General features: G+C 43.4%; 1 protein-coding gene across 1 annotated transcript; it reads right to left on the minus strand.

The window, feature by feature from the left end:
• Positions 1 to 7,163: 7,163 nt before the first annotated feature.
• On the minus strand, positions 7,164 to 56,555 carry ETV1 (ETS variant transcription factor 1). The gene is made up of 13 exons (XM_068120940.2): positions 56,494 to 56,555; positions 55,806 to 56,083; positions 53,956 to 54,046; positions 53,777 to 53,830; positions 52,979 to 53,032; positions 27,571 to 27,649; positions 19,638 to 19,907; positions 14,768 to 15,048; positions 14,353 to 14,418; positions 12,734 to 12,802; positions 9,770 to 9,939; positions 9,578 to 9,679; positions 7,164 to 8,615 (listed from the first exon to the last, which is right to left on the minus strand). The coding sequence occupies exons 2-13, from the start codon at positions 55,842 to 55,844 to the stop codon at positions 8,376 to 8,378; spliced, it is 1,515 nt and encodes a 504-aa protein (XP_067977041.1). The 5' UTR covers positions 55,845 to 56,083; positions 56,494 to 56,555; the 3' UTR covers positions 7,164 to 8,375.
• Positions 56,556 to 72,089: the final 15,534 nt, after the last annotated feature.

The raw sequence follows: 72,089 nt of genomic DNA on the forward strand, positions 1-72,089 counted from the left end.
CGCGAGTGAGAGCGCGCCGTTAATTAATCGCGCTGTGAGAAGCCGCCAAGCCTGGCGAGAGACGCGCACATTTTCCCGCCTGCCTGCTCTGCCCTTTGTTTGAGAGACGCGCTGCAAGGATCCCTCCCGCCGCCTGCTTGCCTTCATCGAGGGACGTGCTGTGACCGGGGAGAGCCACGCCGGGGGGAGCCGTTCCTGGACGACCAAGTCGGCGCGGTCAGCGTGTGAACATCATCCTTCCTTCATTCCCCCCTGTGAGTGTGATCGGGCCCGTGTCTGGGCATAAGTTAAGACTGTATAAGACTGCTCTGTGTCTCTGCTTTCTACCGATCCTTGTACATAGTCATGTAAATATTAATTAAACCTGTGTTCTTCCTTTAATTCGACCATCTCGTCCCTTCCATCTATTGACTAAGCGTGGTACGAATAAAACCGCTCGAATCGGGTTCCAATACCAGAGATCTGCACAGACCACGTGGTACGTCATCCACTCGGACGTACTCAAATTACGCGTGGCTCGTGCGAGGCTTGATCCCCGCTTCCGCGGCGGCACAGGTATTTAGGTACATGCGAGAATTGTCCCGAAAACCTACCTTGCGTCTGCCCGGGAGTGGCGATTCAAATCTCGCGGTTGCGATGACCCAAGAAGAACAAGGGGCTTAATCTCCCCTTGGTAAGGGCAGGAGGGTCGTGCGGAAATCGTAACATTTGGTGTCCGGGCGTGGGATTGGACCTGGAGTGCGCTTCACGCACTCGAAATTACGAGCGAACGAAATTTAGTTTTAAAAAAGCCAAATTTATATTCGTACCATGACTGGCCAAGGTGGTCAAATGCCAGTGGGGGTAGAAGAAGAGGAATTAATGACCCAGGACAAACAGGAAGGGTTGGTAGAAGAAGACAAAATTGATGAGGGTGCGGCAGCAGGGGTAGAAAATGGCGGCGCCTCGCACGTGGCGGCGGAAGCCGAGCCCGCGATGCTAGGGTACATGCAATTACTCATGACGCGATTCATGGCAGAAATGAGAGAAATAAGCAACAAATCCACCAGGGAAAGGGGAAAGAATTGGGGGACAAATCCACCAAAGAAATGAAAGAAATGAATGCAAAAATGGACGCCCAAAGTGACAAATCCACCAAGGAAATGAAAGATGGGTTAAAAGGGTTGGAAAACAAAATAGACGCCCAAACGAATAACATAAATAAAATAAATGAAAGAATGGACACCCGAGGGGAGACATTAAAAAAGATGAGGGACGAATCCAGGTGTGATATGGAAAAATTGGGGGAGGACATTGGGCGCAGGTTGAGCAGGAAGGTCGCAATGGGGATGAAGGTGAAGCACGAGGTGAAGCGATGTGAGGAACGCATGGCGAGTGAGGTAGAGCAGAGCACAGCCAAGTTGACCGGGGCTATGAAAATCACGACGCGAGAGGAGGTGGTAGAAAAGCCGACGATCGTCGAATTGGACGGAAAAATTTCATGCGCGCCGGCTGTCGTCGAAGAAATAATTGAAATTAAAGAAACAACTGGGGCAGAAGAGACGGGAGAGATAGGAAATAAATCGCGGGAGGTAGAAATGGAACCCAAACAAAGTTTGCATTTACACCGTGATGCCAGGCTTGCTAATTCAATGAAAAGTTTGCAGGTGCTGGCGGAAGAGGAGGTCCCCAAGGTGAGTATAAATAATGGTGCCAATGTGTTTGGCGCGAAAGGGTTTTTGGCGCGCTTGGGACGGAGACGAAACCCCGGCGGTCGCGGAAGGTCCATTGTGCGGTGTACGAGGGTGACTGGTGCGCGTGAGAGAAAAGTGTGCGCCAAAGCATGAGAGAGAAAAGTGTGTGACAGGGTGTGCGATGATTGGGTGTGTAACAGGAGAGTGCACACCCATGGGTGTGCACGACTGTGTGCGGGAAGAGTGTGTAACGGATTGTGTGGAAGGTACGAGTGTGCCTGGGTGGTGTGCACCTGAAGGTGTAAGAGAAGGGTGTGCACAAGAGTGTGCAGTAACGGAATCTATGGGAGGCGTGGGGACGCCTGGGCATGCAAGTGCGGAGTGCGTCGCGAGTAGTGAGGACGTGGCTCATGCATCGACACAAACCCGGGGCGGGGGGGGTAACGCATAAGGGGACGGGTAGCGTACGTGAGCCCACGGTGAGTTGTGTGCAGCAGGGACTGGCTGGGATCTGTGCCACGGCGGTTTCACAACAGCTTCCGTGCACGATCCGTGCCGGCCCCCGCACTGTATGGTTGGTGCCATGCCGTGGCGGCAAAGGCGATCGGCGAGGTTCAAGGGGAGGTAGGAGATTTCGGAGCCACGCACCCTAGCGGGTGCGGTGCTCCGACCGTGACTGGTTGGGTCATCGTGCGTGGGACTGCAAGGCCCCGCGCAGGGATGGAGCCCTGCATCTTCGCCCTTCTATACCTCCCCCTTTGGATCGAAAATGCCGGACGGACATCCCATACAGGCGACCAACCACCCGCATGGATCGCTCGGCCCTGCGAGGTCGAGCCATGACAATGCACCTCCATAGATGGAGGCTCAAGTGTAGCAGACGGATGAGAGTAGTGTACACTAAGTGGGGGAATAGTAGTGTTACCATTCCTCACAATGCCCAGGGCCCATGAGCATTAGTTTAGGGGGATGGCAGTGATCGGCACATGGGGGGCCAGCAAAGGTTACCTCCATGGGGCACCGAAGCTAGCCGAGGGAGGGCTAGGATAATGGTAGGGATTTAGCAGACAGTAGAGACATGAGATTTAAGTAGTGACACTGTACCTATAGTGGGGACGTAGGTAGCTTAGGTGGATGTTAATGACGAAGGGAGTGCATAGTCTAAAGGGATGATGGGGAAGCACGAGTTTTGGGGGAAATTAGTCAGCTAGATGATGCTGTGTGTGTGAGGAATTGTGTATGGAAAATAAAGTGAATTGTGTTTGAGGTGTGTGAGATAAATTGGTGTGCGAGCACAAAAGAGGTGTGTGAGATAAAAGGTGTTAGAGGTCATTGGTGTGTGAATAAGTAGTGTGGAATGCATGGTGTGGGAATAAAAGGTGTGGAATGCATGGTGCGAAGGAGTGAATGTGGGAAGAGTGGAACCCATTCGCAAAAGCCTGGGGGGGGGGGGGGAGGGTAGTGTAAAGCCAGGTAGCGGGCTTAGGCAAAATTTGTATGGATATTGACACCTGTGGTGCAGGTAGCGGCAAAGTAGGGCTTTGGAGGGTGCATGAGTCAGTGACATGGCTGGGCGTGTGGTTTAATTGGTGCGTATGGTTATTGGGGCACTCCGCCACTGGTAGTTTGTCAGCCAGGTGAGGCTGCAGGTAGGCTCTGGGAGCCAGTTAGGGTAGTTGTGAGTTGTTGAGTGGGGCCCGAGGATCCAAAGGAAGGACCCGGGTTGCCCAATGCCAAGGTGGGCATCAGGGGGTAAAGTGCCAGGTGGGGCCTTCCCCAGTTTAGGTAGTCGCAGGAGCAGGTAAGCTCGGGTGGCGGCTTCAGTGGCGGAGGTGCGCAGGTAGTTGGACCTGCTAGTGGAGCCACACGACCCAGCCCTGAAATTGTGCAAGGGCACAGTATGAAAATTTGTGGGAGTGACACCCAAATTTCAGGGGCACCACAGAGTGGACAATGGGAATTCAGGTTTTTAGAACCACATAGTTTAAAGAGGCTGATTGGCAGGGTACGACCCCGGGTAGTTTAAATGAGTTAATGTCAGTAGAGTAGTTAGGTTGAGAAATCCCTTTGCACCATCCACAGCCAATCACCAAGGAGGACGAAGCTCCACACCAGGGCTCTGTAAGCCGTTTGAGTGGTAAATACGCATCATGAAGTAATGGGACATTGTGTTTGTTCTATTCCTTCCTTCCTGGGAGGGATTGGGAGACGAATTTGAATTAGAGGGGGATATGGGAGACAAGACGTAGAGACGAATTTGTAAATACAAGGAAGGGCTAGGGTAGTGTAAGCCGACGATGGGGGGTACAGACGGCTAGGGACGAGTCTGCTCTGCTCGCTCTTCCGCGCCCCTTGTGCTGCATTACCTTGTTTTGCTGTGTACCTTTGTGCCCTTTCCGCTTTGCTGGTCGTGCTCTGTCTCTCCCCCCATTCCAGGACAATTTTGGAGGTGGAGCTGTGCAGCACCATCGATCTGTGCAGCCAAACTTCACAGCACTTTGCTGCTGTATCCTTCTGCTGCACCCTTGTTACATCTGTGCAGCCGAACTGCTCAGCACTTTGCTGCACTTGTGCAGCACTTTGCTGCCACAAACACTTTGCTGCACATTATACACTCATGGACCACAGGTCTTGTGGCCTTGCACCTCTGCTGTGCAGAGCTTTCTGCAGCATCACCTTGCATCTTCGGACCACTTGTTTTGAGTGGCATTAATGTCACGCAGTCGGACCACATGAGCTTGGCCCTCCTTGGCAAAGAAATACAATAAACACATTTTTTGTGCATTTCTATTATGGTGTGCTAGGGATGAGAAGATTTGTAAGGTAGATAGCCCTGAAGATCAGGAATGGCCTGTATGCTGGTCCGGGGGCTTTCCGGTTTGATAGGCACACAGAAGAAGCAAGAAGCAAGATGCAAGAAGCAAGCAGCAAGTGTAATGAATTTTTGAGTGTGTTTGTGTTTTTGCTGTGCTTTCTCTCCCCTCCAATCTTCTCTTCCAAAAAGGACAGGTCCTGGGTCATAGAATTGTAAATACTAGGACGTGCCCGTACGTGGGTGCCCGTTCCTTGCCAAAAAAAAAAAAAAAAATGTCTTCGCCCATGCATGCATGGGTGTGCCCATGGGCCCATGGGCATGCCCGTAAGTGCGTGATGTGACCGTACAATGAATGTATCGTCCCGACGCCGCAGCTCGGATGGCGCTGCAGTTAATCGGGCCTGTATCGGCAGAGTTATTATAAACGTGTACTACAATCGATCGTACCTTACAGCGTCTGCTCGCCACGTTCAGCATCAGTACGTCGTCACTATGACTATCCGTAAGTCCGGAAGTGACGTCCTCATTTGACTGTCCGGAAGGTCGCATATCGCAGTTACGATGAATCGCAAATTAGTTTTAATTAGTTTTAAAACATAGTTAAACGCCAACATAGCGCCAACATAGTTTGCCAACGTGAAATAAATGAATACGCTCTCAAATGTGCCGTCCGAGGCAGAGTCTGTTCGCCACGTTCGGCACACGTGATAGCTCGCTGCTCTCTGATTGGTTGAATCGTTTTTTGGACATAGCTCGGTAACTACTTCTCTGATTAATATGAAACCTTGAAAAGGCACATCCTCAGGTCCCCAGCAATATACCTGGCAAGTTTCAAGTATATCGGACCCGTGGTTGTCGAGAAACAGCGGTCACAGACACACATACACACACACATACACACACACATACACACACACATACACACACACATACACACAGAGATTACTGGAATTATAGATAGAAGAGTAAGTTTTTCTGTGCTTGTAAATATAAAATGCTGCCCACCGGCTATGTGTTTAGTTTGACAAATTCCGGATTCGGTTAGTTGTGGGCGTGATTCTGTTAAATAGCTACTCAACGCAATAGGGTAGACATATTTAGTGCTTTAAAACTGTCGCACCCACAGGTTAGAGTAAATGTTAGGGGGAACCACACCTAGATGTCACACGTAAAAGTAAAAGTAATTTGCATATCATTCTCAAAACTGGTCATTCCATTTTTGTTGGGTTCGACTCGGGGACGAGTCTGACGAGGGAGAGGGGTAGTGTTGCGGTTTTGAGTTTGTACAATAAAGGTTAATTTCCCCCCTCATAGGTTAGTCACACTACAACACGTAGCCTCGCGATAGTTCAGTTATTTCTTAGTATGTGTAAGCATAGTCCTTTTCCTGTGTTAGTCTTGCATTGAGTAGAATAATGAGAGTTAGGTTCCCTCCAATGCCTTATGCCGCCTCGATACTGTGGTTTTTGGCGCAAATTAACACGAGGCAGTCCTGACAAGTCGAGGCAAGACCAAAGGAAGGCGGAGGAGAAGCCGACGGTAAGAGCGAGCCGCCAATCAGGGCTCGAAGAGAGTGGCTTAGCACTGCGTCAAAAGGTGTGGTTAGAACATTCGAGTGAGCTAAGGGGGTTGGCAATATAACCCGTTGCGCGAAGCCCCCAATCTCAGTTATGAGGGGAGAGGCATGCGTTGAACAAGTTGTAAGAAGGGCATGCGCTGGGTTGTGAACAAGTTTGAGAGTTCTGAGTTATGAGAAGGGAGAGGCGCTTGTTGAACGAGTTCTGAGGGAGTTGCGCTGAACCAAAGAGAGAGTTCAAAGAGAGAGAGAGAAGACGTGCATGAACCAAGTTATAAGGCGCCCTTACAAGTTAAACACTCGGTTGAGCTTGAGGCAGAACCTCTATTGGGTTATGCGAGTGAGAGCGCGCCGTTAATTAATCGCGCTGTGAGAAGCCGCCAAGCCTGGCGAGAGACGCATACATTTTCCCGCCTGCCTGCTCTGTCCTTTGTTCGAGAGACGTGCTGCAAGGATCCCTCCCGCCACCTGCTTGCCTTCATCAAGGGACGTGCTGTGACTGGGGAGAGCCACGCCGGGCGGAGCCGTTCCTGGATGACCAAGTCGGCGCGTTCAGCGTGTGAACATCATCCTTCCTTCAATCCCCCCTGTGAGTGTGATCGGGCCCGTGTCTGGGTATAAGTTAAGACTGTATAAGACTGCTCTGTGTCTCTGCTTTCTACCAATCCTTGTACATAGTAGTGTAAATAATAATTAAACCTGTGTTCTTCCTTTTATTCGACCGTCTCGTCCCTTTCATCTATTGACTAAGCGTGGTACGAATAAAACTGCTCGAATCGGGTTCCAATACCAGAGATCTGCATGGAGCACGGTACGTCATCCGCTCGGACGTACTCAAATTACGCGTGGCTCGTGTGAGGCTTGATCCCCGCTTCCGCGGCGGCGCAGGTATTTAGGTACGTGCGAGAATTGTTTCGAAACCCTACCTTGCATCTGCCCGGGAGTGGCGATTCAAATCTCGCGGTTGCGACGACCCAAGAAGAACAAGGGGCTTAATCTCCCCTTGGTAAAGGCAGGAGGGTCGCGCGGAAACCGTAACAATATATATCATATATCCAAACACCATATACATCACATTACACTTGCACAAGTCAGAGGATTTCTTTTTCAAATATGGATTTTAATGCAATTTTAACACTTTTTATAAACGAGAGATCGAACAACTACTGTAAAAGCAATACTAAGTTTAACTCTGAAAAACAATTATTTACATTAACGAGTAAATAAACAGTTCCATCCACAGCGTAAATAACAAAAAGCTAAACTGAGTTGGTGAGTGAAGCAGTAATTTGTTGGGAGGGGAGGAGGATGGGGAGAGGGAAGTGAAAAACTTCAGTGCAAAAAAATCGACTTTTCTCTTTCATCGCGCATGTCATTTAAAACAAGCTTTAGTCAGAGTTTGTATGACGCACCTGAAAAATGTATTCATATCCTCAACCTCAGATGGTCAAGTAATTAGAACAAAGCCAATCGAAAACAGTATGTACAAAATTACAATTGTCAGAAGAAAGAAAAAGAAAAAAAGAAAAAAAATGTGTGCTGTATAAAATAAACCATTGTACTTTACTGTCCAAGAAAAGAAAGCAACCAACAACACTCGAAAAACCGTAATGCACCCTTTGGCAAAATAATAGTACCGAGTGATAAAAACGAATAAAGAAAAAAGGAACTATTGAGAGTTTGTTCTTGAGTGTGGAAGAAAGTAACTGACCACCATTGTCACCAGTATCATTACTTGGAGCACCTGGCAGGATTCCTGAAGATATTTTGACAAAAATCATTGCAAGTAAAAAAATTTTTTTTTTACAGAAAACTTTGATGCATACCCCAATGAAGAACATCAACAGACCGATTCTAAAGACATCATATCGTACCAATAGCATTCCAGATAAGACATTGCAAAAACATCAGAAGAAGGAAATAAAAATAGTCAATATAAAGGAAACTCTACAAAACAGTTTGAATGTCTTAGGCAACACTGTGCAAGTAACAAGCAGAGATTGTCATCGGCTTTGGTGCCTTGCTGTAAATAACACCCCCACTCCCGGACGCCCCCCCCCCCCCATCCCCGTAGGCCACCAAAATGTCTCTTCCTCTTCCTCCCTTTTTTATAGTCCCCTGAGGTGACAAAGGCAATAAGCATTTGTCTCAATCATTGCCTTAAACGACTGAAGCAGTGACGTCATCTCACATGGACTTGCGTCTTAAGCAGCAAGCCGCCAAGATCTTGCAAACACTGCTTTCCTTCGAGAGCCCAGGGCCAGCCGTACAGGCCCTTGTCCTTAGAGAACTCAGGTGATGTTAATTACATTCAGAAAATATAAGATGATGATGACGAGGAAGAAGGAACAACTGTGGCGGAGTCCCTGAAAGGACTTTGTTGCAGAGGAAATGGTCTAGTCGGCTCGTCAAAGTGAGACAAAGGGACAGTATTCTCCTCACTGTACCGTGGCTCGGCTTTGACTAAGCCACGTGGTCCATCAGCAAAAGTGAGTGAGAAGACTACATCTGGGTCACACACAAACTTGTAGACATACCGCTCACCTGCAACCTGAGGAAGAGGGACAGTGATATTGCTATTGTGGTGGAAAGAAGTCAGAGGGAAAAACAAGTAGAGCTTCATTCAAAGTACACAACCCCGATGCAAAATAAATAAATATAATATCCTCCAGTGCGCGACATTGCCGGGGCATCTTTGGCGCCTGGGGATGCCGCCGTGCAGCACATGGAGCCAAAATTTGGAGGGAGCGGTGTACAATAATTCATTGATCAATTGCGCAATTAAAATAAAGAAAAAAAGAATCATAAATTAATGAATTTCTTAATCAATTGACTAATACCATACCTAAACCACCACTGTTTCATCAGAATCTGTAACTTTTTGAAAATTAATTATATCATTAATCGAAAAATTAAATAATTAATCGATTAATTGATTAATCAATAAATCTAAAATACCCTTTACAGTAAAACCACTTGTTTGAAGTTGCCACCAGCAAAACCACTTGAAAACCACTTGAAGGTCACATTCACATTCACATTTGAGCTAGGAAGCAAATATCAGCTTCCCAGCTCAAAAGGTGCCTGAGATATTGCTCAGATGATAAATAAATCGATTATAATTAAGTAATCAATCATTTAATTGATTAATCAAAACATTAAAAATACTGTTTTGCCAAAGCACGTGTTTACTATTGTGCCCAAATTTCAGCTTCCTAGCTCAAAGGATGGCTAAGATATCACCCAGACAAACAAGAAAGAAAACAAGAAAACAAACAAGAAAACAAACAAGAAAACAAACAAGAAAACAAACAAGAAAACAAACAAGAAAACAAACAAGAAAACAAACAAGAAAACACAAACAAATGGAGTGAAAACTGAGTACTCTTTTTCGGCGTGCATCATCGCCAGGCCCCTTTCGGCACCCGGTGATGACTTCATACAATGCCTGGAGATGGAATAGCAAGGGGCAAAGTACAAAAAAAAGGTAGAAGAGGAATTTCATTTCCACACCTTCTGCATGATGCCTTTCTCATAGTAATAGCGGAGCGAGCGGCTCAATTTGTCATAGTTCATGGCTGGCCGGTTCTTTTGTAGGCCCCAAAGTCGAGCAACCTGTGAGGGTTCAGTCTTTTTAAGTTTGCATGTCATACAAATAAAATCGAGCTAAGGCTATAGTGTCAATGTTGCCAACCCAGCAATCACCTCTTCAGGATCCAGTAGTTTGAACTCCATGTCACGTCCGGTCCACATGATTGTGTTGGAGTGCCCTGGGTCTTCGAGTAGGGCAACAAGAAACTGCCAAAGCTGGAGGGAGCCACGGCGAAGGAACACTGGAGCCTCCCGTAAGGCCGCTGGCTCAACTTTAATATCACCTACCACAAGGAAGGGTGCAATAGCAGTGAGTGTGACTGATAGCAAAGTTTGTTTTCTTATCTCTGTCCCAAATAACCAAAGAATCCAAAAATGTACCCAATTGGATCATACCGTTTATAATCTTATGCAGTCGACTAGCATTAAAACGAATTGATTTCAGGAACATTATTTTCATGCAAATGATTACATAATTCCAGATTAAATTATTGATTTCCATGAGATGAATTGATTTCATGAAAAATTAGATGGTATTCATAGAATACTTTCCCTGCGCAGTCAACTTGGTGTGATCCAACTCTTCCGTTTTTGAAGTTTTTGTTTGTTTGATCCAATATGGCTGCCAGACCATGTGAGCGATGACATCATAAATTTATATTCCCTAATATAATTGTTGTGGATCACGCTCAATAAATTTCAAACTGATCAGACTAAGCGTTGTCCCTGTTAAATGATGATGTCATAATTAACTCACCAATGACGTCATCGTTACTAAAACTTATTCCCCATGCGGAGTTCTTTACAATGAGCCATGTTTCAATTTTTTCCATGGAGTGGTTTCGGAGACATAGAGCTGCAACGTTTTTTCGATTTTTTTCGTAGATGGCGCCTGTACCACGTGACCTATGACGTCATAATTATCATTAAAAAATTCTGCAGGAGGCGCTCTTATGGTGAAATGTTTGTTTCAATCAGACCAACAGTTGCAGAGAGAAAAAAAACAAAAACATACTGATCGGATGAAGCGTTATACTTGTCAAATTATGACGTCATAATGAAGGCACCGATGACATCATCATTAACATATCTATTCCCGATGGGGAGTACTTGACAGAGCTTTTTTCCAAAAAAATTCCATTTTGCGGTTTTGGAAATAGAGGTGCAACGTTTTTCCAAGATGGCGTCCGTACCACGTGACCTATGACGTCATAAGTATAAAGAAAAACTTCGACAGGAGGAGGCGCTCCTATGGTAGAATTTCATGCCAATAGGTCCAATGGTTTCCGAGAAAATTGATTTTTAAAATGCAGACACGCACGCACGTATGCCACACCTATGCAACTGATCGCTTAACCCTGATTTTCGCTTCGCGAGCGCAGGGTAATGATATAAGGCTGGCAGGATAGCCTAGGCCCTAGAGGTAACCGATGGGCATTAAAATGAATATTTTGAGAAAGGGTTGTTGTAATAATTAACGTTTACTGTACCTATTTGTGAAAGACCAGCACGAGTTCCAATACCGATGTGACCGCTGCTCATCCATTAGAAAATATAAATACCCTGCAAGCTGTCGAATTTTATATCATTCCACGAAATCGTCCATTCCATTACAAGTCCCTGCTGTACAATGTCAGGGGTGTGATCAGTTACCAAGTTTCTTGGAGAGCGCTCGCCACATGGTTTAAGCAATCAAGCAAGCACTCTATTCAAAACCGTTGATAAGGAACGGCTGGCTTGGCAAGCACTAGCTAGCTGATGGGTAACTGAACACACCCTTGCTGTCAGTACAAGTAACATAGAATGTAAAAGTTTAAGGGGCGAATTCAAACTGAAAGTTGACTAAAACATGGGCTGATTTCTGGAGAGGAGTACGAGAGTGATGACGACATGGCTTGCGACGGACCCACACCTGCCGATTCTGAGCCGATTCAGCCGTTTCACAGTGACAGAAGACGATGACTTTGCGGAAGGCGATTTACGGGTATCATAAATAGCTTTGTAATTAGATATACAGTATTTATGTGCAGGAAAAATATGTGAAAGAACTGTAAAGATATTACAATGAAACTTATAAAAAAGACTGCATGCTCTTGTATGTCTTTGAAAATTCAACTTCGCCCCCTGTGGTTATGTCACGTGATGTATGGTAAAATACCCCATATAACCCGCACACCTGTAGAACCTGCAAATGGAATTCTTTGAACCAATTTAATATATAGCCCGTGGGTTATTTGCGTGAAAATACGGTATACAACCAGGTAGCAAACTACCTTGTGCTTTGTCTCATTGTGTTTAGTGCTGTATATCAATTGTTATGCATTATGAACTTTCCCACAGCGACATCACAGATGAAGTCTTTATATTGGAAACTTCATAAGCTTTCATATCCACATTTTACTAAAATATGGCTATTCCACTTCTTGCTATCATCGTAACAATTGGTGCGTACACTTAATGAGAGAATAACATATGATGCTGATAATTGCATTCGCTACACGTGTACTTTTTGAGTCCTGGTGGCATAGTGGTTGGAGGGTCAACATGGAGTCTGGGAGGTCAGCAGTTAGATTCCGGCCCTGTTCCAATCATATCAAAGGCTTAAAAATAGTACGTAATTCTTTCTTCCTTGACGCTAACCATTTTGATTAGAAGAAAGTGTGTGTGTGTGTGTGTGTGTGTGTGTGTGTGTGTGTGTGTGTGTGTGTGTGTGTGTGTGTGTGTGTGTGTGTGTGTGTGTGTAGGTAGGTAGGTGTGGGGGAAGGTTACTCCTGAATTGTCCCTCTGACAGTGGAGAGAAATGTGATGTCACAAGATGGTGTCGCCAACACCCAGAGTGATCTGGGAGGTGGCATCAGTTTGCCTGATGTTTAAATAAGTCACGTCCAGTGTTATGTCATGTCTGTTTGTATGTGAGTGCATGATTTGTGTGACAGCCATTTTATGAGCCTTAGACCTTGGTGAAACACATACTGTTTTGCAAATATTTGGTGAAGGGATGTTTGTTTCCAGTACCTTTATATTCTATTATATATCAATTTCCAAAATAGCAAATTTTATGTAAAAGCCCGAGCTTACTATTGAGCCGATCGGGCACAACGCACGTATCATCAATAAATGAATGTGCTCCTTTCTCGAACAAGAATCCTAAAAAGAAAAAAAAAGAGGAAATAAGCTTTTTATTATTTTTTATATCAGAAACAGAGAAAAATATTTTTCATAAAACCATGACGAGCGCTCAAAAAAGGAGAAAAATGATTCACTCATACACAAATCACGACTGTGTGTGTGTGTGTGTGTGTGTGTGTGTGTGTGTGTGTGTGTGTGTGTGTGTGTGTGTGTGTGTGTGTATTATTCGATTCTGATGAACCATACTCTGATGAACCATACTCTAAACCACCCAGTGTAACCCTTTCCAAGAAACCGCTGAAACGGTTTCTTGGCAAGGGTTACACTGGGTGGTTTAGCATTGCCTTCCGAGCATTAGTTAGGGCAGGAATTTGTCATTTGTCCATGGCACTGGTGATAGCGTGCCTATTCTTTGTGAAGGACATCGTGGGATCTTTAACGTCCACCAACAACTGCTGGCAGGCGGGACTGCCAGTTTAAAGACCATCCGAGGGACGGCACACACATTGATGAATGACCCTGTCTGTGAAACACACGTATGACAGTTTATAACTAGGCCGAGATTCAAACCCAGCCTAGACAGAGTAGAGGTGAGTGTGCGTACCTTCAATAACCCTGCAGCAAGGATTAAAATGTAAGGCTACATTTGTCTTAAAGACTGTTACAAATTATTTTTTCTATCAATTGTCTGACCCATGTTGTAAAAGCGAAAACAAAAATGCAAACAAGAAATTGCAGACCCTCCCTTGCCAGGATGTGTTTTAGTAGTTTTTAAGGCTTTTGTGTTGAAACAAATATGGCTGCCGAACCCCATGACCGATGATGTCATCATTAGTTTTTCTCCACCAATTTATCCCTAGATGACGCTCAATAAATTTCATCTTGATCGGATGAACTTTTGCACTTGTCGAATTATGACGTCATAATGGAGGTACCTATGACATCATCATCAACATATTTTATTCCCCATGGATGGATTTTATTCCCCATGCCAATGAGCCATGTCTGAATTTTTTCTATGCAGCGCTTTCAGAGATATAGAGGTGCAACCTTTTTCGGCTTTTCCAAGATGGCGCCCGTACCACGTGACCTATGATGTCATAATTATCATAAAAAATTCTACAGGTGGACTTGCACCTATGGTGAAAATTTCCTGTCAATTGGACCAATGGTTGCAGAGAAAAATCATATTTATTCTGTGCGGACAAAAAGACAGACAAACAAAGCCAGACAAACAAAGACAGACAGACAAACTGACTCAAATGCAATACCCTCTCCTCTGGCGAGGGTAATAAGTGGAGACGTGTTTCCATTTACGGTGCCAGCTGCAGCATCAGAGTCCGAGCACATACAGTACTTTGATATATTAGTGGTCGAGTCCCGATGTGATGAAGCAACGTGAAGCTCGATTAATTAATGAGCCTTTGATATACGTTGCATTGGACGTTAGATTTTTAAAATTTGTGACGTTTCCTTCCCGCAATAAATGGGTGTCACAGCAATGTTCCACTTCCCAATATTCCAGAAAGAAACAAAATACCCGGTGCCCATGCTGTGGTTTCTCCTACCTTGCTGTGAATTGGCATTGCTGAGATATCCATCCCTCATGTACAACGGTTGGCATGTTGGTACATCTGTTATAGAGAGGGGTAGAATAGCTTCATTTTGGGGGTAGACAATAAATTCCAAAATAAGTTCATAAAGCTAAGGTGAAAAAAGCTATATTGAACTGTTGAGGTTAGAAAAGTGAGTCCATAAATTGTCAGAAAGATTCAATCATGCAGGGAAACGCAGGGCAACTCAGGCCAAAACGAGCTACTCAAGATGAAAGTAGGTTGCGTAGCGTCTTTAAAGAGTATGCAAAATACCAAATCGCACCATGCAAGGCCATGCAGCACCAAGCATGTCACACACTTGGCAATAACAAAATTCCTGCCACAATGGCCGAATGAGGCAAAGATGGGCTGAGTGATAAACCCTTACCTATGGAATATTGGCAATCATGGTTCTCTTGTTTGATTCCTACAGGAAGTGATGGAAGCTGTTGAGTCACCCGGGGGTAATTAGTCTCTCCCATCATGGCGTGACCATGTGTACTGCCTCCGGGATAGTTCAGAAATTCCTGCTTGAAGGAAGGGACAACTGGAAATGGAGACACAGATGGTTCGGTGGTTTGACGGTGGAGCAAACAGCAAGACGACGATGGGGCACCACTTGGATTTCTTTGGAAGGGTTGGCAGGGGTCAGAAACGTTTCGCCAACACCTGCAAGAGGAAAGAGGAAAAAAACCCCAAAATTTTCAATGCTGCAGATATGAGAAATGGAAAAGAAATCTACAATCACGTTCATAATCTTCGAGTACAAAGATATATATTCATTGTTCAGTCAATTTCCACTTCTGGTGAACAGTGCCTTCAGAAAGTATTCACACGCTTTGATTTTTTTTTCACATTTTGTTGCATTACAGCCTGAATTTAAAATGGATTAAATTGTGATTTTGTCACTGATCTACACATACAGTAATACCTCATAATGTCAATGTGGAATTTTTTGTTTTCGAAATTTCTAGAAATATTAAAAGTAAAAAGCTGAAATGTCTCGTCAATAAGTATTCAACCCCTTTGCAATGACACTCCAAATTGAGCTCAGGTGCATCCTATTTCCTTTGATCATCCTTGAGATATCTCTACAGCTTGAGTGGAGTCCACCTGTGGCCAATTCAATTGATTGGACATGATTTAGAAAGAAACACACCTTTCTATACAAAGTCAGACAGTTGACAGTGCATGTCAGAGCAGAAACTCTACCATGAAGTCCAAGGAACTGTCAGTAGAACTCCGAGACAGAACTATGAGGAGGCATAGATCTGGGGAAGGGAATATAACAATTTTTAGTGTTGAAAGTTCCCAAGAGCACAGTGAGCTCCATCATTGGGAAATGGAAACAATATGGAATGACCCAGACTCTTCCTAGAGCTGGCCGTCCCACCAAACTGAGCATCTGGGCAAGAAGGACCTTGGTCAAGGAGGTGACCAAGAACACAATGACCACTCCGACAGAACTACAGAGTTCCTTTGTGGAGATGGGAGAACATGCAGGAAGGACAACAGTCTCTGCAGCACTTCACAAATCTCGGCTTTATGGGAGAGTGGCCAGACGGAAGCCATTCCTGAGAAAAAGTTCCACGACAGCACGTCTGGATTTTGCAAAAAGAAAAGTGAAAGACTCAGAGCATGAGCAAAAGATCACATGGTCTGATGAGACGAAAATTGAACTTTTTGGCCTGAATGTGAAAAGGTCAAGGGGTGTGAATACTTTCTGAAGACATTGCATATGGTAAATTGTGGTTCGTGAGTTTAGCCTCTTGATGGTGAGTTTGGGTTTCCCAGTCCTATCTGCTTTCACGCTTGTCATCCTGCCTGCCTTATTCTGCTTCATTATTCTGTCTGTCATGATCTCCTCTTTTGTTCTTGCTCATCCGTCCATCATTTTCCTGTTTTTCTGTGTCCCCATTCCCTGTTCCACTTAAGTACCTAGCTTTCATGAGACTTATCATGTGTATATCAAAAACCGCATTTGGCATGGAGTTAAGAAACATGCTTGAGATAAAAAAAAAAGTGGAATCAATACCATTATTTATTTAATATATGCTTAAACGTTCGTTTTGCACAAGACATACATGCTTACACATGGTGTGGGAAATTGAAAATAACTAGTGCGTGCCCGTACGTGCGGGGAGGTAAGTACATGGATATACGTGCGTTGACGTACGTACCAAAAATAAGGCCTCACTGTCCGGAAGTTCGCATATCGCAGTTACGATTAATCGCAAATTAGTTTTAAATTTAATGGCCAATTCTTCAATTAGCACCAACATATTTTGCCATTTCGCAATTTCATCGCAAGGAAAAGCACAAAGAGAAGAGAACAACAAACACACACGCGACGCGGTTCCTTCGCTGTAGCTTGACCGTACGTGCAAATTTTTTTTTTTAACTTTCATCGTTCCTTCGGTCTTCGTTCTCGTCCTTCGTCGTTCCTTCGTTCACGTACAAAACGTATGTGTTTGCTAAATAAATGGCCATAACTTGGTAACCACTTGTCCGATTAATAGCAAACCTTGAAAAGGCACATCCTCAGGTGCCCAGCAATATACCTGGCAAGTTTCACTTAGATCGGACCAGTGGTTGTCGAGAAACAGCGGTCACAGTCATAAACACAGACAGACACACAGACACACAGAGATTGCTTGCATTATAGAGATGTTTCTATTTTCAAAACAACCTCGAAGGTTTTAACATTTTAAAAAGAATGTGCTTACTGTACATGCCTATGATTCGCTTGTAAAATTGAGGCTCATGGAGGAGTGAGGTAACAAGTCGGGCAAGTGGGTAGTGGGGCCACAGATGGACGGAACAAGCAATGGAACAGAAAAAGAGGAGTAATAGGAGGGGAAGAAACACAGGTAACAGGGTCAGGACAGGTGGGCAGAGGATGCCCAGTCTGTGGCTGGTTTGAAGGCTAACTTTGTTTTTTGCATGGTCAGCCGATGAGAAGTCATCGTTGATGGTGAGGCATGTCCATTTTACAGTGAGGTGGGGATACTGTATGACAAAGTGGAGTCATCTAAAAAAAGGAAAAATATGGCTTCCGAAGGTATCAGAGACGTTGTCATTTTCCTTTTAGGCCTTTCCCAATATTAAAAAACATATTTGCTGTCAGTGAGTTCTTTGCTTTGTGAGATGTGGCCCAATGAGCAGGAGCTGCATAATTACACTGAAATTGTTCCCGCAATAAAATAAAGTTTTTAAAAGTTACTTTCTGCATCCTTCTCCAGGTTTATCCAGAGCTTCTTTATTTTATTCTCTTGCTTTGTCTAATCATCTTCACCCTGACAATCATATGAAACTGAAATGTATCTGAGATCACACAGCAATGATCTTAAATAAGAAGCTAGAATGGCACTCGGGAGAGCGCACACATCCGCCAGGGTGAACACTTCACGCTTTGTATCCCACCCGATGGGCCGGATATGGATCAAGACCTGAAACAAAATCTAATCAGCTTGTTATTGTCACCAAACCAACTAGTCCACCTACTTTTGCCATAACTCGTCCATAGTTTTTAGCTCACCTGGTACGAAGTTCTGGGGAGCTTATGTGATTGCGCGTCGTCCGTCAATCCGTTCGTCAGTCAGTCCGTCCATCCGTGAGTCAGTCCGTCAGTCAGTCAGTCAGTGTCTGTCAACATTTGCAACGTCTCTGAAACCGCTGATGGGATTGTGACCAAACTTGGCAGAAGTGATATTTGTTTTTGTTGTTGAGTAAAGTTTGTTCACAGCATTAAAAAAAATAAAAAATAAAGAAAATAAAAAAATTAAAAATCGGGGTCTAATGGGGTTTACCGGGGTCAAAGTGGATCCACGTTTGGCCCCCCAAAATAGATATTTGCTTTTTTCTCTGAAACTACACACAATATTTTGATGAAACTTGACCACAACCTTCATCACCCGTGACGTACCGAAGTTTGTTCACGGCACGAAGAAAATCGATGTTTAAAGGGGTCTATGGGAGGTCAAAGTGGGTCCAGGTTTGACCCCCCAAAATAGATATTTGCTTTCTTCTCTGAAACTACACACACAATTTCAATGAAACATTACCACAACCTTAATCACCCATGCTGTATCAAAGTTTGTTCACGGCAATTCAAAAAATCTGCCCCTTTGGGGATGTACTGGGGTGGGGGGTGGCCCCCCAAAATAGATATTTGCTTTCTTCTCAGAAACTACACATGCAATTCCGATGGAAACTTGACCACAACCTCCATCACCCTTGATGCACCAAAGTTTGTTCACGGAATTTTTAAAAATTGGGCCCTGAGGGGTCTCTATTGTGGGGTGGGGTGGGAGGCGGGGGGGGGGGGGGAGGAGGCGGGGTGGGAAGGGGGGGGGGAGGGGGTAGTTGCCTCTGCAAAATAGGTATTTGCTTTTTTTCTCAGAAGCTACACACACACAATTACAATGAGACTGGACCACAACCTTTTCACCACCCATGATTTACCAAAGCTTGTTCACGGCATTAAATAAAAATCGGAGTTTAATGTAGTCTATGGGAGCTGGGGGGGAGGGGTAGGGGGGCGAGGGAGGAGGGGGAGAGGTTGCCCCCCAAAATAGGTATTTTTATTTGTTTGTTTGCTTGTTTAAAGTCTTGTGATTACATAGGATGATTGTACATGCTGCCCTGTCTTCTAGCAACCATCGAAATTGGTTTAAAATGCCATTATATGGCTTAAAATACCTATAGTCAGTGTAGTATACTGCTTTATTCTACCAGGTGAGCACCCAGGGGTATCAAAATCTGCAATAATCAACTCCACTGTGAATCACTGATTGTTATGGAAATCCACACATCACACAGTGTATAGTCACTCATTTCCCAGCAAGGAGAAGAAGTTGCAATATCTAAAAAAGTAGGTTTTGTTATGTCACAACATGAATGACCCTGCTTGTCATGTGATACAAAATAATATTTTGGGAGATGAATCACAGGATGTACATCTGGGACAGAGAATAGGGATAAGCATGAAAAAAGAATTAAAAGAATTACTGGGAATTTGTTGCAATTATTCAATTAATTGGCCTAATTTAAATATATAGGACAGCTTCTATGACGACACATATTACGATAGCTATGAGATTTCAATAGGCTATGACGAATGTGTTGCAACAATAATAGGCAGGCCACCGAACAGTTCCACAAATCCAAATCCCGGAATTTGGTTGCAATATCGAGACCACAGTGTAATGTTGTGCAATCACTGAGGATTGTGAGCAGTGGGTGAGTTATGTTCTCACCGAATATCTTGCAAAAAGTTGTTGTCGTCCATTGGATATGGTTGTGAGAACTGCGCGTTATGCTTTGGCATGGACAGCAGGGTGTTCGGTGGAAGTGTCATCCCACTTGACCCAAAGCCTGTGCCAGTGTGCAAAGGCAAAGCATGTGTGGTCAATGCAGCAGAGGTCACTACAAGGGCTGGAGTGGCTGACAATCTCCTTGTACTAGTGATGGGCGATGGGGTTGCACTGCTAGGCCTAAACGATTCCAAGGCCTTTGGAGTGTAAGGGCTGAGAAGAGACACAAACAATTATCAACAAAGCCTTTAACTTCTCCCACAAGACAAACTTTGTTATTCCAAACTCTGATCAATATAACTTTCAAGGAAGTTGCCTATGAGGGTAGAGCACAGGGCAGCCAAGATGAAGATTGTATATTGGTCATAGATGGTAGATCTGGGATACGTGTGCTAAAGAACTATTTAACTGATGAGACCTGTTTCAACCTAGGCCGGCAGGATAGCCTAGAGGTATGTGTACTCTTTGAGCTGTCCACCCTCAGTTTGAATCTCAGTCCAGCTATAAAATGCCATCCAGGCGTTTAGCCGGCAGGGTGAAGCATCAATCTGTATGCCGTCCCACAGATTGAAGTTAAACTGGGCATCCCGTCTGCCAGCATCAATAGGTGAGCTATCACCGGCACCCTGGTGAAACTCAAGTTCCTGATCTACTTAGTCAAATGTCAGGCTGAGCCAGTCGCTTCCTAAAAGACTCGGGCCAAAAATCAAAATTAGAATGGTACTCAGTAGAGTGCGTACCTCCGCCAGGCCGAACAGTTTACATTTTGTATCCCACTGATAGTCCGGATCGGGATCCGGATCGAAACTAAAAATTGAATCGGCTTTCTCTTGTCACAAACCCAACCTGTCAACCTGGTTTTGTCAGATTCAGTCTATAACCTTTTGAAATATCCTGTTATATATCTCGTTTTGGTCCAATCACTCAATGGTAAAGAATCACTTAAAAATTCTCGGATCTAGATCTGGATGCAGATCTTCACCAAAATTGAATAATTTCTTCCCTGTCGCACACCCAACCTGTCCACCAAGTGTTGTCCGAATCATCCACAACTTTTTGAGATATCGTGCTGTATATCGTTTTTGGCTCCAACTCTCAATAGTGAAGAATCACTTAAAATTCTAGTATCTGGATCCAGATCTTCACCAAAATCTAAACATTTTGTCCTTGTCACATTCGCAACCTCTCCAATAAATTTCGTCCGAAATCATCCACATCCTTTTAAGATATCCAGGTCACAGACAGACAGTAAACCAAACAGAAAAACCCATCTTTGATGGCGAAGGTAATAATCAAAGGTGGGCACAGTTATTCAAAAAGTTAACTTCGTTAACCATTAATCCGTTAACCATAAAGTTAACTTCGATAACCGTTAATCAGTTAATTCGTTTAAAATGTAACGAAAGTTATCGATAAACCGTTAACGTTCATTTATACTATTAAAAAACCCCAAAAATAAGTTTTTTGCTCTAAAACCACCTTAAAAAGTGCCAAAACTATAAAATAAGCCTTTTTTGGGTCTTTTTAAGGGCTTTAGAACATGGGCCGGCCTTACATGTTAAGGGGCCCGATTTAAAAAAAATTTGCGGGGCCCACATACCCCTCATAAAGGGCAAAAAAATGGGAAAACATAAAAAACTTAAATGAAACACAATATTAGTATTAAACAAAAGATAGTTTATTGATAAAGTGGCCAAAAGAAATAAAAATGAAAAAATGAAAAACACGATATTTACATAATTTAATTTTTCCTCTTCTTCTCGTTCTCCATGAGATGCTCGTTGCCCCTCATGAAAATTAGCATGCCAAAGTTTTCATCAGACAGGGATGATCTCTTGGCCCTCAAGATGTCTTTGCCCATATTGTGGGCAACATGTGATTACTAATAATGTGGGCAACACACAACACACACAAAGTACACAACCCAAACAGCAAGAACACCACGAACACACCGCCTATTGAATGCAAAACTGTTCCTTGCTAACAATTCGCATCGATTTATTGAACACTGCAAGGAATATTTCAAATGCATAAACATTTAAAATTAGAAATTCAACATGACCACGCACTAAAGTTTAACATTAAACCTTAAAGGAGTTTCACCGAGCTAGCAATGACAAATTTTACGACTGTCTGGATCATTGGCGAGGTTAGGTTTTTCATTGAAATTGTGACACTTTCAGTGCAGAACCTTCTCAAACAGTAGTTGACACCCTGAGTTGTGTCCAAACAGTCACAGTCAACCTGAGAACGTGTGGTTTCATTTTATCGCTCAACCTGCATGTTCACAGATATACATAATCATGACATAATCATGCATGGGCTACCTCACATTACCATTTACCCTACTTTACAAATTTCCGAACACGTTACCTAACACATTCATTGGCTTGGCACTGAGCTAGGATATTAGTCAAGTACAAGTCATTTTAACGATTTTTCCATGCACTATGATGTGCCCCCTTTGTGACTATCGGAAACGTATTTAAATATATTTATTTGAATACTTCATCGACATTCTTTTTACAGTTTATTTACAAAAGGGGACCAAAAAAAACAACAACAACCACAGTTCCCGAAAAAGGCCAACCCCCGCTTGCGGGGAAAAATGGCCTCTAAAGGTGGTTTTTATTTTTTTTATCGACATTCTTTTTACAAGTAGCCATTGCATTTAACTAATACCCCCTGTACTATTTGCTGCATTTTAAAGAAATTCTCATTACCTCCGCCACCTAACGTGGATGGAGGTTAAGTTTCACCCCCTGTGTGTTTGTCTGTTTGTTTTTGAACAGGATATCTCAAAAAGTTGTGGACGGATTCGGACGAAATTTGGTGGAGAGATTGGGTATGTGACAAGGACGAAATGATTAGATTTTGGGGAAGACTTTTTTGACTAAACATTCTTCACCATTGAGAGATAGGGCAATAAACAATATATAACATGATATCTCAAAAATGTGTGGATGGATTCAGACGAAACTTGATGGACAGGTTAGGTGTGCGACATGGACAAATCGATTCGATTTGTGGTGAAGATCCGAAGAGGTGAAGATGGTGAAGATCCGAATCTGGATCCAGATAGGAGATTTTTTTTTAAGTTTCAAGTAATTCTTCGCCATTGAGTGATAAGGCCAAAACTATATACAAAAGCATGATATTTCACAAAGGTGTGTACCAATTATGACAAAACTAGGTGGATAAGTTAGTCGACAAGAACAAGCCGATTTGATTTTGGTTCAGGTCCGAATCCAAATCCAACCCATCAGTGGGATACAAAACGTAAACTGTTCAGCCTGGTGGAGATATGTGATCTACCGAGTGCTGTTACAGTTTGATCTGCTAACTGAATGTCCCTGCCTAAGCATATGCCCAACTAGATGTTTATGTCTCGTGATACGCCCTGTGCCATGCACACAGATCTACTGATTTAGATCGTTCATTATTAGAAATAATGTTATATATATATATATATATATATATACACATACAGACTTGGCATTTAATATGGATTATTTTTTTTGTGGGGGTGAACTTACTTTTCAAGATGACTTAGAACCAAAAGTTCATCGGAATTATGTTGAAATTATTCTAGATTTTGTTAATGTGACCTTTAAAAGAAACAAAAACCACATTTGACATTTCAAAGCAAATAAATTGATCCTTGAAAGTGATGTAAACTGATATGGAACTCAATTCACGGACAGCACTGTGTTAAATTTCTGTGCGTTTTCCAGAAGTATCTCTTTATTTTGCACATCAGCCAAAAAATTTTTTTAACAAAAACAAAAGTTAAATTACGACTGGGATTACGGACAGTAAAATTACAGTTCAGTACTTCGTGTAACTCCCACGAGGATTCAGGAGAGCACGTACACATTGAGGCATGCTGTTCACGAGATTTGCCAAGGTTTGGACAGGAATCGTTTGCCATGCAGTGACAATAGCCTGCTGCAATTCACGCACAGAGGCTGCTGGTCCAAGTTGTCGATTTGACGCGTTAATTCTGCCCACAAGTTCTCTATCGGATTCATATCCGGGGACATGGCAGGCCACTCCATATGCTCTACACCACGGTCAGCAAGAAAGTGTTGGATCATGCGAGCAGGATGAGGCCGTGCATTGTCATCTTGGAAGACAAAGTTTCCTCGAAAGGCTGCACGAACAAATGGAAGCAATGTTTCTTCCAGAATGGCCCTGTGCTTGAACTGGTTCAGGTTTCCATTCAGAACAACCAGGTCAGTTTTGCCCCCTGCATGAAAAGCAGCCCAAACGGTCACCCCACCACCTCCAGCTTGGACTCTTGGCACTATACAATCTTCTTTGTCGGCTTCATGCACTTGTCTGCGCACTCAGACGCGGCCATATTGACGATAGACCAGAAATCTAGACTTGTCACTGAAGATCACGTGATTCCAGTGTCCTGGCTGCCATTGACGGTGCTCTCTGGCCCACTGCAATCGGCGCTGGCGGTGTTGTCTGGTCAGACGTGGCTTTCTCAGGGGACGCCTGGCACGATAGCCTGCTTGAACCAGTCGTTGGTTGACTAGCCTTCTGGATACAGGCACATTTGTCAGTTGCTGCCACTCAGCCCTAAGCCGATTAGCTGACTTGGTACGGCCATTGCGGACTAACCGTTGCAGCTGGCGATCATCCCTCCTTGTGGTTCTGCGGGGACGTCCTGACCTCGGTATTGGAGTAGGGACACCCCTCTGAGCATTTCGTTTCAGGATCTTTGACACCTGACCTTGAGTGATGTCATACTGCCGAGCAATAGCACGCTGTTTCATGCCGGAATTTCGTAAAGCCACCACTAAATGACAAACAGCATTGCCGAGTTGACGGACCATCTCCAGGGGAAGCGGCAATAACTTTTGTAGACGTGCAGCATTTGTTTTCCATTAATACAGAACGCATCAACCCTTATACAGTCATCCCTCGTTTATCACAGGGGTTACGTTCCAGAACCCCCCGTGATAGGTGAAAATCCGCAAAGTAGAAACCATATATTAATTTTATTATTTTAATATATTTTAAGCCTTTAAAAACCTTCCCCATACTCTTATATACCTTTCCCACGCTCTTGTAAACCCTTTCTACACTCTTAAACACACTTTTGAGACCCATCCTTACGTATTAGAAAAATATTTGTACGTGTATATATAGCTGTACAGTATATTTGAAAATACTGTCATAGATACTGGGTAAGTATATCAATAATAGTTTTTACTGTACTGCACAGCAAAGAAGAGCATTACAGCTCTTCTGAAGGCGCCACTTCAGCAGGCGCCTCATCAGGTGGTGCAGTATCTTCGTCGTCGTCCGGAACTTCTTTTCGTGCTGAAGACGTAGGCATGTCTTCTTTCTTTTTTCGGGTGAGGAACATAGTGATGGGCAGTTGCTGGCGCTGCCTTTTCTTTTGGGCGAGGAGGTTTTTATGGACTTCAATGCCTCCGTCGATTACATTTCTGAACTTCAACGAACGAATCATCTGGGGGTCCCATTCTTCAGCCCTTTCCTTAAGTTATTTTGCCATTCTCACTAGGGTTGCGAGGCGTTCCAGTGATAGGCCTTCTTCTCCTTCATCCCCTGGACCCTCTTCTTCCTCTTCTTCTTCCTCACTTGCTGACTTCGTCATCTCCGCCAGGTCTTCGTCTGTTAACGGATCTGAGTGGGTCTCGAGCAGCTCCTCAACGTCATCGGGAGTCATATCGTTGAAGCCATTTCCTCCTAGTAATTTTGCCAGCTTCGCTGCCTTATCTACTGCAGAGTGGTGGACTTCGTCAGGAGAGAAACCCTTGTACACGTAATCGTGGTCTACTTCTGGCCACAATTTTTTCCAGCAGGCATTCAAAGTTTCTGTCTTCATCTCCTTTATGGCCATCTGAATATTTTGCAGACACGTTGCAATGGTGTACTCACGCCAGTACGCCTTCAGCGAGAAGTTTTCATCCGAGTCCATAGCCTCGACCAGGTGCTGCAGGGTGTTTTGCGTATAAAGTGCCTTAAATGCGCGAATGACGCCTTGATCCATGGGCTGTATCAGCGATGTGGTGTTTGGCGGTAAGAACTCTATTTGTACGCCATCATACGACAGGTCGAGCATGTGACCTCCTGCATTATCCATGAGCAACAGCACTTTGAACTCGAGTCCTTTTTCTGCGAGATAAAGCTTGACCTCGGGAATGAAGCACTGGTGGAACCAATCCGATGTGAGGAGTTTCGTAATCCAGGACTTCTGGTTGTGCATCCAATACACTGGCAGCAGGTTCTTATTTTTGTTTTTGAGGACCCTTGGGTTTTTGGACTTATAAATAAGACCAGGCTTTATCATAAAGCCCGCAGCATTCCCACACATTACTAAAGTCACCCGATCTTTGTGGGCCTTAAATCCAGGGGCTCTGGCTTCCTCGATCATGATGAAAGTGCGAGACGGCATCCGTTTCCAAAATAAGGCTGTCTCATCCATATTAAAAACTTGTTCAGGCTTATAACCCCCTATAACGAAATCATCTGGGCAAACTAGCGCAAGCAACCCAAGCTTGGTTTTCCATACGCGCGATTCTTTGTCTACTCATTTATAATGCGTATTTTATTTCGATTTATTGTAATATTCTTTTAATATAAGTTATAATTAATGTGTTATATTTTTATTTATATTATTATTAATTTTTTTAGGCTAGAAAATGCTTATTTTACCGCAAAAATAATTAAAATCTAAAAAAATAAAAATACCTATAGGCCGCAGAATCCGCGATATAATGAAAAATCCGATATATAATTTTACATATACTAGCGAGAAAAACCCGCGATGTACCGAAGCCGCGAAAAGTGAAGCGCGATATAGCGAGGGATGACAGTATACCCGATTGTGAAGCCAATCGTCAAATGTACCTGTCCGTAAATTTTGTCACGCCACCTGTGATATAATCCTGTTATTGACTTCTTGCTGCGACAGACAATCAGTGACATGGTTCTTTCAACAAAGAAATCACCGAAGCGTAAAAGAAACTCACCAGATTGATATACCGAGTTCAGAAAGTAAACCCAAGTGAAGAAAAAAAAATTCCATATTAAATGCCAAGTCTGTATATATATATATATATATATATATATATATATATATATATCACCTGGTGAAGATTTATGTTTTGTTAAATGCTTAGTCTTGTTTTCTCCACCACCGAAGGTGGATGGAGTTTATGTTTTCACCCTTGTCTTTCTGTTTCTCTGTCTGCATGTGAGCAAGAATATCTCAAAGAATTATCTACGGATTCGGACAAAACATGGTGGGCAGGTTGGGTGCGTGTGAAAGATGAATAGATTAGATTTTGGTGAAGATCCGGATACGATAAATTTTTTAAGTGATTCTTCACCACTGAGAGATAAGGCAATAAACTATAACATAGCATGATATCTCAAACAGTTATGGATGGATTTGGACAAAACTTGGTGGATAAATTGGGTAGTTCACAACAACAATCTGAATAGATTTTGATTAAGGTACAGATGCAGATTCGCCTTATCAGTGGGATACAAAATGTAAACCGTTTAGCCTGGCGGAGGTATGCGCTCTACCTAGTGTCATTCTAGCTTCACCAAGTTTCATCTGTAACACAGAATACTTTTCTAGGAATGTTGGTGTCCTAAAAAAAACATTCTTCTATATTATGGAATCAAAATGCAACTCATTTATCAATTTAGTGTCCATTTTATTTTTGTCCACATCAAATTACAATTCTAAACACATAGAACGACGTGTGGATATGGATGTCCTCTTTATAATGATCCAAATGTTTGCTCTTTTTATTGGACATTATGGTGAGTTTGTCATGACATAAACACACACACACACACACACACACACACACACACACACCTGGTATCTTCCCAGCAAGCTGAATGTGCGCACTCACTGTGTTCCTCTTTCTTTATCTTGACAGGCATGTGGAAAGCCACTGAGGAAAAAGGAAAGTTGGTACAGCACAACCATCAGAGGCACGAGCAATAACCTCAGCAAAAGTAAATTAAACAACAAATCCCATGCGTGCAGCCACAAGAACACGCCATCAGATTCCTCATGCAAATGTGACATGACGGGAGGGAAACAAAATATAACTTTTGCAATGTTTACACAATATGTACAGGAAACATGTCTCAAAAGCAATCTCCAATTCACAGTTCATATTCGGTCGCTGTGAAAGTGCATCAGAACCAAATCATCCCGGACTCCAATATTCCCCTTTTTATTGATCAAATTCGGTTTTTGAGTTATTTTCATCATTTCAGAGGAAATTTAATGCTTCCCTGCATTACTTCCACCGAGCCGGTTTGAACATGTATGGGAAATACTCCAAAAAGTGGCTTCATCGCTCGCTCGGGGATGCACATTTCGCCCTGAACAATGCAGAGCAGACAAACGGCACAAAGCAAAACCTCCAACGAAACGAATGGAGAAAGCCTGTAATAACTTGTCCTCAGAAGGAAAACTTGAGCAATTCTTTTTGCGTCTCAGCTTCTGATAAAGTGTTTGGTACACATACCACAGAGCAGGAAAAGCTGACAATGTTTATTATGATCTCTGTTACCGATAGGTTAGAAGTGTTAGAGGCGAGATTGCCAAGAAACCAGGGAAATAAAGAAATAAACAGGAACAATAATTTTTTTTAAATGCTTTGAAGCAAATAGAGTTGAAACCCGATTCGTCCGTCCTGGCTTCAAGGTGGTCAGGTTAAGTGACGTCCGTTAGGAACCCAATCTATTTTGGCCACTGCAGACTGTCTGCTTTGCATTTTGTGTTTGCAATGTTTATGATTCTTTGTTCCACAGAGATCGATTATATTTTCTACCTTTGATCCCTCCCACACTATTTTCTCATGTAAAGATCCTCGATAATCCCAGGCATTCGATCTGTAGAAGATGAAGTTAATCAAAAACCCTCTTAGTCTCTTTATTGAAAATTAAACTGAGTAAATTGTGGGAATCAGATGGTAAAATAAGAACACTGGACAACTAACAATGAAGCCTCACCAGGGAATATAGATTCCAGTATAACTGAGATTGAATGATATATATTAAAGTAGATAAGCGTGCGTGTGGACTCACACACTCACTGATACACAGACCAATTACAATAGCCTCGCCAGTCGCGTCAGGTACGGCTCAGGCTGAATATACAAGAACAGGATATTTCTATCAGGATTATCTGTTCCATTTTTAAAACCCACTTTAGTTTCTCAGAGTAAAGAAACCCCAAACATCAATGAAAAGATGGTGAACAGAGCAGTTCTTCCTCTCAACGTACAGTCGGGTGTGCACAAGATGAAAAGAGTTTGTTGTTGCTCTTTATCGGCCACTATTATCCCACCTTGTGGGGTCGGCCGGGGGAAGCTTGGCCCAAGTCTTCACGAACCGGCTGGCCAGGCCTGATATTCGCCTAGTCAGGGCAGGAATTTGGAATTTGGCCATGGTTGCCGGCGATACTCGCCTGCTCTTTGCGAACGACACCATAGGATCTTTTAACGTCCACCAACAAATGCTGGCAGACGGGACTCCTGGTTTAACGTCCATCTGAGGGACGGCACACACATTGATGAATCACCCTGCCTGTGAAACAGCTGGGTCGGGATTCAAACCAAGGCTATACAGTTTAGAGGTGAGTGTGCGTACCTCTAGGCCATCCTGTCAGCCCTACACAGGATGAAAAAGGATGACATTCTTCAAAATGTTTTGGAACTTAAAATAAGAAGTTTGCTTTGGTCACATGGGCCAAATATGGAGAAATATACAAAATCTATAAAGAATGTCACCAATGTTAACATCTTGAAAATCAAGGAAATATGTTCTCAAATGTGGATTTTGCAAGTGACCTGGGATTTCCTACGTCGTCTGTCATCGGAGAACCTGAGAAACACTCCGTTACCCCTTAAGAAACCTGCAATGTCCTTTTTAGAATCATACTGAAAGGGACTGTAAGGGCGGTGTGGCGAACATAGATAAATGCCAACCAGTTTGACCGTGAATAATTGCGTCGGTACACCTGCACAACCACGATACTACAACTGTGAAAATTGACACCACTCTTGTGATTCAAAATGTCACAGTTGATCAAAAAGCTTTCAAGTCCAACACAAGTTATTTTAATAACCACTCAAGCCTAAAATACAACAGTTAAAAGTCGTGTCAAATTGTGCACTGTGACCCGATTTTTTAATTTCACCTCCGCTATTAGGTTTACAAAAATGTTCTGAAGCTAACAGAAATAAATCTGACATTTCGCAAATAAGAAAATTGTATTTTGGGGTGATTATGTCACTCAGACCTAAACTTAAAACTAGAGTTAAACATTACGTTGAGAACATCATGGTACCTTGTTTAAAAGAGACTGGTTTGGCAAATATTGACAAAAGCGCTACAAACGATGCCAAGTCCGTGTATCGTAAATCAATATGTCTAAACACATTCTGGTGGGTGGGAACGGGAAGGGAGGAAACCGGTTAACATGAAACCGATTCTATTTGATTCAAAAAATGTCAACTCCATTTAGTGGCAAAATGGTTAGAGTGTCCGTTCTGAGTCTGGGAAAACTCTGGGGCAAAGAAGTCTTGAGCAAATCAAACCCCGGCCGAATCACCCCCAAAGCATTTAAGAATGGTAGCCTACGTTCTGCCTCCTGGCTTTATGCTCAGCATTTAAAAAAGATGGAGCACGGACAAAAACATAGGTTGGTAACTATTGTACATGCTTCAAGAGCCTAATGTACTGCTTTGAAGATCCTTGTCGGGGAACTCATATTTACGTATTTATTAAATTAAAAGACATAACATTGACGACCGGAAAGGATTATCACTCTCATTGCTCCAAGTAGGGCAGATAGAGCAGCTATCTGCAAATGCATCGGCGATGCAACCAAAGAACGTTATGACACGTGTTTGACGATCTTCATGTTGCCATGATCACGCCAACAATCTCAGTCTCCTTCGTGATTTCATTTTGACCAAAATAAATAAATAAGTAATTAAATAAATAAATAAACGGGTTATGCTAGGTACGATTAAAAATGAAGACAAAATTATTATATGTGCATATATGCACGTAAAGGGATTTATTACCGGTTAAGTTATTCTGTGATGGGTGCGGTAAGTAAGAGACGACGATGAGAGACCAATCACAGACATGGCAAAGGAAGAACAAAAAAAATCCACAGAATCATGGTCTAACATAGTCTGTCACGTGCCTGCTTACAAAACCACGACGGCTATCGGCGGCACATGGAGGCAGGGTGCGCCGTGATAACCGATAAGATAGAGAAGCTGCTTCGTAATGCTGCACAAGGAACACGACCTCAAACCACGGCAGATATATCGTGTGTTAGAGCCTATCAGGGAGGAAAGGGACAGATTTGGGAATAGTGGCCAAATACACTCTGTGGGATGGAGCCTTTGGCCGTAGACGTTCAGATACCACTGGCCACCAACAACCGATTTGGTCGCAACAGTGCTTGAGAAACAGGACAGTTGGTATTTAAAGCAAGTCCCGCAATTAAATGACTGTGGATCGGGTGATTTGTACAAAAATCATATAAATGTCTTTCACTGATGAGAAAGTCTAAACGAGCCTTGAATACTGAATGGTGAATGGTGAAACTAACCTGTCGTGTGCTCTCGCACAGTGAGTGCTTTAGATTGAAAATAAGCACCTGTTGTCATTCTAAATCCAAAAATTGTTGTCTCTTATTCCTTCCCCATACTCTCGTTCCTCGAAATTTGGAAAACAAAGTTCACACAAGTGTAGCCTTTTCAAAAGCAGCAGCAATAACCACTTAAGGTGGTCAAAATGTCAGAATGGAACCTCGGCAACTGAACAGGTAAACTGGATGGTGATACAGAACCTTTGGTGTAAAATATGGAAAATCCCAACTACCTCTAATTTTTTTGCAAATCAATTTCATTTCAATCAGTTGCTACCACACGCAATAAAATGAAAATTATACTTCACCATATAGTTATCTCTGACATCATCATTGGTTCCATTGTCAACACGGAGGTACATTTTAGTTAGAAATAATTATTTTGTTTAAAAATACATCTTCACGTGGAAGTCTCTTTATTAAACATACATGGTGTTCCAAAAAGACATGGACCACTTTGGTTGTTAATATATTTAGTACCACAATACCCTTTGTTTTATATGATACAGAAGCTCAAAGTTCTTTATTTTCAGGTCTGGTGGTTTAATGTAAAATAAAATGGCGATTCCACAGGAGAAAGCTCAGTGCATCGAATGGTTCATCGAGTGGAGATCTGACATGCAAGTTCAGCATAATTTCCGTACAGGGTATAGACGAAATCCGCCATCTATTACAGACTATTATCAAAGAGTGGTACAAGAGATTTAAGGCCATTGGAAGTTGTCAGAAACAGAAAAGTACCGGCTGAACAGGCACAAGTGCAGCAGATGATGAACAAGTGCATGAATCATTTCAACAAAGTCCCAGAAAATCAATCTGACACATGTCCAGAGAATTGGGACAACCAATCACCACTGTACGCAGGATTTTGGATAAAAGACTGAAGCTGTATGCCTATAAGGTGCAGATTCTGCACGAGGTCAAACCAAATGCCGGACCCAAATGCAAGGCGTTTGCCATGGAAATGCTCAGTCACATAGAGGATGATGAAGATTACCTGAAAAAGGTCATGTTCACAGACGAAGCTTGCTGTCATGTATTGGGGAAGGTCAACCAGCACAAATTGAGGATCTGGGGCTCAGAAAACCCCCACATGGTCACTGAACACATACGTGACAATCCAAAGGTCAATGTGTGGTGTGGCCTTCTCCATGACCGTTTTTTCTTTGCAGAGAATACAGTGACCTTAACAATTTACAAGAACATGTTGGAAGGATTTGCCTTTCCACAGATTGAAGACCTGCAACATGATATCATTTTCAATAGGATGGCGCTCCCCCTCATTGGGCCTTAGTTGTTCGAGCCATCCAGAATGAAAAATTTCCAGTTCGCTGGATTATCCGAGAAGGACCAACCTCCTGGCTCCCATGATCATCAGTCGTAACCCCCCTTGATTGTTATCTGTGGGGGTTTGTCAAAGATGTTGTCTACAACACCAAGGTGACAAAACCTGCTGGATCTTCATTCACGGATCCCAGCTGCATGCGCACATGGTTGACTCAGCCCTGCTGAGCTGAACATGACAATCATTTGTGTACCGCATTGATGTCCTGTATGCAACAAACAGAGCTCACATTGAAGTGTATTGATGGAGTGCACAAACCGTTATGAGTTTCTGCATCACATAAACCAAAGTGAACCATTGTACCATTTGTGGTTCTAAATATATGAACAAGCAAAGTTGTCCAGGTATTTTTGGAACACCTTGGATATACAGTCACGTGAAAAAGTGAGTACACCCCATGTAAAGTTTTGACTTTTTCAACATATTTCAACATACAGCTATTTGATCTTCATTTCAACAATATTGATAGATAAAGGTGATATAATATAACAAATATCATGAAACATTTACATTTTGTAGTCCATTGTATAATTTAAATAAACATAAATGCAAATTTTGCATGTGGAAAAAGTAAGTACACCCCGACATTTATCACTACTTCAAATACCTAAAATTAGAATCAGGTGCACCAGCTCAGGTGAAAATGATTAGAACATCGTTAGAGAGGATCTTGGAGGAACCTGTCTTATTTAAACCTCAGACATTTAGTTTGGTTTGCTCTTTGTTGTTGAAGTGTGCGGCGTCTCCATGCCTCAATCAAAAGAGCTCTCTGATGCCTTCAGAAAGAAGGTTATAGATGCCTTCCAGTCTGGGAAGGGATTTAAAAAGATCCCCAAACAATTTGAAATCAATCATTCGACTGTTCGGAAGATCATCTACAAGTGGAGAAGATTCCAAACAACTGCCAACTTGTTCAGGCCAGGCCGTCCCAGCAAGTTCAGCCCGAGAGCGGACCGCAAGATGCTGAAAGAAGTCTCTGAGAACCCCAGAATGTCATCACGGGACCTACAGGTAGCTCTTGCCACTGTTGATGTCAAAGTGCACGAGTCTACCATTAGAAAGAGGCTGCACAAATTTGATCTACATGGGAGGTGTGCCAGGAGGAAACCTTTGCTGTCCAGAAGAACATCAAGGCAAGACTAAAGTTTGCCAATGAACACCGAGGCAAAGACCAGCACTTCTGGAACAATGTGCTCTGGAGAGATGAGTCAAGGGTAGAGCTATTTGGCCACAGAACCAGAAGACATGTTTTGCGAAAACCAAAGACAGCATTTGACCACAAGAACCTGATACCAACTGTAAAGCATGGTGGTGGAAATATTATGGTTTGGGGCAGCTTTGCTGCATCAGGGCCTGGGCAGCTCACCATCATATAATCCACTATGAATTCTTCATTGTACCAGAGGGTGCTTGAGGATAATGTGAGGCCATTTGTCGGAAAGTTGAAGCTCAACCGAAGGTGGACCTTGCAACATGACAATGACCCTAAACATACCAGTAAATCCACCCAGGAATGGCTGAAAAGAAAGAAATGGAGGGTTCTGGAATGGCCAAGTCAAAGCCCGGATCTAAATCCCATCGAGATGTTGTGGGGGGATTTGAAACGAGCTGTGCATGCAAGAAACCCCTCAAACATCGCACAGCTGAAAGAATTATTCATGGAGGAGTGGACAAAAATTTCTCCCAGTCGATGTCAGAGACTGGTAGACAGTTATAAGAAACGCCTACTTGAGGTTGTTTCTGCCAAAGGGGGCAATACCACCTATTAGAGGCAAGAGTGTACTTACTTTTTCCACATGCGAAATTTGCATTTATGTTTATTTAAATTATACAATGGACTACAAAATGTAAATGTTTCGTGATAGTTGTTGTATTATATCACCTTTATCTATCAATATTGTTGAAATGAAGATCAAATAGCTGTATGTTGAAATATGTTGAAAAAGTCAAAACTTTACATGGGGTGTACTTACTTTTTCACATGACTGTATAAATATCCCTATGGTCCCACAGCTTTCTGATTAACTGCTTTGGACAATGAAGACATCTTCAAGCACAATTGACAGTCTTTAAATAGGCATTACTTGTTACCATGGTGTCAGATTTATCTCAAACTAGCAGGAATACCCAGCGTTGCCCAGTGATGTTCTAATGCTGTTGATATTTTGAAGAAATCAATCAATCAAAGAAATCAATACTTACACCCAATAAGAAAAAATTATATTTAATATGATATTCCACTCCCTTAACCCCCCCCCCCCCCCCCCCACCACTCCCCCCCCCACACACACACACACACTAATCAGGGATAATTTGTTATCTTTCATATAGCTACAAAGGCTCAGGCACTATAAAGCAATTTTTAAAAACTCCCCGAAAAAAACGAACATTTTTTTTCTGTTTTATTTTTATTTTTATTTTTGCCTAAACAATCCCTGATACTCACTGATGAACCGCTGAAAGTTTGATGAACATCCGTTCAGTCATCACTGAGAAAAATGGTGACACACACACAGACAGACAAACTGCTCTCTTTTGGTATCAATAACTTTTTAGCTAAATTCCATCTCCTCAGAACCAGATGTAAGGCATGAAGTAAATTGGACAAAGTGCCATTTCACCTTTGCACAACTTATTATATATTTGCCGATTTGGGTTTCCGGCACTGCCGTCCACCTAAAGGTGGGTCAGTACACAACATCCACCAGACTTGCTGATATAATGGTTAGAGCATCCGCTCTGAATCTTGGAGGTCGGCGATTCAAAACCTTGCCGAGTTATCCAAAAAACTTTTAAAATGGTACATACTACTTCCTTGTTTGATACTTAGCATTTAAAAAGGAGAGAGTTGGCAACCATTGCACAGGCTTTGGTGAGCCCAATGGCCTCCTCCTGTGTTGACGTTTCTAGTAAGGGCACTCATATTATTATAACTTCAGTGGCGACGCTAAAAATGATGGCAGCAATTGAGATTAGAGCAAGCAATGTTATAAATTTCAAACTCAAATCCTGAAATTTTGCCTTACACCGCTACACCTCTCAAAAAACTAAATAATTAGCTCATGTTAGGATAACCGCAAATTATGATAGGTTACGTTCAGGTTCTATGTCATTCGGTATTTGGGACACGTTGGTGGGAGCGGAGTGCTGAGCATCATTACAATGTAATCAAACCAACTATTAGCTGATATTATTGGCCAATGACTGGATATTGCTTTGCAAGGAAGAAAGGTTTTGCTATTATTTAATTCCATCCACACGGCCCCTCGTACCATATTACCGCTGAAAGACAACCTTGGTTATACATCACATAGCTTGGATGTTCATCCAAGTTTTATATACCTTATGCCAATGAAAAGATAAGCTCAGGAGCATGTGGACAAGAATCATTCCAAAAAAGATTCATTTTAACGCTTTTAAATGACCAATTCCTCCACATGAATGGCCTCATCTGATGATTTATTGGCACAATACCTCGTCCCAATTTAGCAAAGATTCAGTACATACATTATTCCACTCAAAAGGCAGTTTACAACAGAATTTTAAGAAGTCAGATTTGTTTTTGTTTTTCCCCCTCCTGCACAGCATGTTAATCACTCAATTTATTTATCATGAAATAAAAGACATTTTGTTTGATATTTTAAGGCTAAGGTGAAATTATTTAATAAACTAAATTACAGACCGTAGCTAAAGCTACATTTGGCCCATTTAAGCTTTTATTTATCTGATTCCGGCCAAGCATTCACCATTGTCGGGCCACGATCTTTTCCCAGTGGCAAAATGATAAAGCCGAGTGCCACGCTTCCTGCTGACAAATGATAACAACAAATGGTCATGGAAAATCGAAAAGCTCCTGAAGTGGGAACCAAAATAGGGATGGAGTCTTATATGTGAGTTGAATAATGCCAATTCAGCTCATTCCCATGGTTTATTCAATGACCATTCAATCCTTCAGGTCAATGGAACAATAACAGCAATTTTTATTATTTTTAATGTTAAAATGATTTGAAACAATTTGGATACAAATGAATGAGTTAACCCATAGCTGACATGATCCAATTTGGACACAGAAACTGGTCTATCATGTCCGCTAACACTCATCACATGCCGGCTGACCTTTTGCAGGGTCAATGGAAACAAATGTTGGTGGGGAAGGCATGTGAATCAGAGTGTCTGATGGACCATAGGCCAGTGGACCATAAGCAAACACTGTACAATCCTCAAAGTGTGAAACAGCACCTAGGATATCATAGAACAGTTTGTGTTCAGGAGAATCTATAATGACCGATATTGAGAGAACTGCAAAATGGAAAACGCAAAAACAACAACCAACTAGAGTCCTAGACAGATATTCTGTCATAAAAGACAAAAGCTCAGACAGTCCAACATTTCAGCCACATGAGGGAGTGAGTTGTGCTCTTGTGATCTCCACTCTTGCAATCTGGTGATTATGGTTCTCCCAACTACAAACTGATCTTTGATGGCTGGAAATGGATGTTCGTTCCTGATCAGGCCACTCCATAGCTGAGGTGTTGGATTTTTTAATTTTTTTTGAATACAAGATCGAGGCTCGTGAAAGAGCTAACATTAATCACACAAAAAGTCAAACCGACACATAAAACACAAAATAAGGGGAGGGGTAGACAAGATGGGGAGAGAGGGGGAAGGACACAAATACAACATTTGAGAGCAGGGACATCCAGAGAACTGTGGGAGGGAGAGGGCTTGGGGGAAGGTGGGAGAGGTATAAAACAAATGGACACTGCAAGGACTTCCAGGAAAGAAGTTGGAATTTCAAAAAAGTGGATCTGGGGTGAATTAGCAGGGGTAGAAAAGATCAAGGTTTTGGATGGGGGAAGATAAGAGATGGTGGTGAACAGCTGTTTTAAAGACCTGGAGGGAGGAATGGGATTGATTAATTTGTTGGGATTTGTGGGATTTGTTGAGCCTTTGTTTTTAATTGACAAAACCTGATGGTTGCACTTTTGCATTATCCGTTCTGTGGTTCTTCCAATGTTGATGTTCGCAAAAGGAGAAGTGTTGCTATCATTGCACAGAGCGGAAGTGCCTGGGACACGGTCCTCCTGTTAAACCAATAATTAGAAACTTTGCTCCATGCAAGATTGCCTAATGTCTTATAATGACAAGATAACATTTAAGTAAATGGACTAATGAAGTAGTGCTAATAAAATGAAAGGTATAAAACAATAAACTGGCAAAAAGAAAAAGACAAAGGTTACCATTATTCAAAGCTCCACAGTAGATGCAATCAATTTTGTACTTTCATCTTCTTCAAAGGCAGGATGGAGTAAAGTTGTGGACAAGTTAATAACCTCCTTTGATAGATCAAATCACACGGAGATTTTAAGGGTCAATTTGGGAAAACTGGCGACTCACAAACTTTGATACAAGTGCAGGAAAGCTGAACCTCTAGCAGTGGACTTCATCGCATAAAAGACCACCAAGCTTCTTAAAACACCAAATGGAGAATTTAAAAGGGACCATACTTCTCCAACAACACACCATCCTAATCTTTTCTTCTTTTTTACAGTTCCAATTATTCCCACCTTATGTTGGCTGAGGGACAGATTGGAAACTTAATACAGCCCTGAAAAATATTTTGAAAGCGGCCCATGTTGCCCATCCAATGATCTTATAGCCTCTTTCAGTAACGCTATTCCTACTTATTCAGTTAATGTTTTGGTCATTTCTAGAACAAATTATAAAGAACTCACGATTTTATAATAGTTTTATAAAATGTATACGGAAATACTGCTTAAGATATAATTTCCTGTATTGCTTATTTACAAAGCAACTGAAATTATTAAATAAACAAATAGAACAGCACTTGGTAGAGACCATACATCCGATAGGCTGAACAGTTTATGTTTTGTATCACACTGATAGGTTGGATCTGAATCCAGACATAAACCAAAAGCTAATCGGCTTGTTCTTGTCACCTACCAAACTAATTTGTCATAAGTCATCATAAGTTTTGTCATAAATCATCCACAACTTTTTGAGATATCGTGCTACATATTGGCCCTATCACTCAATGGTGAAGAATCACATAAAAAATTCTCTGATCTGGATCCCGATTCGAATCTTCACCAAAATTGAATCAACTCTTCATTGTCACACACCCAACCACCTGTGCACCAAGTTTCGTCCGAATCCATCCACAATTGTTTGAGAAATCGCACTATATATCAGTTTTGCCCTGTTTCTCAATACAGAAGAATCACTTAATAAATTCTCATATCCAGATCCGGATCCACATCTTCACCAAAATGTAATAATTTGGACCTGAGTCGGAACACATATATATATATATATATATATATATATATATATATATATATATATATATATATATATATATATATATATATATATATATATATATATATATATATATATATATATATATATATATATATATATATATATATATATATATATATATATATATATATATATATCCAGTTCAGTAATGCCTGGTGTTGGCTTAGCGGTTAGGGTGCCGGCTTGGGATCCTAGGATCCTGGGTTCGAATCCCGGTCGATCGCTAAATTAACGCCAGGGGGGTTGACTCAGCCTGTCATCCTTCTGAGGTCGGCAAATTGAGTACCAGCTTGCTGGGATGAATGATCACGGTGTGTACCCCGATTTAGAATAGGTACACCATATACCTGCACATCGTAAGAGGCGACCAAGGGCTGGCATCCGGCCATAAAAACATTGCCTCAAACAGGGAACCATGATTGTCATGGGGCCCGCAAGGCTAACCCCCGCTCTAGCAGGGAAAATGGCCTTTAAAACGATCATTCATTCATTCATTCATTCAGTAATGCATCAAAGAAATACATAAACACACAAACAAAAGCAAACAAACAGATACTATACTCAAATTGTAAACAGTACTAGCAGGGGTACCGAGTGCTGCACGGTGCTGTTATAATCCTGGTGGCATTTTGAAGAAATCAAATTGTTTTTTATCTATTGTTTTTTTTGTGGGGCCTAATACACTTCCCTATACCCACTAAGTATTGGGGTCGGGGATAATTAAATATTGCCTTTCACATAGCAACAAAGGCTTAGGCACGATAGAGCAATTTTTAAAAGTCCCCCCAAAAAAATCCAACGTTTTTACAAAAAAATTCTTTTTTCCTAAAACACTCCCCGACACTGACTGATTAACCTCTGAAAGTTGTTAATGTCCAAGCCATTCCCCCTCGTACTTCTCCCAAAAGTTAAAGGAACCTTTTTGTTGTGGAATCTGTACAGTTGACTTTAGCAAGAAACTTTTCCTGGACCCTGGCAAAACTATGTAGGGGGTAATTATGAGACATGTAATCCTGAACATGCACATTATGACATAACTATCTGTCCTAATTAATTCCCCATTATCCGCTCAGGCCAATTTATAGAACAACGTGCAGTATTACAATTAACGCACATAACAAAATATTCAGATTCAATAAAATAAAAGCCAAAACAGCCTCGGTTTACAAGTGTTGGCGTAATGGTTAGAGCATCCATTCTGAGTCTAGGAGGGCAGCAGTTCAAACCCCAGCTGAGTCATACAAAAGACTTTGAAAATGGTACATGCTGTTTCCTTCCTCGATGCTCAGCATTTAAAAAGGATAGAACAGAACACCATATGTTGGTAATACTAGCACAGCCTTTGATGGGCCCAATGGCCTCCTCCTGTGCCGAAGTTCTTTGGAAGGAAATTCATATTATTATAAAAACTTGCTTCGATAATTTTCACCATGGCAACAGCTATTCAGCTCAAGTAGGGAGTTGTGGTGGTGCACTTGGGTTTTAAAACATTGAAACCTACGTGTATAGTTCCTACCGGCTCAAAGAATCCCCGGCCTACCAGGAATTCTCCCGACATACAGACAGCCCTAACCATCCCTGGGTTAGCCGGAGGGAATAGTTCTCTTCCGAGTCTTTCTGGCACCGGCTGGCTCGACCTGAAGTTTCACTGAGGGAGAGTGGCAGGAATTTGGAATTTGGACACGATGCCGGTGATAACTTGCCTACTCTTTGTGAAAGACATCACAACATCCACCAATGCTGCCAGTGCTGGCAGAAGGGACATCGGGATTAATGGCTTTCAAAGAGATATCTTTGCAAGGGATGTTGCACACATTGATGCTTCACCCTGCCTACGAGACACCAGGATGACAGTTTATAGCTGGGTTGAGATTCCAAACCAGGCTAGAGAGGTCAGTGGTGAGTACACATACCTCTAAGTCTAAGTTATCCTGCCTGCCTCAAAAATTTTCGATGTTTTTTTTTTTTAAGATGGTTCTAACACACCCCATTCACATATAAATAATGGAACTAAAACTATCAGTTAAATTAAGGTTTTGTGTAGGTCTAAGAAATAATAATAACTAGAACGCCATTCGGAAGAGCGCATACCTCAGCCAGGCTGAACAGTTTATGTTTTGTATCCCACTGATAGGCCGGATCTGGATTGGGATCTGCACCAAAATATAATCGGCTTGTTCTTGTCACCGAAACAACTCATCCACCAAGTTTAGTCATAATTCTCCAACAACTTTTTAAAAATATAGTGCTATGTATCGGTTTTAGTCCCATCACTCAATGGTGAAGAATCACTTATGAATTAAATAATTAGCATATCCGACACGACTAGAACTAGAACGGCACTCAGTTGAGAGCAAACCTCTGCCTGGTTGGCCATATCACACAATGGTGAAGAATCACTTAAAAAATTATACGAGCTGGACCCGGATACAGGTCTTCACCAAAATCTAATCATTTCGTTCTTGTAACATATGCTACCGCTCTGCCAAATCCTTCCACAATTTTTTGAGATATCTTGTTCACAGACAAACAAACAAGAAATATGTCGTGCATAGCGCATACTTGCGAAATCCATAAAATAAGTTGTTGGCCTATGATGACCTCAACAATAATTGGTGATTGACTTCAGTGACCTGGTATGCAAATCCTTTTAAAATCTCCAGTCAATCAGATGAAAATTGAGGATTTTAGAAATTTGGCCGATGTTGACCTCAAAATACTTGGTGGTTGAATTCAGTGACCAGATATGCAAATCGTCTTCAAATTTCAAGTCAATTGGATGAAAATTGAGGATTTTATAAATGTGGCCTATGTTGACCTTTTGGCCTATGTTGACCTCAAAAATACTTGGTAGTTGAATTCAGTGACGAGATATGCAAATCCTCTTAAAATTGCATGTCAATTGGATGAAAATTGAGGATTTTAGAAATTTGGCCTGTGTTGACCTCAAAAATAATTTGTGGTTGAATTCGGTGACCAGATATGCAAGTCCTCTTCAAATTTCAAGTTAATCGGATAACAATTGAGGATTTTAGAAATTTGGCCGATGTCGACCTTTTAGCTTTTGGTGACCTTTTGGCCTATATTGACCTCAAAAATACTTGGTAGTTGAATTCAGTGACCATGCATGCAAATCCTCTTTAAATTTCAAGTCAATCGGATGAAAATTGAGGATTTTAGGATTCCGGTCTATGTTGACCTTTTGCCCTATGTTGACCTAAAATATAGTTGGTGGTTGAATTCAGTGTCCAGATATGCAAATCCTCTTCAAATTTCAAGTCAATCGAATGAAAATTGAGGATTTTAGAAATTTGACAAAGTTGGTGGCCTTTGGCCTATGTTGACCTATTGACCTTTTGACCCCAAAAATAATAGGCTTGTTGTTTATGACCAATTCTACCATTTGGTGAAGTTTCATGAAGATCGGTTTGAAATTGAAACCTGTAGGTGACTGACATACAAACAGACAGTCAAACAGACAAACAGACAAACAGACAGACAGACAGAATAACGCACAAGACCAACAAATATACTTGAAAAATCTTCGATTTTCGCAAGTAACAAACAGACATACAGAACAAAACATAACCCCCATCCACCTTTGGTGACTGAGTTCATAATAATAACTATAACGGCACTCGTAGAGTGCATAATCTCGCCTCCTGCATTCATTCTGAACAAAAATACCATGGTTAACTGAACACACTATTATTATGGCCCATATATACAAATAATCCATGCACCCTAATAGTCACACCGTTTTTTTGGTATGGGTTATGAATAATAATAATAATAATTCATTTATTTTGTATAGCGCTTTTCCAGAAGCCCAAAGGCGCTTTGACAGAGTGGAAAACATAATGCATAACAATACATGAAAACAACAATTGCAAAAAGACAAGAATCAAGAAAACAAACAGCAGCGATATACGGCATATATATAAGACAAGAATCAAAAAGACAAGACAAGAATCAATAGGGAAATATTTAAAGCAAAAGGAGGGAGAAGGAGAAGAGATAGTCAGGGGTTAAATGCTGTGGGTTGAATGTTGAATGCAGCGTTGAACAGGTGGGTCTTTAGTGATGTTTTGAATGTGGTGAGTGAGGAGGAGTCTCTGATGGTGTGAGGTAGTGAGTTCCAGAGGGTGGGAGCAGCGATGGAGAAGGCCCTGTCCCCCCAGGATCTGAATTTGGTCCGGATGGAGGGGGTCAGGAGGTTGGTACCAGCAGAGCGGAGGTTGCGGGTGGGAGTGTGTCTGGAGAGGAGGTCAGCCAGGTAGGATGGGGCCAGGTTATGGAGGGCTTTGTATGTCAAGAGGAGGATTTTGTACTGGATTCTCTGGGGGATGGGGAGCCAGTGAAGCTTGTAAAGGACGGGGGTGATGTGGTCACGGGTCCGGGAATGAGTGAGTAGACGGGCAGCGGAGTTCTGAATGTATTGGAGTTTATTGGTGATTTTTGAGGGTGAACCATAGAGGAGGCTATTGCAGTAGTCCAGACGGGAGGTGATGAAGGCGTGGATGAGGGTTTCTGCAGCCGTGGAGGAGAGGGATGAGCGGAGACGGGCAATGTTTTTCAGGTGAAAGAAGGCTGACTTTGTGATCTGTTTAGTGTATTTGTCGAAGGAAAGGGTTTGGTCAAAGATGACGCCAAGATTCCGGATGTGAGGGGAGGTGGATACTGGGATACCGTCGATGTTGAGGGCAAAGTTATGGGTGGATTTTGTGAGCGTTTTTGGGCCAATGATGATTATTTCAGATTTATCACAGTTAAGCTTGAGGAAGTTGATTTGAAGCCAGGATTTTATTTCAGTGATGCAGTTTGTCAGGATAGAGTGGGTGTCGGTGGAGACGGACTTGGTGGAGATGAAAAGCTGGATGTCATCGGCGAAGCAGTGGAATTGGAGACCATGACGGCGGATTAAGTGACCGAGCGGGGACAGGTAAAGGATGAAGAGGAGGGGGCCAAGAACTGAACCTTGGGGGACACCTTGGGGGAGGGGAGCAGTGGGGGATTTGCAGTTATTGATGGAGATGAACTGGCATCTGTCAGAGAGGTATGATTTAATCCAAGAGAGGGCAGTGCCGGTGACGTTAAAGGTGGATTCAAGTCGGGTGAGGAGGATAGTGTGATCGATGGTGTCAAAGGCAGCGCTGAGGTCGAGGAGGACGAGAATGTTGAGGTTGCCAGCGTCAGAGGAGAGGAGAAGGTCGTTGGTGATTTTGAGGAGAGCAGTTTCAGTACTGTGGTTGGAGCGGAATCCGGATTGGAATGTTTCATACAAGTTATTGGCAGAGAGATGATGTTTGAGTTGAGTGGCTACAGCGCGTTCCAAAACTTTTGACAGAAAGGGTAGGTTGGAGATGGGTCTGAAGTTGTTTAGGGTGTCAGGGTTTAGACCAGGTTTTTTTAGAATGGGGGTAACAGCAGCAATTTTGAGGGAAGGTGGGACGATGCCTGTAGACAGGGAGGAGTTTATTGTTGCAATGATAAGTGGAGAGAGAGCAGGGAGGGAGGCTTTGACAAAGCTGGAGGGGATGGGGTCAAGAGTGCAGGTGGCAGTTTTCATTCCTATGAGGAGTTCAGAGAGGTCAGTAGGAGAGATTGGGGAGAACCGAGACAGGGGATGGCAGGACAAGGGGGGGCAGGTGGTTGGAGGGGGAGCGGGTGCGGCGGTGGTCAAGCTGTTGTAGATGTTGTCAATTTTGCGTTGGAAGAAAGAGAGGAAGGAGATGCAGTTGTCTACTGTGAATGACTGGGTGGTGGTGTTCAGGGGGCGGAGGAGTTTGTTTATTGTCGAGAAGAGTGCTTTTGGGTTTCCGGAGCCAGAGTGGATAATTTGAGAGTAGTAGGCAGAGCGGGCGCGGGAGAGGGCATCTTTGTAGTGTTGTATGTGGTCCTTGTAGGCTTGGGAGTGAACTGTGAGACCCGTTTTATTGCGGAGTCTTTCAAGTTGGCGAGCACGAGTTTTCATCAGGTGGAGTTCAGGGGTAAACCAGGGAGCAGAATGGGTGAAAGAAACTGTTTTGGTTTTTACAGGCGCAAGCTGGTCAAGGCAGGAGGAGAGAGTGTGGTTGTAGTAGTCAGTGAGGTCGGAAGGGGTGTGGAGGTCAATGAAGGGAGAAGTGGACATTTTTTCAGAGAGGGTGGATGAGAATGAGGTAGGTGAAAGAGCGTTTAGCTTACGGAAGTTGATTGTGCGATAATGCCTTGGTGTTGGGGCGGGGATGTTGATGGTCAGAGTGATGGCTAAGTGGTCAGAGAGGGTGAGGTCGGAGCCATAGAGATGGTGCAAATTTAATCCAGTGGAGCAGACAAGGTCCAAAATGTGACCACGGATATGGGTAGGAAAGTCGACATGTTGAGTGAGGTTAAAGCAGGTGAGTAAATCAGTGAAGTCAGTGGTTATTGTGGAGTCAGTGGAGTCCATGTGGATATTGAAATCACCAAGGAGGAGGATTGAGGGGGAGAGGGAACATAGCTGGGTCAGAAAGTAGGAGAAGTCAGACAGGAATGATGGGTGTGGTTTGGGAGGGCGGTAGACGACAGCCATGACTGACTGCGTGTGACCAGAGAGTTTTAAAGCCAGGTGTTCAAATGATGGAGCAGATGAGATGGAGATGAGGTTGGTCTTGATGTCTTGACGGTGGATAACGGCAATTCCACCACCTCGGCCCTCCGAGCGTGGTTTATTGACGTAGGAATATCCATTGGGTGTGGTGAGGTTGAGTGTGTAGTAGTCCAGAGGTTGTTGCCAGGTTTCGGTGAGACAGAGAAAGTCCAGTTTGTTATCCAGGATGTATTCGTTCAGGATGAGGCATTTATTGTTGAGGGACCGGGTGTTGAACAGGGTGAGCTTGATGTTGTTTTGAACAGCAGGGATGAATTCAGGTGATTTAGCCAGGGTTCGTAGGCAAGAGGTGCGATCGTGTGGGTTGCTGTGACCAGGTGCGCTGGGACGAAGAGTGAGAGTGCGCTGAGCCGACCAGAGGACGGGGATGGAGTGACCTGATTGCAAATAAACAAACTTGCGACCGGAGCCACGGTGAATGTACCTGGGTCGTCGGAGGAGTCCATTTGATTTGATGGCAGAGATGCATGATGGGGTGGAGCGGGTATTGAGCAGAAGAAGCCTTGCGGCGGAGTACTTCAGAGCCATGCCAGGCAGGAGCGAAGGGACGAGTACGAGGCCAAGGTCGAGGAGGCAAAGCGGCAAACGCAGCGGCAAACGCAGCGGCAAACGACTGCAGCCGCTAATCAAGACCACAGCGGCAAACAAGGCCACAAGGCCACCGGCAAACAAGGCCACGGCCACAATCAACGGGAGCGGGCCTTTCGAATTCCGTATTCCGTACCATCAAAAGCAGATTCCGTTATCCAGCCGGAGAACACGCGGCACGTGCGGGTGTGAAAAGGCAGGACAGGTGTGAGATGTCAGGTCAGAAAGGTAGAAGCAGACCCTGTACATCCATCCAGTCGGAGAAGCGGCGAATATGCAACGCCAGCGTCCTCTCGCAACCGAACCCGGAAGTCAATGAAGATGAACGTTATAGATTTAATTCTTCCCTCACATCGGATCATAAATCAGACATATGAAGTTTCAGATTTTTCGGATAACGATTTCAATTCAACCAATTAAGGCTGGAATACAATTTCTCCAATGATGTCATCATCATCACTCTATATACCCCAGTTGATGACAAATGGCAAGTTTCAATTTTTTCCATTGAACGGTTTTGGAGAAAATTGTCAAAATATTTTCCTTTAATCCAATATGGCTGCCATACCATGTGACCTATGTCGTCAGAGTTAGAAATACAATATTCTCTGTAGGGAGTCCCTCCTATGTTTAAAGTTTCGCATCGATCGGACAAGCGGTTGCAGAGAAAATCATTTTTAAAGAGAAAATATATAGAGGTGGACACACAGCAGACAGACAGACATTGCAATAGACTTGCATCCCCTTTCGGGGCGAGACTAATACAACAACAACAACAACAACAACATGCATTTTAAGGCCATTTTCCCTGCGAGAGCGGTGGTTATCCTTTCGGTCCCCATGACAATCTTCTCCATCTTGCCCTATTTTCTGCATCTCTCCTTGTTAACCCCCTTGCCCGCATTTCTTCTTCCACCATCTTTAGCCAAGTCTTTCTCGGTCTTCCCCATCCTCTACTTCCTTCTACATTCATTTCCATCACTCTTCTCAACCAGTCACTTCCTCAACACATGACCAAACCATCTCAACCTGTTCCTCTTCACAGCATCAATCACAGGCTCTATTCCCATCATTTTTCGCAATTCATCATTTGTCTTCCTCTCTCTCTCAACGATACTCTGCACATCCATCGAACCATTCGCATTTCCACCCTTTCCAACCTTCGTTGCTGCTCTACGTTCATTACCCATGTCTCGCTCCCATAAATCATAACACTTCTCACACATGCAGCATACAACTTTCCCTTCAGCTTTAACGACACTCCCCTCCTCATCAGCACGCCACTCAGTTCCCGAAACTTCTTCCATGCACATCTCACTCTAGCAACCGTTGCCGAGTCTGATCCACCTTCTCCATTCAGCATGTCTCCGAGGTAGCAAAATGTTTTCACACCTTCCAGCTTCACGCCGTCTCCAAGATCCAACTCAACATTTCCTCCATGTGCAGCTCCCTCTGTGCACACCTTACATTTGAATGTAGCTGCCACACTGGTTAATGACCCTCTCAGACCATTACATTTTTGATGAACCCACTCAGCGCACATTGTACATTGAATGGAGTTCACTCCAACACCCTTCCTGCACACAGCACAGGGCCACTTCCCAGTTCTTTCCACCTCACCACATGCTTTACCACTTGCCATCACCTTCGTCTTTCCGATATTCACCTTCAGACCTTTTGTCTCCATACATACCTTCCACTTGTTCATATTTTCCTTCAGTCCATCCATACTTTCCGCAATCAACACCAGATCATCTGTATACAACAACTCCCACGGTAAACCCTCCTTTACGTTCTGAGCCAGCACCTCCATCACAGCTACAAATAGTAGTGGACTTAGTACCGACCCCTGATGCACTCCCACCTTCACCTCAAACTCACCACTGTTCCTATCCTTCGTCCTTACAGCTGTGCGCGCTCTTATGTGCATTGCCATCACTACTCTGATCAACCATTCCTCCACTCCTAACTTCCTCATTGCCCATGCCAATACTTTGCGTGGAACCCTATCGGATGCTTTCTCCAGATCAACAAACCCAAGAAACAACTTCTTCCTCTTCTCCATGTACTTCTCCTGCAACTGCCTCACAATAAAAAGCGTGTCTGTCGTTCCTCTTCCTGGCATAAATCCAAACTGCATTTCGTCGATCTTCACTTTCTTCCTTATCCTCCTCTCCAACACCCTTTCCAATACCTTCATTCCATGCTCCAATAACTTTATCGCTGGGTACGAGCCACACTCTAGAGGGTCACCTTTCCCCTTGTATAGAGGGATGAGGGTACGCAGTTTCCAATCCACTGGAATGCGGCCTTCTTTCACCACCAGATTACAGATCTCTGTCATTCTCTTCACACCCCCAACATCCTGCTGCCTTCAACATATCCCCCATAACTCCCGTCGGCCTTCCCGCTTTTCTACTCTTCATTGCTTTTATCGCTTCCTCAACTTCCTTCTCAGTTATCTTCTCTGCCGGTCCTAAAACTGGGTTACTCTCTATGTTGCCATCCCATTCATTCTCTGTATTCAACAGCATTTCCGTATATCTTTTCCATCTTCCTTTAATTCCATCTGGGTCCACAACGATTTGTCCCACTTCATCCTTCAAGCAACTCACCCCCATCACATCACACCTCTCTTTCGCTATCTGCTTTGCAATCCTGAATACTGCTCTCTGACCCTCTTCCGAATCCAAGCGTTCTCCGAACATTTTCCTACATGCCTCCTGCGCCTTTGCCACCTCTTTCTTTGCAGCCTTCTTGGCTGCCTTATAACTTTCATGCTCTGCTGTTTCTGCTCACGTACCCTTCCCCTTCTGCCACTCCTTGAACTTCTTCCTCTTCTCGTCAATCCTCTTTCCAACTTCATCATCCCACCACCATGTTTCCGAGTGCCTCGGTGGTCCTTTTGTCCATCCACATACCTCACCAACGGCTCCCAACAGACTAGCTTTCATTGACATCCACCACTTTCAAGCTCAACCACATCATCCTCTACCCTACTCAGCCTCTCTTTTAATGCCTCCCTTACTGTCACCTCTTTCAACTTCCACACCTTCATTCTCGGTTGGTACTTAACCCGCCGAGCTCTCCTCGCACCTTTCACCCTTATGTCGCAGACAACCAAGTGGTGCTGTGAAACAGCCTCCTTCCCCGGGATCACCTTTGTGTCCCGGAGGTGCCCCCTATCTCGCCTACGCACCATAAGGTAGTCAACGGTTGTCATCGAACCACCTGACGTGTCTGTAACAAGCTTATTATCCTCTTTCTGGAACTGAGTATTACAAATCAACAAATCAGCTCCATCAGCAAACTCCAAAATCCTTTCACCTTCTCCATTTCTCACACCATATCCGTAACCACCATGAACTCCCTCAAAACCATCCATACTCCTTCCCACATGTCCATTTAGGTTTCCTCCTACCACAACAACTTCCTCATCTTTCACGTTTTCCATCAGCTTCTCTATCGCACACCAGAACTTGTCCTTCTCTTCATTGCTCCGACCAACCTGCGGAGCATATCCCGAGATGACGTTCACCAAGAGCTTTCTAATCATCATTTTCACCATCATCAACCTATCACTCACTCTCGTCACACTCACCACACTGTCTACAAACTCCTCAGAAAACAGGACACCAACACCATTCACGCCCTCCGGGCACCCTTGCCACACAACTTGTATTTCTGTCCCTGCCTCCCCTTCACCATTCTCACACCACTTCCCTTCCATCTCGTCTCTTGCACACAACATATGTCCACTCTTCTTCTGACCAATACTTCCACCACTTCTCCTGATCTCCCTGTCATTGTCCCTACATTCCATGTCCCAAACCTCAGAAACCGATCTCCACTTCGGGCTGTACCCTGCCCATATGTAGTTGTAATTGTCATGGTTCTCTTTTTGAGGCAGTGTTGTTTTTTTTATGGCTGGATGCCCTTCCTGACGCCAACCCCTCTTAGTCGTCTCTTACGACATGCAGGGATACGGTGTACCTATTCTAAATCCAGGGTATGCACTGGGAAACGTTTAAAACATGGAAATTCTGGGGTGGGGGGGGGGGGCACCACGGCTGCGGGAGCCCCATCAGCGAGGCGAGACTAATAATAATCACTAGTATGTCGAGATGTCCTGGGAGCAATAAATCACGTTAGTAGCAAGCTCTGCAAAAACAAAGGCTAACAGCAAGTGAAGGTAAATTCCCGGGAGTAACAGTAGTCCATGAGCTAGAAGGGCCCACCGAGCGCCCCCCCCCACCCCCCCACCAATTAACGAAACTATATATTTTTTAAACTTTGAAATGTACTGTTTGAAAAATTATATGTTAACATGCGATAAATTGTGACTCAGTATGGATTTTGAGAGACTGAAAGTTGCTATTTCCTCTGTTATGATGGTATATTGGTTATACTGTTATGTATATTTTGTTATGATGGTATATTGGTTATATTGGATGTTATAATGGTTATACACGATGGTATACATAAGCAGAAGATTTTGTTTTTTAATCCAACCAAAGATGGCTGACTGGCGGCCTTTAACTACAGTGCATTCAGAAAGTATTCAGACCCCTTCAGTTTTTCACATTTTGTTATGTTGCAGCCTTATGCTGAAATCGTTTAAATTCATTTTTTCCGTCATCAATCTACACTCAATACCCCATAATAACAAAGAGAAAACAGGATTTTAGAAAGTTTTGCAAATTTATTAAAAAGAAAAAACTGAGATATCACATTGACATAAGTATTCAGACCCTTTGCTATGACACTTGAAATTTAGCTCAGGTGCCTCCTATTTCTCTTGATCATTTTTGAGATGTTTCTACACCTTGATTAGAGTCCACCTTTGGTAAATTCAATTGATTGGACATGATTTGGAAAGGCACACACCTGGCTATTTCAGGTCTCACAGCTGACAATGCATATCAGAGCAAAAATCAAGCCACGAGGTCGAAGGAACTGCAGGCAGATCTCAGAGACAGGATTGTGTCGAGGCACAGATCTGGGGAAACCTACAAAAAAACTCTGCTGCATTGAAGGTTCCCAAGAGCACAGTGGCCTCCATAATTCTTAAATGGAAGAAGTTTGGAACAACCAGGACTCTTCCTGGAGCTGGCCGCCCGGCCAAACTGAGCAATCGGGGGAGAAGGGCCTTGGTATGAGAGGTGACCAAGAACCAGATGGTCACTCTGGCTGAGCTCCAGAGATCCTGTGTGGAGATGGGAGAAACCTCCAGAAGGACAACCATCACTGCAACACTCCACCGATCTGGGCTTTATGGCAGAGTGGCCAGACGGAAGACTCTCCTCAGTGAAAGACACATGAAAGCCCACTTGGAGTTTGCAAAAAAGCACCTAAAGGACTCTCAGACTGTGAGAAACAAGATTCTGTGGGCTTTCATGTGTCTTTTTTTCATGTGTCTTTTTTCTCAGTTTTTTCTTTTAAATAAATTTGCAAAACTTTCTAAAATCCTATTTTCTCTTTGTTATTATGGGGTATTGAGTGCAGATTGATGAGGGAAAAATGAATTTAAACGATTTCAGCATAAGGCTGCAACATAACAAAATGTGAAAAAAGTGAAGGGTCTGAATACTTTCTGAATGCACTGTAGTTAAAGGCCGCCAGTCAGCCATCTTTGGTTGGATTAAAAAACAAAATCTTCTGCTTAGGTATACCATCGTGTATAACATCCAACATCCAATATAATCAATATACCATCATAACAATATAACAATATATATGTAACAGTATAACCAATATACCATCATTACAGAGGAAATAGCAACTTCCAGTCTCTCAAAATCCATGCTGAGTCCCAATTTATCGCATGTTAACATATAATTTCTCAAACAGTACATTTCAAAGTTTCAAAAAAATATAGTTTCGTTAATTGGTGGGGGGTTGGGGGGTGCTCGGTGGGCCCCTCTAGCTCATGGACTATAGCAATTAACTTGAGACACACCATAATATAAGGCCTGGAGGAGAACTCAATGTTTCAGGCGGAAACCTGTCTAATTTGGCATAGAGTGAAGGTCAAACGTGTTCCGACAGATTTTGAGTTGTACATCTCGAGACATCGGGTACATTGCTTAAAAAAAAAAAAAAAAAAAACTAGAACGGCATTCAGTGCAGAGCATACCTCCGCCTGGTGAGCAGTTTACGTTTTGCATCTCAGAGTAGACCAGAAAATCACAATACAGAATTTATATAATGTAGAAACATTCTTCACCAAAATGGAATTGATTAGTCCTTGTCACACACACAACCGGTCCACCAAGTTTCATCCAAATCCATCCACAATTTTTTGAGATATCCTGCTATGTATCGTTTTTGGCCCAATCTCCCAATGGTGAAGAATCACTTAAAAATTCTACGAGCCGAATCCGAATCCGGATCTTCACCAAAATCTAATCATTTCGTTCTTGCCATATACACGACATCTCTGCTAAATTTCGTCCGAACCCGTCCGCAAGTTTTTGAGATATCTTGTTCACAAACAAACGGACAGACAGGGGTGAAAATATAACCTCCATCCACCTTTGGTGGCGGAGGTATTAAAAAAAAAAAAAACACACACACACACACACACACACACAAACACACACACACACACACAAACACACACACACACACACAGTCCTTTTTCTTTGTTTTGGTTTTTTACAATCCACAACCACGGTTGTACAACTTACCACTTTCAGCATGGAAATCAGGAACAAATTGCTCATCTTCGTCAGGCACTTTGGCTGAAAGAGCAAAGTAGAAAAGGGAACGATTCATCAGAGTATTACTACACTTGTAGGAATAAACAACAAACTTCGCTTTGATTCCAACAACCTCCAAGTATGGTTACCTAGATACCATTAGGAAGTCGTACAAGGTTTTGGAAACACTTACAAGATGCCGTGCTTTGGTTTGCAAATCACAGCAAACCATTTATATCAGCATTGAATAATAAAACAGGAGAAATCCTAGTCGACTCGGCACGCCGCAAATGTGAACGAGAAAACCGTACGTGTAGCCAAAACATGCATGTGTATACTACAATGTACTACAAAAAAAAACTACAATGTACAAGTTCCCAGGAAATGCTGCAAAACGAAACGATACAACTAGACAAGCAATACCGGTGCCACACCGAGCTTACGCACCGCAAACTTCCGATATCAAAACATCCGACAGATATCGGAAGCATCGGTGACAGACAGATATGCCCCGGGGCTCATCGCTCACCCGAACGGGTCGCGAACGAAGTTCCCGGAGTAACAAACCCGAGTGCACCGACGGCTCGACACGTCTGTCGATTGTTTGACGAGAGACATTCCCCGCATGGTGTGTGATGCGGTGCGTAGAACTACAGGACGGCGGACGTGAGGTACGTACGCACTATGGTGTTCGCTTTCCACAATCACCAAAGTAATAATGACATTGATTGGATTTTTTTTGCAGGAAATGTTTGGGTAAAAAGTAAGTGGAAAAAGGCAACTTACACTGACCTTCCACGAGCCATGTTTCTTGCAATAGCCGCAGGTCTTGAAAAAGCTCTAAAGAAGATAAACAAAAACCAGTGTAAGCTCTCGCCTTTGGCTCTTGCAGCTTGCACAACCTGCTATCATAGAATCGTAATACATCAACAGAGATAGATGGAAAAAATTGTCGACAAGTAAACCTTCGGAATCCTGTGCCAGTTCTAGGTCCTCCTCCATGAACTTTCGCTTGAGCGAAGCCACGAGTTGTGGCAATGGGTCACTGTCCCGAGTCTGTAGACCAGAAAAGGTGATGGCGGTGTTATTGCACCTCTCTATTGAGAAACATTAGTGCTGCACAAGAGCATTATGAGATTGCACTTCGGGGGTAGTGATAGGACCATGTTTATTATCAAAGTATGGATCGTGTTTATAGTGCAGCACATGAATCACACAAAGGTAACAGGAAGGGATAGGTACCATGCTTATAGGGCAGAGATAGGTATTCACATTTGTAGTGCATGGATAGGTATTCACATTTATATGGCAGAGATAGGTATCGTGTTTATACGTCAGGGATAGGTATCGCGATTATAGGGCAGGGATATGTATCATGTTTATAGGGCAGGGATAGGTATCATGTTTATAGGGCAGGGATAGGTATTCGTGTTTATAGGGCAAGGTATAGGTATTCATTTTTATAGGGAGGGATAGGTATTCACATTTATAGGGTAGGGATAGGCAACACTTTTATAGGGCAGGGATAGGTATTCGTGTTTATAGGGCAGGTATATGTATTCATGTTTATAGGGAGGGATAGGTATTCACATTTATAGGGCAGGGATAGGTATCATAATTATAGGCCAGGGATAGGTATCACGTTTATAGGCCAGGGACCACATATATAGGTATTGCATTTATAAGGCAATACAACGGCCACATTTATAGGACATGGCAAAGTATTACATTGATAGGGAGGTGTTAGAATCACATTTATATGGCCAACTAGGGACATGTATACACATATATATGGCAGGGTCAGGGAAGCATTGATAGGGCAGTGTTGGGATCTTGTTTTTAGGGGAGCATTAGGAATGCATTTATCGGGAAGCATTAACATTGCGTTTATAGTGTAGTGTTAGCATTGTGTTTATAGGGGAGCATTAACATTGCATTTATAGGCGATCAGTCACATTGGGTTTATAGGGGAGCGTTAGCATTGCGTTTATAGGGGATCGTTCACATTGCATTTATAGGGGATCGTTCACATTGCATTTATAGGGGATCATTCACATTGCGTTTATAGGAGATCATTCACATCAGGTTTATATGGGAGCGTTAGCATTGCGTTTATAGGGGAGCGTTAGGATTTCGCCTATAGCGGAGCATTCGGATTTCGCCTATAGGGGAGCGTTAGGATTGCGTTTATAGGGGAGCGTTAGGATTGCGTCTATAGGGGAGCGTTAGAATTGCGTTTATAGGGGAGCGTTAGGATTTCGTCTATAGGGGAGAGTTGGGATTGCGTCTATAGGGGAGAGTTAGGATTGCGTTTATAGGGGAGCGTTAGGATTTCGTCTATAGGGGAGCGTTGGGATTTTGTCCAGAGGGGAGCGTTAGGATTGCGTTTATAGGGGAGCGTTAGGATTTCGTCTATATGGGAGCGTTGGGAATGCGTCTGTAGGGGAGCGTTAGGATTTCGTCTATAGGGGAGCATTAGGATTGCGTTTATAGGGGAGCGTTAGGATTTCATCTATAGGGGAGCGTTAGGATTGCGTCTATAGGGGAGCATTGGGATTTCGTCTATAGAGGAGTGTTCGGATTTCATCCATAGGGGAGCATTAGGATTGCGTTTACAATTTAGTACAAGGATCGCGTTTAAATTTAGTACAAGGATCGCGTTTAGAGGGCATCACAAGGAATGCAGACAGCGCAGCGATCGTATTCGGGATCATGTACAATAAAGGGCAGCAATATGATCGCTTTCGGATAGAGCTTATACTTATAGGGTTGTGCTAGCACAGCGCATCACAAGCACACTTGGCACACAGCTCACCCCAACGTAAGGCACTTGTTGATCGCAGAAAGCGTCCATAGCACTGGGACGGATAAAATACCCAACAGCACGTCCGGGGTCCAAGGAGTCGTCGGGGCAGCGAAATGGGAACGTCCTGGGAAGGCAGAGCACGGAAAGCGCAGCGACTCCGTAACCCCTCCACCCTCCCCTCTTCACTCCCCGTTCCTCTTTTTCTCTCCCTCTTTCCTTCCTTTTTCTTCCTTGGCAAAAAACTTCTCCAGAGGGAGCAGCAGAGGCCACGCACTGCGAAAGGAGAGCTGGGGTGAAGTGGGGGAGGGGAGGGAAAATGGGCGGAGACACGTGGAGTTATGAATGGAACGAAAGCGCAGAGCAAACCCCATTCAAAAAAAACACAAACCGCCCGCTAGTGAATCGTCCATAAACATTGCGCCTTATTTAGCAGCAGAGAGGTCGCCACTCGCCGTTCCCTACTCAATGGCCCCAATTCCAAGACCTCTTGAAAAGCGGAATTTCGTTCGGGTTTCTTGGTTTTCGAAGCAAACAGAACAAGCATTGCAAATACCCTAAAGGACATAAAATCGTAATGGCTGTCTGAATTGCAGCGCACTTTGCCGGGTTTGTTTGCTTGAAGCGCAAATGCAGGACAATTCATTAAAACCGAAGTAAACACAGGTTAAAAGCACCTTTGTGAACCAGGGTTACTTACACCTGCAAGGATCACCAAAGGCAGCGAAGCGAAGTCCAACCACATCAACAGAAAGTTGGTCTCGGTCCAGACGCGTCGCACATGGTGGGCGGGGCCACAAAGCGCACGTCGATTGGTCTTCCAGACTCCGTCCTGCTGTCGTCCAATGAACGTCCGCACCGCTATTTGGGCGTTGCCAAGATTTTGTGCTTCGTTGCTTATGATTGGATGAACTTCTCGAGCCGCTTTTGGCGTGTAAAGTTTCCGTCCAATGAGGAACAACGATGGCTCTTTGATTGATGACTACGGGTTTCATTCACAAAAAACTGCCTTGAACAGCTAGAGCCCATTCACAAAATGGTGGCGGCGGGGAAGTTTTTGTGCATCCTGTGAAACAGTGAATGCATTTCTTTTAAAGATTTAAATTTAATTTAAACTTTCAACATTTATGGCAAATATTAAACTATATTATAAGACAGAAATATTTCATAAAATATTTATATATGGTCTTATGTATATATATTTCTTAATTGGATGTGAAACATATTGAGGCATTTCCTCCGCCCTAACAATTCCCTTGTTTTGTATAAATATGAATCCATGAAAATCGATGCTCGTAATGAAATGTCGACCCATTCGCCACCATTTTCAGTAGCGATGTGGGATGCGGAGGGAGGGATAGGAGTTGTACATATTTTGGTGCCCAGTTAATGTTACCCATTCCACCCTCTTCCACAACCTCCATCCAGCTACCACTTCCTCCCCCTTCCCATTTGGGAAACAATCCCCAAAGCAGCGAAACCTTTCCCTCTCTCTCCCTCTCTCTCCCTCTCTCTCCCTCTCTCTCCCTCTCTCTCCCTCTCTCTTTCTCTCTCTCTCCAGCCCAATCATTCCGACAGCTCCCCCTTCCCGACCAACTCTCCATCATCTTGCCCCTTCCCCCATGCCTTTGGCGGGAGAAATGGCCTTTAAAGTCCGTGTGTTTGCGCCTGGCCCGATGATAAATTGTAATTGCAGTTTCAAAGCGACCAACCAGTCGGACCGAGCAGGAGGGAGGAAAGTTCTCATTTTTACACGGAACATGGACGAGGAAGTCCGGTAACGTGAGGTTGTTTTTATTTATTTTTCCTCCAGCGGATCAGTTAACGTTTGCAATTATTTGAATGGGACGTTGGAACCAGATCGGATGAAACTGTCGTGCGAACAAGCCGCGTCGCATGCGACGCCACGTCATTCCGAAGGTGAACACTGTAGAAGGACCGGACGCATGTCCAAGGTATACAATGTATATGCGGTACACTGTAAATAGGTGACGGCAGGTTGACCTATTTACACAAGAGCAGGCCTCAACTTGTTTGAGAAAAGTTGTCACGTTTGCATTGGATGGCTATTGTTACCATCGCTAGAGGAGAGGGTATTGCATTTGGGTCCGTCTGTCTTTATGTCTGTTATCTGCCTATCTGTCTGCCTTTGTCAGTCTGTCTGTTTGTCTGTCTGTCTGTCTGTTTGTCAATTTGTCTCTCTGTCTGTCTTTGTATATCTGTCTGTCTGTTTGACTATTTGTCTGTCTGTTTGTCTATCTGTTTATATATCTGTCTATCTGTCTGTCTGTGTGTCTGTCGTTCTGTCTGGCTGTTTATTTGTCTGTCTACCTGTCTGTTTATTTATCTGTCTGTCTGTCTGCCTGTTTGTCTGTTTGAACGTGAGTAGGTGTATTAATTACATCAGACCCATACTGTATACTATTTCTAACCCATCAAGACCCTCAAAACACTTTAAGATCCCAAAAATCCCAAAGACCCTTTCGAACCCTAAAAAGCTTTAACATCCTTAATACCCCTCAAACTCCTACGACACGTTAGACCCCTAAGATCCTTTAGACCCATAAGACCATTTAAAACCCCTAAGACTCATTAGACCCTGTTACACTCTTTAGAACCCTAATACCCCCAATAGATCCTTTAGAACTGCTAAAACCCTGGCAATTTAAACTGCTTTCTACCTTTTAGACCCTTTTAGGCCTTTAGAATTTCACACTTTTCAGATATTTTAAGATCCTTTAGACAATTCCAACCCTTTAGACCTTAAATTACACCTTCAAGACCACTTTGACCTTTTCAGACCTTTTGACCTTTACAACCTCTCAGACATTTCACCTTTATACTTTTAGAATTAGACCATTTTGACGTTTCATTTGTAATCAATGACCTTTGCTTTAGTACATCCTTCCATTTGTTTGCCATACAATACATACCACACGAAACAAGTCCTGGCGACAGTCTGCAATCTCCGATCGCTCTTTCTAGATCTGTTGTGTAGTTATTCCAGGGAAGCACATGGCATTATCTAAAGTACAATGAATGGGGCAGGAATGTGGATATGGTACACTGGTACAGACATTTTGTTCAGCTAATGGCATGAAGGACACAAAGTAGGTTACATACAGTACCTTTATTACCCTGTGCACACGAAGCGCAAAGTGCGGTTAAGCAATTGCTTCACTTTGTCTGTCAACAAACGTCAGTTTATGATCGAGGAACAACTCGATTCCAATTGAACGTTATATTTTGAACACGAATTGGAAACCGAACCAGCTGTAGTTTAGCCGCATTTTGGCTCTGAATTTGATCCGATCGCGCATGCGCAGAGAGGAGTGAGATTTTTTTTACTCTGTCTGCTTTCTGGCAACATATCTTAATGAACAAGGCAAACTCTCCCATACCGTCAATAAACTGTTGGATTGGTGCTTTGTTGCATCCATCACAAAGTGTACATCATCCTCTGATGGCGGTTATGACCGGCGTGGCATCTGCTAGCATTAACTGGTGGATATTAAAGATCTGACGGTGTCTTTTGCGAAGAGTAGGTTAGTTATCGCTGGCATCAGGAACAAATTACAAATTCCTGCCATTACCTGCTCCAGTCAGCAATGGAAATCTGCTTCCTGAAAGTCTTGGATCATCCACGTCTTGTGGTTGACCCCACAAGGTGGGATCCAATAGGGTCGTTAACAGTAGTACGAGGAAAAAATAAACACTGAACCACTTTACAGTTTTATCACTTTGCTTACGCACATTTGATGAAATATTTAGCATGTTTTTCAAAACTCTTAACACATCATATTTTAATACTATGACTCAAACATCCAAATTTTGCAAAGTTTTAATACAGTTTCATTAGTTTACATTTAAAAAATGAAATTTTAAGTCCTCTTTTCAATTTATAAAACCAGCAACGGTACCCGCCCTATGGGCGGGGCTTCAATTGGGGAGGCCCAAACGAAAAGGCAAAATATCAGAAATTGAAGGCTTTTATTTCATTTTAAACGATTTATATAAAGATCCGTTAAATCATATCACACGCAAATCATCAAAATCTAAACAGTATTTGTAGAATTTCAATAAAAGCCACATCACTGTTCATATCGGTAAATATTATACCATCGTGTTCAGAAAAACTGGAAAATTGGAAATTGGACAATTGGAAAATTGGGGGAAAAAATTTGGAAAAACAATATAGCCTATTTTACTCCAGGTGGTCCCAGGGTTACCCACTCAAAATTTTCTTGTGATCGGTTCAGCGGTTTTTGCGGTACCTGGGAACGGACAGACGGACATTTGGTGAATTCTAGTAAGATTACCTGTTAATCTGTTACGGATTCGTCACTTCCGTTGTTGTGGTTTTCATCCACTGTAAACATTTTTGATTCCATGTACTATTATTGTTTTCAAAAGGTTTTTTGTTTATGAACTGTTTTCAAAAGGTGAAAAAGTTAGAGTTAAAATAAACCGGAAACCGGATCGGGAACCGGATGACGAAGAAGAAGAGGAAGAAGAGAAAAAGAAGGCGGAGCGAGTGAGTTGGAGAAGAAGCATAGTTGCTTTGCGGTCTGGAGCGAACGTTGGTGAGCAGGTGTCACGAGTGAACTTTGGGTTTCCCAAGAAAGGGATTCCTGCAACAGAGTTGTTATCGCTGTGACAGATCAACCTGCGTTTCAGGTTTTTGGCAGTGGATTCCGCGGGGTATCATCGTCGGGCCGTTACGCCTCGAAAACGGGCCGTCGGCCATTTTGACTCGCGCGCTTTGCGCATCGCGCAAGGTCTTTGCTTCGCTTCAGCCGTTTTCAATGCGTTCAGACATTAATCTGGTGTGTTTGTGTGCAACGTGGCTTTTGAAGGTTAATTTGCGGTTCGCCGACTGTGAGCCGTGAAACGTCCATACCCAAGGGTGAGATTTCCCAGTCGCCTGGAGGGCGCCTTGTGATTTCCCAGTCGCCTGGAGGGCGCCTTTGCGCAGCTTTGGCAGCAGGACTGTAACTGCCAACCCAACGGGATTCTGGTCTCAATTGGACATTGATCTGACGATCGCTGGAGCGGATCGACTTTGGCTTGAAGCCGGGATTAGAGACATTGGGAATCTTCTTCTTTTCGCTCACTTGGAGCACAGTGAGTTATATTGTACAAACCTGATGGTACCATCATAGGATATATATTGATTGTACTTTTGATTACTATTATTGTTGCACTGTTATTCTTGTGTGATCTTAATACAATATTTGTTTGTTGGTAACAATTGGTGTGGCTTCACCATTGATCTTTGACATACAGAATAACACATTTTTCTGCCGTGACTCTTCTCGGGGCTCGGAGGTACACCGTGACCAGGGGGTTAGGGAGGAGCACGTAACAGAAATTGGGGGCTCGTCCGGGATTAAATTCCCTAACATTCGTCCGGGATAGAATTCCATAACATTCCCAAAATTCCCAAATTTGGAATTTTTCCCCAAAAAAAAAAATTGAAAATTTTTGTGTTTTTGTGGGTTTTTTTTTTTTTTTGTATACAGAGTCGAGGCTCGTGAAAGAGCTAACATTTATCAAACAAACAAATCAAACAAACAAGTAAACAAAGTATATAAAAATGGGAGCGGTCGACAAGATGGGGAGAGAAGGGGAGGAGAGAAGGGGAGGAAGCACACAAACACAACATTTGAGGGCAGGGACATCGGGAGATGCGTGGGAGGCAGAGGGCCTGGGGGGAGGCAGGATAGGTATAAAACGCAAGGACACCAAGGACTTCCAGGAAAGAAGACAAAAGTCACCTCAAAAAAGTGGATTTGGGGTGAAATTAGCGGGGGTAGAAAAGATCAAGGTTTTGGATTGTGGAAGATAAGAGATGGTGGTGAACAGCCGTTTTAAAGACCAGGAGGGAGGAGTGGGATTGAAGAGAGTGAGGGAGTTTGTTCCATAGGCGGGAGAAAAGAGGAATGAAGGAGTGAAGGTGAGCAGAGAGTCTTGATTTTGGCAGTTTAACCATAAGAGGGTTGCAGGCAGATCTTGTGCGACCTGCAGGAATATTTGGGGGACAGAGCCCAGAGAGAGCTGGGGGAGCAAGGCCGGAGAGGAGTCGGTGGAAGACGGAAAGACCACCAACCTGCCTGCGGTGAGTAAGTGAAAGGCCCTCGGAGATAGCGTCATCGCGGGAGATTCCAATGATTCTGAACGCTTTGGTTTCAACAGCGTGAAGACGAGCTAGGTGTGAGGCAGGAGCACCAGCCCAGAGGGGAGAGCAGTATTCCATTGAGCTGCAGATGAAAGCCTTGTATGTGGTGAGGAGCTCAGGTGTGCCAAGGAAGGACTTCGCACGACGGAGGATGCCCAGTCGGCGACTGGCTTTGGAGGCCAGCTTGGAAATGTGGTTTTCCCAGGAAAGATCATGGCAGATAGTGAGACCCAAAAGCTTGAGTGACAGAACTTCTTGGAGAGGATTATTCAGAAAGTAGATGGGAGGGTTGTCCAGTCAGTCTTTTCGGAGAGACATCGTAAGAGTGTGAGATTTGTCAGGATTGAAAGACATGTTCCACTTGTTTGCCCAGTCTGTGATTTTGTCAGGTCTGCAGAGAGTGAGGAGGCTGCAGACTGCCGATCTGAGGGATGAGGAATGGAGCGGCAGAGAGTGGAGTCATCAGCAAAGAGATAGAGAGGATTTTCAAGAGAGTCAGAGAGATCATTGATGAAGACGAGAAAAAGCACAGGGCCCAGAACACTGCCTTGGGGAACTCCAGCCTGAACAGGAAGAGGAGATGAGAGAAACCCATTCAGGGCCACACATTGACTACGATGAGAGAGGAAGTCCGCCAGCCATGTGTGGAGATTTCCATGGATACCAAAGGAGGAGGGTTTGGTGAGCAGAGCGGGGTGCCAGACCGTATCGAAGGCACGTGATATGTCGAGGGAGACAGCTCTAATTTCCTGTTTGGCATTGAGGACCTCCATCCATTGTTGAGACAGCAGAAGCAGCATGTCCAGAGTAGAGTGACCTGGTCTGAAACCAAATTGATGATCAGAGATCAAGCCATTGGAGAAGAGGAAAGATTTCATATCCGAAGCAATGATGGAATTCCATGACTTTGCTGATAATTGGGAGAAGGCTGATTGGTCTGTAGTTGCTAGGATCTGTTTTTGCACCTTTTTTGTGCAAAGCGGTGATGTTGGCTGATTTCCAAGCAGATGGCAGTTGACCTTGAGCAAAAGAGAGGGTGAAGAGAACAGAGAGAGGGAGTGAAAGAGCGGAAGAACAGGATTTTGGGACCCATGGGCTGATGCCGTCAGGTCCAGTTGCAGAATCAGATTCGAGGGTTGACAGAAACTTTTCCACCTTGTCAGGAGGAAAGAACACGGAGTCCAGGAGCAGCAGGGTATGACTGGGTACGGTGGGTACAGAGAGGGATGGGTTTGGGAAGGTTAAAAGGTTAACAGGTGCTAACTAATAGTCACCATGGTGTTTGACGCAGAAAAGTTTGCGGCGTCCCCTAATGAGGCACAATTCCAAGTGTTAAAAAGATCGGAACTCTTGATATTGGCCAAACATTTTATCTTGGAGGTCCGAGCTCATATGAAGAAAGCAGAGATGCAGACATTGGTGGTAGAATCTCTGGTGGGACAAGGAACATGGACAGAGGTAGCCTTGGATTGGTTACCCGAGGAAAAAGAAAATGGGGAGCTCCAGAAAATGGAGATGCAACTGCAGAGCCAGGAAAGGTTAAAAGAGTTGGAATGGAAAGCCGAGGAAAGAAGAGCAGAACAGGAACGAGAACTCGAGGAGAGAAGAGCAGAGGAAAGGAGAGCTGAAAGGGAACTCGAGGAAAGAAGAGTAGAACAGGAACGAGAACTCGAGGAGAGAAGAACAGAGGAGAGAAGAACAGAGGAGAGAAGAACAGATGAAAGGAGAGCTGAAGAAGAAAGAAGAGCAGGGGAAAGAGCAGAGGAAAGGAGAGCCGAAAGGGAGTTAAAGGAACGTGACATGGAGTATCAGAAGGAGCTTAAACTCAAGGAGCTGGAATTAATGGGAGAACGGAGAGAAGTCGTATCCATGCCAGCTAGTTCGTCAACTAGTCAGAATACTTGGGATGTTGGTAGGCATGTGCGGCTGGTTCCACCCTTCAATGAAAAGGAGGTAGCCAAGTTTTTTTTACACTTTGAGAAAGTGGCTCAAATGCTAAAATGGCCTGTGGGGTCCTGGACTATGTTAGTGCAAAGTGTTTTGGTGGGTAAAGCTCAAGATATCTCTTCGGCTTTACCGATTGACCAATGTGCAGATTATGAGATAGTGAAGAAAACCATTCTCAAAGCCTATGAATTGGTCCCTGAAGCTTACCGCCAAAAATTCAGGAATGCCAGGAAGAGGGAGAGTGAGACCCATGTGGAGTTTGCCAGAATGAAGGAAACCATGTTTGATCGGTGGTGTGATTCGAAGGGGATTGGGAAAGACTTCAATCTGTTGCGACAATTGATCTTGGTGGAGGAATTCAAACAGTGTGTCCACGTGGACATTAAAGTACATCTGGATGAAAAGAAAGTACCAGAGTTGTATAAGGCAGCAATCGTGGCAGATGACTATGCCTTGACACACAGGATGGGGTTCCACAAACCTAACTTCTCGCCTAGAGTTAGCCAGCGGAGTTATGGTAAATCAGGTGCGGAGAACAAATATTCATGGAGGCGGCCGAGAAATGACTATGAGGACAAATCTGATACCGCGACTTTTAGGGATCAGAAGACTACAGTTCCAAGACAGACTTATCTTCCGGGGGGCCCGAGGCAGACCACGAGTTTTTCCTCTGGGACTACTTGCGCTTTTTGCAAGAAACCTGGGCATTTGATGTCCCAATGTTATGCCCTGAAAAGGAAAAATCAGGAGCGGAGTCAGAATAGTACAACTCCAAATGCATTGGCCAATGCGAGAAATCGTCCTTTGAGGACAGTGCCTTGTGAAGGTTCCTTTGCCAAAGCTACGGCATCACAGAATGACCTTGTTCAAGAGGGTTACAAACCTTTTATTTCAGAGGGGTTTGTGTCACTGGATGGAGACTTAACGAACCAGAGACCTGTTAGGGTATTGAGGGACACAGGAGCACATCAATCTTTGATGCTTGAGGGCATTTTGGCATTGTCAGAAAAGACGGCAACTGGTGTTAGTGTTCTTTTGCAGGGGGTTGGTGGCTATGTTAAAGCTCCACTTCATGACATTCATTTGAAGTCTGAATTGGTGTCAGGACCGGTCACCGTAGGTTTACAAGCCACTTTTCCTGTAAAGGGAATCTCTTTTATTATCGGGAATGATTTGGCCGGTGGTCGAGTTTCTGGTAATCCAACGTTGGTTGAAAAGCCCAGTATGGAAAATAACACTGCACAGTTAGAGCAGGAGATTCCGGGTATCTTTCCATCCTGTGCCGCGACTCGTGCTATGGGTAGGAAGCACTCTGAAGAGAAGGAGTAGGTACTGACGTCACGCTTTACACAGTCACGTCTTGTCAATTACCCTGAAACTAAGTGTCAGCACACACAAGTCAGGGATGGAGGCAATGTTGGCAAGCTCTTTGTAGGTGGACTGAACTTTGACACAAGTGAAGAGGTTATGGACTCTATCTTTGGCAAATATGGACCACTCTTGGAAGTGCTGCTGATAAAAGACAGGGAGATGCAAAAGTCGAGAGGGTTTGGCTTTGTCACGTTTGAAAACACAAAGGACGCCAAAGATGCAGAAAAGGATTTGAATGGCAAGGATTTGGATGGACGGACCATAACAGTAGAGAAGGCAGGCCATGGCCGTCGAGGGGGCTACAGAGGAGGAAAACGTGGAGGTAGTTTCAGGGGTGGCTATGGCTCCCGGGGTGGGAGTCGTAGTTTTGGTGGCGGCCGCATTCGTGATTACTACGGAGGCTCCCAGCAGCAGCAGCGCAGTTTTGGCAACTCTCGACGGGATGACTGTTACGGTGGTAGCCGAGATGGGGACCGCTACTCACGTGATTACAGCACCCGACTCTACCGCCGTGATTATGATTTTTATGATCAAGAGAAGAGTTGGAAGCACTGAGTGCTCAGGAGCAGCCGAGCCAAGATTCCTACACGGATTAACCCGTGAACTCCACATTCCTAAATGCGTCCATGCAGTGAATACTTCCAGGCCTCACCACCCAACCACCATGAAACCTGGCTCTCAGCTCGGCCTCCTTCAAAAAGTGCTATAGATTTGCTTTGCTTTGGATTCACTGATCACAACCCCTTAACCTTCATTCAAAAAATGAAAAATAAAAACCAGAGGTTGATGAGATGGAGTTTGGCTTTGCAGGAGTTCAACTTGGAGATTGAGCATGTAAAGGGCAGGGACAATGTCGTTGCTGATGCTTTGTCCAAAGTGAACTAATTTTGGAAATTTCAGTAGGTTGTTTGGAAGTTTTGTTGCTTTATTTTGGAAATATTAAGTATCGTTGCTCACGGGAATTGAGGATTTGGGTGTGAGTTTTACTTTTGTTTGTTAAAAGAGTTTTTGCCTGCAAAGAAAGTTTTCACTATGTTCAAACTTTCTTTCTTGAGGGGGGGGGGGGGGGGCGGGGGGAAGTGTTATGGATTTGTCACTTCCGTTGTTGTGGTTTTCATCAACTGTAAACATTTTTGATTCCATGTACTATTATTGTTTTAAAAAGGTTTATTGTTTATGAACTGTTTTCAAAAGGTGAAAAAGTTAGAGTTAAAAGAAACCGGAAACCGGATGGGGAACCGGACGACGAAGAAGAAGAGGAAGAAGAGAAAAAGAAGGCGGAGCGAGTTAGTCGGAGAAGAAGCATAGTTGCTTTGCGGTCTGGAGCGAACGTTGGCGAGCAAGAGTCACGAGCGAACTTTGGGTTTCCCAGGAAAGGGATTCCTGCGACAGAGTTGTTATCGCTGTGACAGATCAACCTGCGTTTCAGGTTTTTGGCGGTGGATTCTGAGGAGAATCATCGTCGGGCCGTTACGCCTCGAGAATGGGCCGTCGGCCATTTTGACTTGCGCGCGTTGCGCATCGCGCAAGGTCTTTGCTTCGCTTCAGCCATTTTCACCGCATTCAGACGTTAATCTGGTGTGTGTGTGCAACATGGCTTTTGAAGGTTAATTTGCGGTTCGCCAACTGTGAGCCGTGAAACGTCCATACCCGAGGGGTGAGATTTCCCAGTTGCCTGGAGGGCGCCTTGTGATTTCCCGGTCGACTGGAGGGTGCCTTTGCGCAGCTTTGGCAGCAGGACTGTAACTGCCAACCCAATGGGATTCTGGTCTCGATTGGGCATTGATCTGACGATCGCTGGAGCGGATCGACCTTGGCTTGTAGCCGGGATTAGAGACATTGGGAATCTTCTTCTTTTCGCTCACTTGGAGCACAGTGAGTTATATTGTACAAACCTGATGGTACCATCATAGGATATATATTGATTGTACTTTTGATTACTATTATTGTTGTACTGTTATTCTTGTGTAATCTTAATACAATATTTCTTTGTTGGTAACAATTGGTGTGGCTTCACCATTGATCTTTGACATACAGAATAACACATTTTTTCTGCCGTGACTCCTCTCGGATTGATCTTTGACACCATTGATCTTTGACATACAGAATAACACATTTTTCTGCCGTGACTCCTCTCGGGGCTCGGAGGTACACCATGACCAGGGGGTTGGGGGGGAGCACGTAACACATCCTTAAGTTAAAAAGTTCACATCTAGCTTATTCTCCTTTCGGCAAAACTCCTAATTCGTATTTATTTTAGAAACACACACTGCTCATTATTGATAATTGCTTTATCCATGTTTATACCATGTAATACAAAATTGATAATCATCTCAGCACTGTTTTGAAGTCTGATTGTGCAAAACAACAGTAGTGTGTGAAAACATTTAGCAGGCAGTTCAACAGAGGACGTCGTGGTCGTGGTTGTGGTTGTGGTTGTGTGCATGTTCGGGGTGGGGCTTCTCATTGTGGGCGTGTTCAGGGTCGAGGTGGATGGAGGGTTCAAGAACATGCACTTAGACCGAGCTGTCTGCTGTTTCAAATGAAATAAGGGCAACAATAGTTGACCACGTCATAAACAGAGGTTTGACCATGACGGGGTTGATTGTTCAACCAAATCTAAGGAGGTCCATGTTGCAAACATCATCCGAGTATTCCGAACAGAGAACCGTATTTTCTTTCTATTTGTGTTCAAAGTACAGCAACGTAAAATCTATTTTCCCATTATACTATAACTTTTTGACAGAAGGATATACATTTTGTTTTAGTTATTTAGTAGTGATGATATTATTACCCTCGCCAGAAGAGAGGGTATTGCATTTGAGTCCGTTTGCTACTTGCAAAATCGAAGATTTTTCAACAAATTGGTCGGTTGCGTTTGTGGTTCTGTCTGTCTGTTTGCTACCGGCCTACAGGTTACAATTTTCAACCGATCTTCACGAAACTTCACCAAATGGTAGAGTTTGTCAAAAGCAAGAAGCATATTGTTTTTGGGGTCAAAAGGTCAAAAGGTCAACATAGGCCAAAGGTCACCAACTTTGCTAAATTTCTAAAATCCTCAATTTTCATCCGATTGACTTTAAATTTGAAGAGGACTTGCATATCTGGTCACTGACTTCAACAACCAAGTATTTTTGAGGTCAACATCGGCCAAAAGGTCAAAATAGGCCAAATTTCTAAAATCCTCAATTCTCATCCAATTGACTTGAAATTTGAAGAGGACTTACATATCTGGTGACTGAATTCAACCACCAAGTATTTTTTAGGTCAACATAGGCCAAAAGGTCAATATAGGCCAAATTTCTGAAATCCTCAATTTTCATCCAATTGACTTGAAATTTGAAGAGGACTTGCATATCTGGTCACTGAATTCAACCATCAAGTATTATTGAGGTCAACATAGGCCAAAAGGTCGACAAAGGCCAAATTTCTAAAATCCACAATTTTCATCCAATTGACTTAAAATTTGAAGAGGACTTGCCTATCTCGTCTCTGAATTCAACCGCCAAGTATTTTTGAGGTCAACATAGGCCAAAAGGTCAACATAGGCCAAGTTTCAAAAATCCTCAATTTTCATCTGATTGACTTGAAAATTGAACAGCATTTGCACATTGAGTCACTAAAGAGGGAAACTAACTATTTTTGAGGTCAAAAGGTCAAAGGTCAACTCAAGGTCAACTCAAGGTCAACCTTCAAAATCATCAATTTTCATCTGAAAAATCGTCACTTTTCTTCCTATTGACTGAGCTTTGATCAAGATTGTCAATTTTAATGTTGATGAAATGGACAATTTGCTGTATCAATGGAATTTTTTTTCTTGGGGGGGGGGGGGGGGGAGTGGATTTTGCAAGTATCGTGCTCTGCATGACGTCTTCTTGTTTGTTTGTCTGTTTGTCCGCACAGAATAAATATGATTTTCTCTGCAACCGTTGGTCCGATTGATAGGAAATTTTCACCGTAGGTGCACCCCCACCTGTAGACTTTTTTTTATGATAATCATGACGTCATTGGTCAAGTGGTTTGGCCGCCATCTTGGAAAAACCGAAAAATTTTGCACCTCTATATCTCTGAAAGTGCTGAATAGATTAAATTGAGACATGGCTCATTGTAAAGAACTCTCCAAGTGGAATAAAATTGATTTTTGATGATGTCATAAGTGCCTCCATTATGACGTCATAATTCGACAAGTACAAAACTTCATCCAATGAAGAGGCAATTTCTTGAGTGCAATGTTGGCATAAACTGGTGGAGAATTTTTTTTTAATGATGACGTTATCGGTCATGTGGTTCGGCCGCCATCTTGGAAGAACAGAAAAAACTTGCACCTCTATATCTCCGAAAGTGCTGAATAGAAAAAATTGAGACATCACTCATTGTAAAGAACTCTCCATGGGGAATAAAAGATGTTAATGATGATGTCATAGGTGCCTCCATTATGACGTCATAATTGGACAAGTACAAAACTTCATCCAATCAAGATGGAATTTCTTGAGCATAATCTAGAAATAAATGAGTTTAGAAAAAAAATAAAGATGACGTCATCGGTCACGTGGTTCGTCCGCCATATTTGTTTTAACACAAAAGCCTTTAAAAACCACTGAAAATACATCCTGGCGAGGGTTTGCAATCTTTGATTTCTCTTTTTCTTGTTTTATCTTGTTTTGACTATTAAATGAATGAGATATCTGCATTTCATTAAAAGTTTTTGCTTTGATGCAAGTTTGTGTTATTTTGAAAGATGTCTCAATAAAACTGGAAATACATTTGGAGTTTTGCATGTCTAACTAGCTTTTGTAAATAGAGTTAGTGGTTTTGAGTTGTGTGTTTACAGTTTTGAAAACTCCACCAATAGTATGAAAAAAATGTGCATAAGCAATACAAAAAACTGTAAAGCCAGGCCTTGCAATATTAATCATAATATTTACTTCCACACCATGAGAATATCAGACACATTAACCATTAATGCTTTGTAATAAACCACGTCGAGCCAGGCTAGTGAAGAAAATCCCACGTGGGTGAGCATGCGTGTGTGTGTGTGTGTGTGTGTGTGTGTGTGTGTGTGTGTGTGTGTGTGTGTGTGTGTACAATCACACCCGTGTATGAGTGTGTATGTATAATCATGATTCATGTGTGTGCATGTATATAATATGTATAAAATGTGTGTATATAATATGTACTACAATATCAGTCCTGTTGTGGGTGGACGCACGCACAGATGGAGGCACGCCGACACTGAGCTCCTTTTATATATAGATAATATTGTTGCGGATCTCACGAATCCCGTTCCCATTACAAAGGATGGATTAAACCCCTTTTTTCCCCCTGGGTCTTCGGGTCCACGAGGCCGACTCGCCACTTCCGGGCAAACGTGAAAAAGGGTATCGGGACAAATTCGCACATACCTTTAAAACACGCTGCCACGAAAGCGGGGATCGAGCCTCGCACAAGCCACGCTTAATGGAGTACGCCCGAGCGGTATGCGTATCGTGTGACTCGTGCTGTTACTTTTATTGGAACCCGATTCGAGCGGTTTTATTCGTACCATGCAAAGCCAATGGATGGAAGGGACAGGACGGTCAAATCAGAGGAAGAACATGATTTATTATTATTTACAATGATAATGATGAAGGAAAGGGGGACACAGAGCAGAAGCTTAATCAATCTTACTTATTTCCCAGAAGAAGGGCCCACTCACACACATGGGGAGATGGAGGAAGAGAAGTTCGCGCGAAAAGCGCGCTTTGCCGTTGGTCGCCCCGGGGCAGCTCGCCCAGCGTGGCTCACCGAAGTTCACGGCACGTATCCAGACGAAGGCAGGCAGGAGGAAATCGCACGTCTTTGGCCCGAGGCGGGTCGTCCTCTCGAGCGCGCGATTAATACAGCGCAGAGCGCAGGGCACGGGGAAAGTTCGTGTACAATCGGCAATTCAATTCATTCGTCCTGCAGCTCCACTCGCGTTCTCAAGCTCAACCCAACTCACTCTCACGGGGAACTGTAAATCGTCTCACAGGGAACTGTAACTTGCACACGACTCTGACCGAGAACTTCTCTTACTCAACTCAACTGCCAACTCAACTCCTTCTCATCTCATCTCATGGGCTTCACGACTCATCTCCACTCATCTCGGAACTCCGGACTCAACTGAGGTGGGGGGTTGAGGGGGGGGGGCTCGGAGCAGGGTTTTATGGCTCAGCCCCGGCCCGACTCGAATGTTCCAAACCCCGCCTCTGGTCGTCGTGGTTAACCACTCCCCTCGAGCCCTGATTGGCGGCTCGTGCTTACCGACCACTCCTCCTGCCGCGCCTCGCTTCGACCTCGGTAGACTTGTTCAGGCCTGCCGCGTGGCATTTCAGCGCCAAACCAAAAGCACCAAAGCAAAGCGCCAAAAGCACACCTAAGCTCACTGGCCTACTCAACGCAAAACTAAACACAGGAAAGGACTACACTTACATTTACTAAGAAATAACTGAACTATCGCGAGGCTTCATGTTGTGGTGCGTCTACCTACGAGGGGGAATTAACCTTTATTCCAAAACCGCAACAATATAATACATCACATACAATATGTATAATATGTGTATGTATGTATGTATGTATGTATGTATGCATGTAAGTATGTAAGTGTATATAATAAAAAGCTGTGTGTGTGTGTGTGTGTGTGTGTGTGTGTGTGTGAATCTCCTCCATAACTCCAAAACCATGAAACCTAGCAGGCCCAAACTTTGCATGCATACTTCTCCACCTCCAAGGGAGTGCATGAATGGAAACTGGGTGTGTTTGGGTGTGTTAAAACACCCTTT

The sequence above is a fragment of the Myxine glutinosa genome, chromosome 6 (assembly GCF_964187855.1).
Source record: "Myxine glutinosa chromosome 6, kmMyxGlut1.1, whole genome shotgun sequence".
NCBI lineage: Eukaryota > Metazoa > Chordata > Myxini > Myxiniformes > Myxinidae > Myxine > Myxine glutinosa.

Excerpts from the sequence above, each read along its gene's own strand:
- ETV1 (XM_068120940.2), bottom strand. The coding sequence starts at position 55,844 with ATGGACGCTTTCTGCGATCAACAAGTGCCTTACGTTGGG. Across the intron at positions 12,803-14,352 it reads CAATGCCAATTCACAGCAAG|GATTCTTGTTCGAGAAAGGA; the intron begins GTAGGAGAAACC and ends TTTTCTTTTTAG. Across the intron at positions 9,940-12,733 it reads TGTGCCCGATCGGCTCAATA|GTGATATTAAAGTTGAGCCA; the intron begins GTAAGCTCGGGC and ends TCCTTGTGGTAG.